Source organism: Lissotriton vulgaris, chromosome 9, assembly GCF_964263255.1.
Source record: "Lissotriton vulgaris chromosome 9, aLisVul1.2, whole genome shotgun sequence".
NCBI lineage: Eukaryota > Metazoa > Chordata > Amphibia > Caudata > Salamandridae > Lissotriton > Lissotriton vulgaris.
Genome location: NC_141697.1, coordinates 676,718,864 through 676,790,952, shown reverse-complemented (window position 1 = coordinate 676,790,952; position 72,089 = coordinate 676,718,864).

Genomic DNA, 72,089 nt, shown 5'->3' with positions numbered 1-72,089 from the left:
AGGTTTCAGCGGGATATCCCATACCTCAAAGATCAGCTTGGGTGAATCACATCAAAGAATCAGCCAGCTCTCTTGTAGATGCAAAGGTTTTTCTCCAAGTGCCCGTAAACACGCATGCAGTGTAATATTAAAGGCACTTGAATTTCAGCTTCTTGATCACCCTGACTCAACAGCATACATTGTTCTTTGACCTTGACGCTGTGAGCACAAGCTGTACAGACAGAGGCTGCCGTGTAAGTCTAGGTATGTGTAATGTAGACCGTTCTCATGTGAGGAAAATCAAGCAAGTTAACCTACAATAACAGATATGTGAAGTGTCGTGTGCAAAAGTGGCAAAGTTGCAAAATGGCGTTTAAACTACTAATGCGGTTATGCTAACACAGCAATGTTTGCAGGCAAACACCTGTCTTCACTACACCTCAGTAACACAGGGCAAAGCACCAAAGATACCCTCAATTCCCCAAAAAGGGTATATCCTTGATTCATTGAGCAAAACAGCCTTCTGTATAGAGTGGGCAAGGAGGGTGAGGAACCTCAGCTGTTGGTACCACAGATTTCAGGGACCAAATCCTGTTCTTTGCACATTCCCATCTCCTTGCGGGTCATTGTGGGGCAGAAAAAATAGCACACTCTATATTACAGAACTTCTTCTGGCAAGGGGTCCATACTCAGATAAGGAAATACTGTCAGGAGTGTGCGATCTGCCAAAAAAAAGCCGGTATACCCCTCCAAAAATACCCTAAACCCCCATCCCATCACTGGCAAACCTTTTGACCGGGTAGGTATGGACCTTATAGGACCCCTTCCCAAATCCACCAGCGTTACCTGTATGTTCTTGTGATAGTAGACTATTCAACCAGGTATCCAGAAGCCCTTCCCTTACGGTCTGCAACCACCAACACCATAGCACAGAGGCTCATTGAAGTGTTCTCTAGGATGGGGTTTCCCCGTGACACAATAACGGATCTGGTGACCCCCTCATATCAAGGCTGATGAAACAAGTCTGTAGGCAGTTAAACATCAAACACATAAAAACATATGTGTACCACCCTCAGACTGACGGCCTTGTAGAATGCTATAATGGCAATCTCAAGCTCACTCTTAAGAAACTCCTAACAGGAAATGGGAAGAACTGGGACCAACTCTTCCCCTTGGCCCTGTTTGTGGTCAGAAGCCAAGTACAAAGCAGTCTAAGTGTCTCCCCGTTTGAGCTCCTCTTTGGGAGAAAATCTTGCACGCTTCTGAAAATCACTAAGGAAAGATGGGAAAAGGATGGTGCTAATGAAGCCTAGTCCTTATTGGATTACACCAACCAAATCAAGGTCTGTCTCCATAAACTAAGAACCCTGGCCCATGAGTCCCTAGAGAAGGCCCAAGAAAAACAGAAATATGTCTACGACAAGGGCAAACGCTGGAGGGAATTGTGTGTAGGCGAATGGGCATTGGTCTTATTTCCCTCCTCCACTCAAAAACAAAAAAAGAGTGGCAAGGCCCTTTTCCAGAACTGAGGAGAATAGGCAAACCACCTATATTCGGGGTCTTTCCCCCTCCAAAGCCAAATGTATCACATAAACCTTCTTAAAAAATGGCTAGGTGCACCACCCAAAAAAAAAACATACTGTCTCCATGGTGGAAACCCGCTTGCACACTGTTGATGCAACCATCATCAATACTGATCTAACAGAGAATAAGAAGAACGAGATACACACCCTCCTTCATTCCTTTAGGGACATTTTCTCTGACCAGCTTGGAAGAACGCATCTGGCCATGCATTCCATTCCCACCCAAGAGGGTTTCATAGTTAAAGAACGACCCTACATGGTCTCCGAAGCAAGACGTCTGGCCCTCCAGAGAGGGGTTAAACAGATGCTGGAATCAGGGGTTATTGTGCCCTCCGATAGTAACTGGTGCTCTCCTATAGTGCTGGTACCAGAACCGGATGGCAGTATTCGGTTCTGTATCGACTTTAGAGCAGTGAACCCCATATCAAAACAGGACAGCTATCCCCTTCCCAGGGTGGATGAACTAATAGAATGCCTTGGTGTGGCCCGATACAGCTCTACCATCGACCTCACCAAGGGCTATTGGCATATTCCCCTGAGACCCAAAGATCAAGAAAAAACACCCTTCTCTACACCTGACGGCAAATACCATTCCACTGTCCTGCCTTTCGGCTTACACGGGACTCCAGCCAGTTTCCAAAGGCTGATGGACACACTCCTAGCACAACACCTGGCCTACTCCTCTGCCTACCGAGACGACATCGTGGTGTGTAGCAAAACCTGGGAGGAACACATGACTCATCTGAGTGCTATCTTTTCAGAACTCAGGGCTGCACAACTACACATTAACGCAAAAAAATCCAGGTTTGCCTTCCAGAAGGTGAAATACCTGGGATATGTGTTGGGTAAGGGCTTGATAGAGCCCCAGAAAGAAAAAGTGAAGCCCATACAGGATACCTCTTTTTCCACCACCAAACGTGAACTACGAACCTTCTTGGGTTTAGTGGGGTATTATCGGCGCTGGTTCCACAGTTTTCCAACATTGCCGCTCCCCTCACAGACCTTTTAAAGAAGTCAACAACTGCATCATAACTCCACTCCCCCTTGACCTCGGAGGACGTGGCCTTCCAAACCTGAAAACTGCCCTGACCACCTCCCCGTTGTTGATGCCCCCTGATTTCCGGAAGCCTTTCATCCTCCAGACAGATGCACAGGGGTAGGTATAGGCGCTGTTCTGTCCCAGCATGACATCGAGGGCTTAGAGAGACAGTCCTTTACATTAGCAGGAAGGTTTTCCCTAGAGAAAGGGTCTATCCCACAATCGAGAAAGAGTGCCTAGCAGTTAAATGGGGCATAGAGAAGTTAAGCTATTACCTTGAAGCTAGGCCCATAGTGTTGTATACTGACCACGCCCCTCTGACTTGGCTCCAAAGAAACAAGGGTTGCAATGACCGGGTGCTCCTGTGGTTTTTGACACTGCAGCCTTATCATTTCAAGGTCCGTCACCGTAAGGGCACTGAGCAGGGAAATGCTGATTTTCCGTCCCGTTACCCTCTTTCCCCCATTTGGGGAAATCCTGGGGGAAGGGTGTGTCGGGAGGTTCCCGGGGAACAGGACTCTTTGGCTCCCACTAAAACTGATGTCCTGCTGCTTCACGTGCAGGACGTGGAAGGTTCCTTTAAGAGTACTTGGAGAGGACGGGAGGAGGAGATAGGAGGCGTGACATCAACCTCAAGCTTCCTATCAACGGAAGATGCAGAGGACAAGAAGAAAGTAGTCATGCGTACGGAGGAGCACGCCGAGGAGACAGCAGAGAAAACCGAGAAAGAGAGGAAGACGCCAGAGATGCACTGTGGATTTCGTCCAGCTGCTGATGATCCCAGAGTCCAGCCGAAGGTCCTGGAAAGCGGAGTTACGCCTGGAGGCCAATGACACCACTCTTCGCCTGCCACTCTCCAGTAGGTGAAGAACAAGGAGGGGTTTGGCCCAATAGGGAAGAGGGTAGGTAGGGCCCATTAATAGCGAAAAAAGAGAATTTACCTATGCCTCTATACACATATTTACAACATTTAATGTCATTAAAGAGTAAACCACACTGTTAGTCAACTCGGACAATGATTTATGTCAGTTATTTATCAAAACTCATGAATAATTTATACTTTGTGGCAAGAGAAAAATACATAGTCAACTTGACATTGAACACACAAAAAGAGATTTTTGCAAGGGATAAAGCAAGAATAAACAACATATGAACCAAAATTGTGTGGATTATCGTGAACAAATCGACAACAAGTGCAAATACATAATACACGGTGAAGAAATTATGTCAAAGCAACAAACAACAGTTATACAAAAGTTTGTATTGAATTCACAATGAACTACGGGGATACGTCTTATTCAATGTTTGCCCCGTTGCCTGTAAAATTGTTAGTTATGAGTACTGTGTTGTTTACAGGACAAAAACTTATTATAGAACCAAAATTAAATTGGGACTAGCCCAGAGGTTTGGGCGAATCAATGTTGATAAATGCCTAGAACCAAAATTAAATTGGGACTAGCCCAGAGGTTTGGGCGAATCAATGTTGATAAATGCCAACGCGTTTCGAATACCAATGCGTGGATCATCGGATTCTCATCAGGGCGTGGATTAAATCCATTTGTAACTGTTGGGGAAGAGGAACAAAGGGGTTTTGATTAAAAACTGGGATTTTGACTTGCGAAAGCTTGTCCCATGTGAATGCTTCTGCTGTCACATACCTTATGCGACCAAATTGTTTTGGTCGATTGGGTCTTTATTTGTGAAGACAGTTATCCTAAGCCGTGGCAGTCAACCTGTAATTTAGTGACAATGGCATAATCAATGTTTGTACAGTTAAGTACAGGCAGGCACGAGTATGTGCATGCATTATGAGCAAAAGTTACCTCTATGTGAGGAGCAGCCGCTCCGAGGTTGAGGCTGAGGCTTTAATGATTTCCCTTTGATTGTGATCTGCAAACACAAAGGGTTGGTGTGCTTAGCGTGGGAAAAATTCTTTTTTATGTAGTGACCAAAAGAGTTTGATAAAAAAGGTTTTCTTACTTGTGTCCGTGGGCAAAAAACGACTCTTGATCGAATTCTGTAAAAAACGGAAAGGGAACGGGGAACTGGTGAGTGCCCTGCGTTTTAATTTCAATTGCAGAAACAAAGTGAGAAGGAAGTGCGCCGGTTGGCGTCTTACCGTGGCCTTGGACCCTCAGAGCATCGGGTCCCCCGTCTGTGAGGACGGAAACGTCTCTTGTTTGAAATTGATTCTAAAAAAAGACAGGAAACCGAGCGAATAAATATCGCGGTCATGTTCAAAAAGAAGCGCGTGTGTGTGCGCTGGTGTCCCAACAAGGGTCTTACCTGGGTTGTAGAGACAACGTTTCATCTATTTGGGATCTGGGAAGACACAACAGCTCGCCGTTGCGATTGAGATGGACTAAGTTGAAAACTTTTGTCACATGATGCCAGGAACCAATCGGTTCCAGGGGCCCTCTCGCTAAGGATTGTGGGACATGTAGTTCCACATACATGAATTATATTCTGGTAACTTCACTAAGGACATTAAGTCCATTATTGACAGTGTTAAACTTCATAATCAGATAAGCCTCCTTGCGTAGTAATGCCGCCTCAATGTCCTGTACATATTGTTTAGGGTCCGTCCATGCAAGGACCGTCCATTTGAAATCAAGTTCCCCATGGTTATGGCTCATAAAATGTTCTACCATGGGTGCAGAACACACCTTTTTCTTTATTCTGGATCGGTGTTGTGTGATACGTGAATTAATAGGTTGACAAGTTTTGCCTATGTACACTTTGTCACAGGGACAAACCACGGCGTAGATAACATTTTTTGTACGACAATTGGTGAAACTATCATGTTTCCACGTGACCCCGTCATGGTCAAATGTACTACCTTCCAAGGTAGAGGAACACGAAATGCAGTTGCCACACTTGTGATGCCCGCTAATCGGTTTTAGTTTCCATTGTGAAAGTAAATCACTTTTGGGTTTCGGAATGTAGCTGTCAGCTCGAATCAGTTGTTGACCAATGCTTTTATTCTTGCGCATGGCGAAAATGGGCTTTTGTAATGGACTTGGTAAATCTTCCAATAGATGCCAATTGTTTAAAATGATACGTTTGAACTGGTTAGTGTGTGCTCCAAAAGTTGTGACACACACCAACTCAGCCTGTTCATTTTTATCCTTTTTCACCAGGAGGTTTTCCCTGTGAGTGCATCTAGCACGTTTTTTAGAATGGTTAAGGAGTTTTTTGGGGTAGCCCCTTTTGGCCATTTCTGCGCAAAAGCTTGTGGCATGTTGATCAAAATCCGATATCTCAGTACAATTTCTTCTTATTCGTAACAGTTGCCCAAAAGGAAGATTTTCTTTCAGGCACTGTGGGTGCGAGCTTTTAAAGTGCAGAATAGTGTTTCTGTCAGTGATTTTTTTGTGTAGGGTCCTTAGCGAGAGGGCCCCTGGAACCGATTGGTTCCTGGCATCATGTGACAAAAGTTTTCAACTTAGTCCATCTCAATCGCAACGGCGAGCTGTTGTGTCTTCCCAGATCCCAAATAGATGAAACGTTGTCTCTACAACCCAGGTAAGACCCTTGTTGGGACACCAGCGCACACACACGCGCTTCTTTTTGAACATGACCGCGATATTTATTCGCTCGGTTTCCTGTCTTTTTTTAGAATCAATTTCAAACAAGAGACGTTTCCGTCCTCACAGACGGGGGACCCGATGCTCTGAGGGTCCAAGGCCACGGTAAGACGCCAACCGGCGCACTTCCTTCTCACTTTGTTTCTGCAATTGAAATTAAAACGCAGGGCACTCACCAGTTCCCCGTTCCCTTTCCGTTTTTTACAGAATTCGATCAAGAGTCGTTTTTTGCCCACGGACACAAGTAAGAAAACCTTTTTTATCAAACTCTTTTGGTCACTACATAAAAAAGAATTTTTCCCACGCTAAGCACACCAACCCTTTGTGTTTGCAGATCACAATCAAAGGGAAATCATTAAAGCCTCAGCCTCAACCTCGGAGCGGCTGCTCCTCACATAGAGGTAACTTTTGCTCATAATGCATGCACATACTCGTGCCTGCCTGTACTTAACTGTACAAACATTGATTATGCCATTGTCACTAAATTACAGGTTGACTGCCACGGCTTAGGATAACTGTCTTCACAAATAAAGACCCAATCGACCAAAACAATTTGGTCGCATAAGGTATGTGACAGCAGAAGCATTCACATGGGACAAGCTTTCGCAAGTCAAAATCCCAGTTTTTAATCAAAACCCCTTTGTTCCTCTTCCCCAACAGTTACAAATGGATTTAATCCACGCCCTGATGAGAATCCGATGATCCACGCATTGGTATTCGAAACGCGTTGGCATTTATCAACATTGATTCGCCCAAACCTCTGGGCTAGTCCCAATTTAATTTTGGTTCTAGGCATTTATCAACATTGATTCGCCCAAACCTCTGGGCTAGTCCCAATTTAATTTTGGTTCTATAATAAGTTTTTGTCCTGTAAACAACACAGTACTCATAACTAACAATTTTACAGGCAACGGGGCAAACATTGAATAAGACGTATCCCCGTAGTTCATTGTGAATTCAATACAAACTTTTGTATAACTGTTGTTTGTTGCTTTGACATAATTTCTTCACCGTGTATTATGTATTTGCACTTGTTGTCGATTTGTTCACGATAATCCACACAATTTTGGTTCATATGTTGTTTATTCTTGCTTTATCCCTTGCAAAAATCTCTTTTTGTGTGTTCAATGTCAAGTTGACTATGTATTTTTCTCTTGCCACAAAGTATAAATTATTCATGAGTTTTGATAAATAACTGACATAAATCATTGTCCGAGTTGACTAACAGTGTGGTTTACTCTTTAATGACATTAAATGTTGTAAATATGTGTATAGAGGCATAGGTAAATTCTCTTTTTTCACTCTCCAGTAGGAGCATGGCTGACCAGGCACATCGTTGTCTACAGGGGCTCTCCAAGTCATAGGGAGGGAACGGGTAGCTCTTTGGGGTGGACACCGCCCTAGCCTTCTCTGCTGGATTTCACACGGTGGCGGCGCTAAGTGGTCCCACTCACTCCCTTCCCTATATTCGGGTCGCCTGTGAATTGCCCACTGACCCGTGGCTTGGTTATGTTTTCTTTTCCTACGACTCCCTGACTTCCTTGAGGACAACGGAACTCCGTATGCAAAACCCAGGCCATCCCTGAACCAGTGAAGAACCGAAACCACATCCACAAACCGGACTCTCGAAATTCTAAATAAACCAAACCCATAAGCCATATCAAGTGTCTGACTGCTTACTTTTAGGCAAAGCTTATTGGAGGGAAAGCCCCCCATCCCAGATATTTATGAAAGACATGCATAAATGTATCCTTCATACCCATTTTTTTGTATACTGTACTGAACCTAGGTTTTGAGGAACACAGGGTAGCCCCATACATTGCTGCTGATCTAGTTAAAAGATGCAAGCTTTTAAAAAAAATACTTTATCCAAACTGAAAATAGACATTAAGGAAGAGACATGGGAGGACTTATCAGAGGAAAACAAGTTGAGTGACAATACTTTCTCCGGGAGAGTTCGCCCTATTTTAGGTAATATACACGCCCAATAATTGAAAATGTAATTTCACAGAGAATACATAAAATTTGGACAACAATCAGGGCTCAAAATCAACTGGTCCAAGTCACAAATTATTCCGCTCACTGATAGTACCACTCCCTTTGTTATGGACTACCCGTTAGAATGGCAGGAAGAACCAACACGTTATCTAGGAATATGGTTTCATAGGGACCCAGAACTTGTAATACGTACGAACTATGGCAGAGTTATTAGCGCTATGGAGGAGAAAATTAAACAATGGAACAGGTTACCATTGTGACTGGCGGACAGAACAGCAATAGTGAAAATGGTGATTTTACCAACATTTCTTTACCTATTTAACAATATCCCCACTAAGCCGCCGATGGAAGTATTCCGCAACATAAAAAAAACTGATATTAAACCTCATCTGGGCAGGTAAACAAGCCAGACTAGATTTACAAACACTAACTTTACCATATGCACTTGGCGGGTTTAAAGTCCCAGACCTCCTACTTTATTATCTATGTGCGCAAGCACAATATGCCCATTATTGGTATCATGAACTACCCTTCATGACACATGTGGCAATAGAGGAAGGTGATGCACTACCTAAACCCATAACAGCCATTCTGCCGCACTGGAGACCCCTCTTGCATGCCCATGACATAAACACAATTGACGCAACTAACGAAGCCTGGTACTTAATGGGCAAGAAAGCGAACAAACTACCATTATATGCAGCTGCCCTTCCTTTAAATCATCATCCAGAACTTTCGGTCATTCAAGAAGCAGTAGGTATGGATCTGCTTCGGCAGGCAGGTATAGACAAAATGGGTGATCTATTCCATGAAGGTCAATTCAAAACACTAGATACCCTGAGCTACATTAGTAATCCAACACTCTTGTTTAACTTCACATACTACAGGCTGCAGAGAGCAATGCGGGAGCTTTACCCATTGTATCTGAAGAGCCACAGCAATTGTCCTCCTTGCAGTTCGTACTAGCGGCACCTAAAGCGCAGCACATTGTCTCTAAACTTATATAATAAATTGCAAGAAGATATTGCAGGCAACGCAGAGAAAGCGAGGCATAAGTGGAATAGTAGCCTGTCCGCACCACTGACGGAGTCTGAATGGTCCACGACATGTACACTAACAAGTATGTTAACACCGAATGGCAACTTAAGAATAATCCACTACAAATACTTGCCCCAAATGTACTACACACCGCGAAGACTCTATAGATATGGGGTAAGTGTAGATTCAAAATGTAAAAGATGCCAAGCGGAAGATGCAGGATTTATCCATTTAGCATGGAGCTGCCCGAGAATTGCAGATTATTGGGTTAAAGTGACTGGAGCGCTGAGTGCTATGCTTGCTGTACCTATTGAATGTACGATAATCACATGTTTGCTGGGTTTGGTGCCTAATGTACGAGCAATGAAACGCAAATTTTGTGTCATAGCGCTGTTATTAGCAAAACGTAGGGTCTCGATCGGCTGGAATGGCACAGGGACTCCCACCATGCGACAATGGATTGTGGGCCTAACTTATTGCAAGGACACCCTACTCACCTATGAAGAGGAACTCCAGGCGAGGTCACGGCCCAGAGACTAGTGGTTATATCTGATTGAATATTTGAAATTGCATCAACTAGACTGACATGTATGTACTTTGCTCACTGTGTACAGATCTGTAAGGGGCTATCATGATGTTGCATTATGGTGGGAGGACGGATGTTGTGGGGCAATGTTCATTATTTTCTTTTTCAGTTTGTTTTATACTGTCTGAAAATACCAATAAAAACAATTTAAAAAAACTGTAATTGCACAACACAACTCGGTTGACCATTTTGCCTCCATCTATTCATTGCTTTTAAATGGAGATGGTACCACTCCAGTAAACAAGTGGCACTGCAATAAATTGGCTAAACAATGTTCTCTTAACTTTGACAATGAGGAGGCTATTAGCACTATCAGAAATAGCAGTAAAGGAAAAGCTCTGGGTCGGGACGGGGTCAACTTAGATATGTTCTTAGACCATATAAATCCTTGGGCCCCTTTACAGACTAATGTGCTAAAATCCGCTGCCAGGACAAGCCCAGTTTTCACTTGGAGCTGATTAGTAATTGTTAAAATTTTTAAGAATGGAAGTAGATCAGACCCAAGCCCTATATACGGATCTGTCAGTCTATCAATCAGGGAGTTTCAAGTGCACTACTCACCCGTAAAGGTCTGAAGGCACTAGGGGTGGGGCAGCTCGGATCAGTATGTCTACTGGATTCAATGCTTAACGTTGTGGGCATAATATTGCTGTCAAGGCTGGAATAGTGGGCAGAGAAGCACAATATTATGTATGACATCAAATATAGCTTACATAAAGGTATTTGAACCACAAATCAATGCCTGAACCTAAATCTTTGAATGAATAAATACACTGTGGCTGAACAATGATCCATTTACTTAGCATTTATGGATCTGTTGAGTGCCTTTGACTGTGTTATTCACTTTAAGTTGTGGGCACTCATAAACGAGATTGGGGTCAGTGATTCTGTGGCCCATATTTTAAGATAATTGTACATAGATACAATGGCTTGTATCTGTTACAGTAGAAATTGGGAATGCACAGAGCCATTTGAGAACAGCAGGGGAGTGAAACAAGGGTGCATCCTGGCCATTTTGTTTTAGTTTTTTTGTTTTGGGGAATCTGTTTATTGCAAAATGCATTTTTTCCTATTAACATTAATCACACAGAATATATTTTAGTACATTATTGACAATATCAGATCTATTAGAGATACAAATCAGACTCCCTACACTCCACCACCACCACCATTGAGGTTCTAGCTAGAATGGTCCATTTAAAAGCTTGAGATTCACCAATTTGTCCCACTATTCTATTGTTACTCAGACAGCCCACATTCCTTCTCATGCCACTCAATTGCTAGCTTGTAAATAGCACCATGTGAGTATATGTGTCACTATTCAACAAAAATTGGAATTATAATCTTATTATAGAAAAAGAGAAATGCTTTGTCTTGTACTTCTGTCCACTCCAGGCCCATCACAAATTTGCATCATTGCTTTATTTTTCAAACCAGATTTCATGTCAAGGACTGGAAGCTGATATTGTCTGTTGAGCACTGGTAGACCTGGCATCTTTCACGTATTTTCCCCCTGTCATTTTTGCTTCTGGCTACATGTGTGTTGCATTTCATTTTTGCTGGTTTTAGGCCCTGGGCCCTCTACCACTGCTGTCCAGTGCTAAAGTGCAAGCGCTTCCTGTGCAATTGGTATCTGTAATTGGTTATCCATGATTAGCATATTTGATTTACTGGTAAGTCCCTAGTAAAGTGCACTTTGTGGGCCCAGGGCCTTTAAATCAAATGCTACTAGTGGGCCTGCAGCACTGATTGTACCACCCACATGAGTAGCCCTGAAAATATGTCTCAGACCTGCCACTGTAGTGTCTGTGCATGCAGTTTCAAACTGTCAAGTCATTGTGGGATGTGCAACCAGTTGCCAAGCCCAAAGCTTCCCCTTTACTACATAAGGTAGGCCCAAGGTGGCCCCATGGGCAGGGTGCAGTGTATTTGAAAGGTGGGACATGTCCTGGTGTGTTTTACATGTCCTGATAGTGAAATACTGCTAATTTAGTTGTTCACTATTGCAAGGGCTATCTCTCCCATATGTTATCATTGGAGCAGCATTGAAACCTCTTACAAGTGTAACTTCCAGTTGGGGGAGTTTGGGGTCCCTGAACTCACAATTTAAAAATACATCTTTCAGTGAAGTTTGTTTTTAAAATAGCGTGTTTGAAAATGCCACTTTTAGAAAGTAGGTATTTTCTTGCTTTATCATTCTGTGCCTCTGCCTACCTGATGAATCCACATCTGAGGGAGAGAGGCAGTTGGGCTGTTTGTGCATTCACTCTAGAAAGTCACACAAAGGGAGCTGAGATGTGCCCTGCCTATCCCGATGGCCCATCACTCGGCTAATGGACCTTCCTGAGTTAGAGTGGTAAGAGGATTTGTCACTGACACCTGAATAGGGCTGTCCCTGTCCCACACAAAGCTGTCTCCGCCCCCTGTAGCGTGTATGGAATCAGGTCAGGAAAAAGCAGGGTCTTTTGCATTACAAAGACTTTCCTTTGAACTTTTCCTACTTAACAAGCAGAAAGGGGGTATAAGCACTGGACCTCTGACACTCTCAAATCAGAACACTTCTGTACTGAAGACATTCTGCCAGGAAAAAGAGCTGGATACTGTAGGAGGAGACTGGCACTCTGCCTGTTGCTTTGTGTGCTAACCTGCTGCTTGCTGCTTCTGTCTTGGAAGTGAAAGATTTTGAACTTGCTTTCTATATCCTGCTTTCCAAGGTTCTCCGAGGGTTAGTGTGTGCTTGCCTCCTGTTAAGAAGTCTCAGGGCCATCAAAGACTTCCTTTGCAGCCCCTGAACTCTTCTGCTGGGAGTTGTGACTTGCCAAGTGGTGCAAATTCTAGTTTTGTGCCATTAAAGGTGGTTTTGCTACTAAGAACCAAGAAAATCCTTGAATCCACTTGCAGCGCCCATTTTCCCAATGCAGCACTGCAGTCCGGTTGAAAAACCAATGCATCACCACTGTGCGGCTGAAGAATGGAATCAGCAGCTAAAAGATCACTGCAACCCGAGTTCTGAGTATCGCATCACTGACGTCCATTGCGCACGCTCCGACTCCAGCGCAGGCACTGGGTACCTTAGCTGTGTGACTCCCTTACACTGACTAGAATAAGGGTCCCAACTTGGACGGATTGCAAACCTTTGCCAACTGGAGACCCCCATTTCTAAAAAGTACCTTCCCGGGTTGCCTAAGGAAAGACAAATTACTTCCAGTTTCTGTGGTCTCTGTGCTCTAGAACATGGCTTGCAGAAAACCTTTCTGGTCATAGTGAGCACAAAGGTGCTGGAAGGACCCATGTGGTGAGGCTGCTCAGCAGCAGCCTGACCACAGTCTGACAATGCTTGTTGGAGAGCGTGAGACAAACACCTTCTCTTTTTAAACTCCAGCAGTCTCTGGTAAGCTCTTGGTACAGTCTTCAGCACAGATTCTTGCCTATTCGATGCTGTGGTGTAGCAAAAACATTTGTGAGCTTTCCGATGTTAACCCCTGAAAGAAAGATGCAGTCCTGCTTATCCGCAAGGTGCACATAAATCTGTGAGCTATTGCGGGCTTAGTCCGCCATCTTGGATGGAGTCCCTGTATATAAAAACCTTCTACCACCTGTTAACCGCTACTCAATGCCGTTCTTTGTAGGAGGTAGTAGCAGCACTGGAGCACTTACCCTGGGGTAGTGACTGATTTACGAAAGTGAGGTGCCAACTGGCTAAGCAAGCTATTCTCCTTATAGTTGTAGTTTTCTCACTGTGGAAAGATCTTTGCTATGATCACACATTCTGTAATCAAAGTAGGGAGAAAACTGTAAACTAATCTGCAGAGCTGAAAACAGAATCCAAGGATGTGTCTTGACTTTCCAGTTGGAGAGACTTTCATACAAACTTCCTAAAAGAATTAAAGACATTCTTTATAAGTAAATTGATGAACACCTGAATAAACTGAGAAAAGATGAGCACAGATCAAAACGGAGAAAACAAAATTTAAACTGTGCTAGCACATTGTTGGTGCAATGTAAATTGAGCTGACTATGTGTTGGGACAAAAGAAATGCAATCAGGCGGACTCTTTTTTATCAGTTAGAAAATAAGTATAGGCATTAATCATGAATGAAAATGGACACTTGTTACACTACTCGACCTTTGGTTCAGGGAGATTAGGAAACCCTCAAAAAGATCAATGTTTACTGGAATGCGGTATATATGTTTCCTCCGCCCCACATTGAAATTATGGCAGTTATCATAGGGTATTCCTAGTTGTGTTGGCAGCCAGCCTCATCCAGAGGCACCTCTGGTCTCGAGTGCAGTGTCCAGAGATAAAGGGTTTTCCCCACAAGAAAAATACAGGCAATTGATACACATAGGGAATTTAAAAAGGGAAAGGACACCCAAATACTTTTAATATGGGGTGAGTTTCCACTAGTATAAAAAGGATTTTATACTCTAAATGGACCGAGTTACTAGGTCCTGTAGTATTTAGTGAGAAAAAATTGTCGACATGTTTCAGCTCCTTAGGCCCTAGGGGTCTGTGGAGCTTTCGTCAGGACTTACAAACATACAGTTTTACTCACACAACTTGTGCGGTATTCCTTTTTCACATACTTATTTCTATGGGAAATTCACTCTCCACAATCTGGAAAATAGAAAAATAAAGAGTATGCAAATTTGTATATTGGTCAAATTTGGTGTGGGGGAAGTTTTTGAGGTACTTAGGTAAGCCTTATGTTACTCTAAATAGTATATCGGAAGGTTTTGTTAAAACGTACTGTGGATTAGCTAAGAAGTAACCTAAATAGGATATCTCTCATAGGGTATGATGAAAAAAATGCCCATGGGGATTCACAACCATGAGTTGTGGTTGTTCATTAGTCGGGAAGGCAGAATTGGTACTTGTGAAAAATAGAGATTGAAAAAACGCAATATGTTAATGCGTTTTCAATGGGCTCGAAATCTCGATATTGGGGAGATATTTATGCACATAGAGTTCCATCATGTGTGTCAATGGAACCATTCTATCATTGGTTACTGGTTGATGTTGGAAATTAACATGCACATATATGAAAAAATACTCTGGTGTGGGTAGCTATCTGATATTGTTGCTATTCGACTGGTAGTGGGATTGTACTAGGAGAATGGTATGGCATTAAGCCTGTTGCGCTATTAGGAAAGGGGTCACTTTAAAGCAATCAGTGCCGGGAAATTATTAATAAAGTTACGCATGCATTTTCAGAAGTTTAGTAAAGCATGTTACGGCGAAAAATTATGATTCATCTGGACAGGGGAATAAGTCCGTTTTTAACACTGGCGAACATCATTTCAAAGTGTCTTACCTCTTATGTAAGAGCTCAATACTTCCTGCGGGGTCCGCTTATTCTATGCGCAGAGCTAGGTAAAGAAATGATTTCCTGCGGTTAAAAGGCGGCTTCTGTATCTTACCGGTTACCTCGGGTGTAGTGTTGAAGACGCCATTACCCGCGTGGTGGGTTCACATTTGCCTTGTGCTGACTCTGCCCCCGGTTTCCGGATGTTTTGCTGTTGGTTCCATTTAAAGGAGCCTGTGTTCTTAGATTTAAAGGAGCCTCAGAAGTTGAATTAACTGAGGACCAAATTGCTGTCCTAAACAAAGGATTGGGATATGTACCTACCCCACAAACAGACACCTTCAAACTTAAATGTGAACTGGCAGAGTTTTGCAGACCACTGAAATTAATAGCATACTTTGCAAACAGCACAAGCCAACTGCAAGATGGAGATACCACCTTACGGAGAAAATCCACCTTTAACCCCCCGTCATTCAGTGTCCCTCCCAAACTGCATACCTTTGAACAAGCTCTACTTAAAGGTGTAGACAACATGGAAAAGAACAGGAGTAGAACTTTCCAGAACATAACCAAAAAGGAACGTCTAGCAATAGAGGAACTACGAAAAAATGAAGAAATAGTGATCAAACCCGCGGATAAGGGGGGAGGCACATTAGTCCTTAGTAGGACAGGCTATAACCAACAATGCCTCGCCCTCCTATCCGATACCAGGTTTTATCAGAGAATCACAGTGGACCCAACAGAGAGACTGCAAAATACCATATCCATCATGGTATATGAAGCGGAAACAAAAATGTGGATATCAAAAAAAGAAGCAGAATTCTTAATAACAAAGGAGCCTAAAACTCCGTACTTCTATTCGCTCCCTAAGACCCACAAAAACAGGACACCGCCACAGGGACGTCCCATTGTGTCCGGAATTGGGTCGATCCTCGAGCCACTTTCTAAATTTGCGGACGAATACCTGAAACCTTTGGTTCAAAAAACCCAAACGTATCTAAAAGATACCAGAGACCTCTTGTTGCAAATCTCAGACACACCCTTTGACCCAGAGACAATGCTCTTGGTAGGCCTTGATGTAGAATCACTTTTTACAAGCTTGCCCCAAGATGAGACAATACAGATGTTGGAAGACGTTTTATATATGGAGGACTGGCAGTATAACACACCCAGACATTTCATCCTTGAATGCTGCAAGTTGGCGTTAAAAGAGAATTTCTTTGAATTTGATGAGAAGCTGTACCTTCAAACCCACGGTACTTCCATGGGCAGCGCTTTCGCGCCTTCGGTAGCAGGGTTATACGTGAGCCAATTTGAAACACAATTTGTCCTCATTGGAACAAACGCTTTCTCTTCCAGTATCATATACTGGAAGAGATACATTGATGACATTCTTCTAATTTGGAACATAGAACAAGATCTGACCCAATTTATGGCCTGGCTAAACAACCTGGACCCTTGGCTTAAGTTCACACACACATCCAACAATAACCAACTAGATTTTCTAGATCTGACAATCTTTAATGATAATAATACCTTACAAACTAAAACATATACAAAGCCAACAGCCAAAAATAGCTTGTTATCATACAGAAGCTACCACCCAAAGCCTCTCACAGACAATTTGCCATACAGTCAGTTTTAACGCCTCAAAAGGAATTGCAGTAAAAATGTAGACTATAAAACACAAGCAGAGGATCTGAGCGCAAGATTGAGGAATAGGGACTACACAGAACAGATAATAAGAAAGTGCAAAAAAAGAGCTGATAACCAACCAAGAGAGTGCCTCCTGCAAATCCATCCAAAGAGCCCATAAAGGACCTTACCACATGTGTGACAACTTTTAATCCGGCCACCTATGCTACCCAAAAACTGATAAATAAAACTGGCATATAGTGAATACCGGAAAATTTGAATGGCCCAAACCCAGATTCGCCAACAGAAGAACTAAAAATGTGAAAGACACACTGGTACACACACGCCCCCAGAAAAATCAACCCCTGGCCATGACAAGAAGTATCACAATGACACCACTATCAGGACACTTTCCGTGTGGAACATGTGTTGCATGTAAAACGACGACAGCTTCAAAAACTTTGCAATTAACAGAGACTTTAGTTTGGACCCAGAAGCAACATACAAATTGTAATTCCTCCCATGTCATTTACATGGTTAGCTGTCCTTGTCAAAAGAAATATATAGGGATGACATGCCGTAAAATAAAATTAAGGATAGGCGAGCACAAAAGTAATATCAAACTGAAAAAGAATACCACCAAACTATGCACACACTTCACAGAAATGAACCATTCGTGTGAAGATATACATTGGACAGTGATTGAGATGCTAACTGACAAATCCCAAAATTCGGAGAGGACACTATATGAAAAAGAGCAGAGATGGGTGGACCGATTGCGTACCTATGAACATGGCCTGAACGACAATATAGCCTGGCATCACTTTGCTAAATGACTCATTATCAGTGCCCACAAGAAATATCTTTTTGATGGAGCTTCTCTGAAAACTAAGGAAATGTATATTGCCTTCACAATTAAAACCAACGTGTAAATGCCCAAAATATAATGCACTTGCCTCTACTAACAAACAAGGTTTTTATCGACCACCTCCACAAAAACGAAACCGGTTAATGCCCTGAACATTCTTTAGAACTGACCCCTATTAACAATTAGGCTCTTTCGACCACTATATTTATTCCAAAAAACAGAACGGACTAAAGACCCGTTTTCCATGTTTACACAAATGATCAAGGCTCCTTTAAATCTAAGAACACAGGCTCCTTTAAATGGAACCAACAGCAAAACATCCGGAAACCGGGGGCAGAGTCAGCACAAGGCAAATGTGAAGCCACCACGCGGGTAATGGCGTCTTCAACACTACACCCGAGGTAACCGGTAAGATACATAAGCCACCTTTTAACCGCAGGAAATCATTTCTTTACCTAGCTCTGCGCATGGAATAAGCGGACCCCGCAGGAAGTATCGAGCTCTTACATAAGAGGTAAGACACTTTGAAATGATGTTCGCCAGTGTTAAAAACGGACTTATTCCCCTGTCCAGATGAATCATAATTTTTCGCCGTAACAAGCTTTACTAAACTTCTGAAAATGCATGCGTAACTTTATTAATAATTTCCCGGCACTGATTGCTTTAAAGTGACCTCTTTCCTAAAAGCGCAACAGGCTTAATGCCATACCATTCTCCTAGTACAATCCCACTACCAGTCGAATAGCAACAATATCAGATAGCTACCCACACCAGAGTATTTTTTCATATATGTGCATGTTAATTTCCAACATCAACCAGTAACAAATGATAGAATGGTTCCATTGACACACATGATGTGACTCTATGTGCATAAATATCTCCCCAATATCGAGATTTCGAGCCCATTGAAAACGCATTAACATATCGCGTTTTTTCAATCTCTATTTTTCACAAGTACCAATTCTGCCTTCCCGACTAATGAACAACCACAACTCATGGTTGTGAATCCCCATGGCCATTTTTTTCATCATACCCTATGAGAGATATCCTATTTAGGTTACTTCTTAGCTAATCCACAGTACGTTTTAACAAAACCTTCCGATATGCTATTTAGCGTAACATAAGGCTTACCTAAGTACCTCAAAAACTTCCCCCACACCAAATTTGACCAATATACAAATTTGCATACTCTTTATTTTTCTATTTTCCAGATTGTGGAGAGTGAATTTCCCATAGAAATAAGTATGTGAAAAAGGAATACCGCACAAGTTGTGTGAGTAAAACTGTATGTTTGTAAGTCCTGACGAAAGCTCCACAGACCCCTAGGGCCTAAGGAGCTGAAACATGTCGACAATTTTTTCTCTAAATACTACAGGACCTAGTAACTCGGTCCATTTAGAGTATAAAATCCTTTTTATACTAGTGGAAACTAACCCCATATTAAAAGTATTTGGGTGTCCTTTCCCTTTTTAAATTCCCTATGTGTATCAATTGCCTGTATTTTTCTTGTGGGGAAAACCCTTTATCTCTGGACACTGCACTCGAGACCAGAGGTGCCTCTGGATGAGGCTGGCTGCCAACACAACTAGGAATACCCTATGATAACTGCCATAATTTCAATGTTGGGCGGAGGAAACATATATACCGCATTCCAGTAAACATTGATCTTTTTGAGGGTTTCCTAATCTCCCTGAACCAAAGGTCGAGTAGTGTAACAAGTGTCCATTTTCATTCATGATTAATGCCATCTCTTACCCTGGGGAAAGAAACGGACACATCAATTCCTCATCCCTCCCTGTTGATTAAATGCTAGAAAATAAGTATATCCAAATTGAACAATGTCATCAAGTTAGTTGATATGGCATAACCCTATTTCCTATAACAAGGAAGTGACAGACATCTGTTTTGCAAAAACTGGGAAACAGTCATTGTACTGTTATGGGTGAGAAGAAAGGTTTTACACCCACTACTAAATTAGATGTGGCATCTTGTATCTCTTCAGTTGGCGACCAATAACTTCTAGTTGCATTACAGTGATCATGACAGAACTTTATGTGATTACAAGGATACTGCTTGAGTTGACCATTTGACAGATGGGTGATACTTCTTTACTCAAAGAATTAAAAACATTGCAGCATACTTAGGAGGGGCAATACAGTCAAAAGATAACACCTCTATGATTGCCTAAAGAGACTTGCAATGGAGAAGATCTCACTTATTGGCCCGAGGTTAATGGAGAGCCATCAGCCGTTCAAGACTCTGTGAGAGTCTTCATAAGTGTCCTAGAAAAGCATTCTTTATGGTCCAATACTGATCAATAAACAATCTATACGTTCCATAATTCAATAAGACAGAAGTAGTAACAACTATTCCGCCCTTCGAATTTATAACAATCAGTAAGAGAAACAAATGATTATCAGCATTATTCATAGAGGATTTAATTGAGGGAAGCAAGGGCTCTCCTATCTTCTTCTAAGGAGAGGATTGAAAACTTCCAATATTTCTCAAAGTCTGTTTAGGATAGGCTTGAATCATGTGTCCAGCATCACCATGATATAGATAAATAACAGCATCATTTTAGCACTTTATCTTATTCTCACTTGAAGGACCCCTCATAGGTTCATCTTGAGACAACGGGTAGACAGAATTCTCACATGGAACAGACAACAAAACTCTAGGGAACTTAGCATTACTTCTTTCAATCTTCCTTCTTTATCTTCATTATTCTGTAGTTAAAATGCTAAATATAAAAGTTCAAAAAAAGATTGATTAAATTGCTTGAATATTAATTAATTATAATGCGTACACATAACTCAGTACATCCATTTCCACCTTGCAGAATGTCACCCAAGGCCTTTTCAGTGAAGTGACTTCTTCTACAAAACTTGTAGGAAGTCATCATATGAAGCAAACAAACATTTTAGCTGGTTAGTAGTTGTCAAGCCAGTGCTATTCTAGTAAGGCAACAAATCAGGTATCCCACATTGGCTTGAGCTAGAGTAAACTGGGTTCCATGATGGAATATCGTTAACATAAATATCGTCAGAAATAAATATCGTTACTAAAATATCGCTTACATAAATATCGTCATCCTATACTTAAACAAGGTTTCACACAAATATCGATTTTTTTTTATCGACAACCCTAATATCGTTCACACTAATATCGACAACATAAATATCGACTACTACATTATCGACTTTATTTTAAATAACATTACCTTAGACATATATATCGACTACACTAACATCGACGACCTATCTGCTTATAGAAAGATACAAAAAATATCGTCTTTTTATTACCAACTCGATATGCACTATTCTTTTATTTTACTCACTTTTTTTTACTATTTTACTTTACAAAACTATTCACACATATAATTATTTAGTTTTCCTATTACTTATTTATATAAAAATAAATAATATAGGTTAAAAAAAATTACATTTACTGATACTATCATACACTCCGATGGCCTAAATGTAAAACACATTTCATTATTTTCTACATATAAACTATTTACATATAAAAAAAAAGCACATATAAAACTTTTTACTATGTACTTTAACAAACAAATAGTGATGCAACAAACTCTTACGAAAATAACGGTTTTCTAATTCAAAATAACGTTCTCAACCAATGATTTTGAAATTTCACTAATTGAACCAATCAAAAGCTACCATTAATTAACTCACTAATATAAAAACAATTACACACTTAACGTAATTTACCATTTTTGGCCCAAACTTGGAGAAAAACGGTTACCTTGCTGAGAGAAGAGAATACAAACCTACGACTACAACTACAAAACGTCATACTACACTTCAAGTAAGTTAAATACCATTGCTTTTTTCATTCGAACTTAGCTAAAAGTAGATAAACTCCCTAATTTAAAAACTGTTCTTCTTTAGAGTGAAAACAAAACATGTTGAACTTATCAACAACGACCAGAAACTTAGATGTAAAAACATTTATAAACTACCTTACGCATGTCTACTTAGATAGCTGATAAAAATTATTTAAACTCGCTAAGTAAATGTACAATTTAATTCATATGTTAACAACTACTATCATCCAAATACTACAAGTAACACAAAGATAATTTTTTCCACAGACTCTACAAAATTATTTGCCTATCTACAACTACACTACCAACATCTTCTACTACATCAAGTAAGTATAGTCACTGTATGTATAACAATTCAGAAAGTAGAATCAAACACCTATTACACTAAATCATGTCTTTCAATTATTCTTTAACACTACTACAGAACTTAAAAAGGAGAAAATTCTGAAAGAGAAATAAGAATAAAAGATTTATCAGTGAAGCCACATAGTAAGTATATGTTCACGCTTTTTCCTGCTCTTATACACACCTCTATAAATCGTGTTCATTGTTCTTAAAAATACATATATATATTTCCACAGATCTACCTTAGACATGGCAACTGGAGCTACTTTCATTACTTCGCAAAAAGGGAAACTAATGCTGAGCTACATGGGTTACACCTACACCCAAGAAAGAATAAAAGCGAATAAGACCCATTGGAAATGTAGTAAATATTACTCAAGTGCATGCTATGGTAGAGCAACAACTGTTGATAACAATGAGGCAAATGTACGTGAGCATAACCACCCACCAAATGTACTTGAAGTGGAAGTTAGAGAAGCACTGGAAACATTGAAAGATGCTAGTACAGGATCACAAGAAACAAGCACTAGTATTTTGAAAAATGTTTTAAGCAAAGTGCCAGAACATGTGACAGGACAGCTACCTTCTATTCCCAACTTAAAGAGATTAATTGCAAAAACTAAACGTGCTTCAGATCCAACTCCACCAACCCCAGAAAGTTTTCAGGATATAAAAATATATCCTGAATATACCATTACACATAATGAGGATAAATTCTTAATGTATGACAACCACAGTCATGACAAACGAATTTTACTTTTTGCTACTAATACTAATTTGCAAAAACTTAAATCATGTGAAACATGGATGATGGACGGGACTTTTAAAGTTTGTCCCAAACCTTTCTATCAACTTTACACCATCCATGGGGAATACCAAGATACAAATATCCCTCTAATTTATACTCTGCTGCCAAACAAAACAAATACTACCTACGTTGAACTTTTAACAACGATCAAAGAATTAACTGATAATTACTATCCTCAAAGAATTATAATTGACTTTGAAATGGCCATGATTCAAGCTATCCTTAAAATATATACCCATACCTCAATACAAGGTTGTTATTATCACTACAACCAAAGCATATGGAGGCACTTACAAAAATCTACTTTAAGCATTGAATATTCTACAAACAGTCACTTTGCTTATCAAATAAAAAAGTTGATTGCATTGGCATATGTACCAACAACAGAAGTAGCTAACTACTACAATTTATTAATTTACAGCCCTTTCTACCGCACCAATGAAAAAAAACTAACTCCCTTCTTGGACTACTTTGAAGATACCTGGGTTGGAAGATTACATCGTTCAGGCCACCGTAGACAAGCTAAATTTCAAATTCCATGGTGGAATGTGTATGCTAGTACAATAGCACAGAAAGCTAAAACTAACAACGCAGTTGAAGGATGGCATAATGCCTTCCAAGCCACTTTAGGAAGAAGTCAACCAACACTTCACAAACTAATCCAAAGCATTAAAAAAGAGCAAAGCTACCAAGAACTCAGAATAGAGCAATCCCTTTCTAAAATTGGCCCTAAACTAAGTAAACAAACATTATATATGTACGAATATCTCCAGCAAAAAACTAGAATGTACCCAAGTATAGAAGGTCTAGCATACTTAGACCTAATAGCTAAATCCATCCTTTAAATATAAATACCAAAAAAGTGAGTAAAGCATAAAAAAACATACTATGTAGTTAAATTTAGTAACATTATGTCATGTAAAATTATAAATAATATATTATTACAAGACATAATAACATTACATTTAACTAAATAGTACACTATAACACAATGCAACCCAAAAGTAAATATCACTTTTACTTACGGTTCTGCTGCTGTAGAATATGTTCCATGGTGATTATTTCCACAGGAATAATACCAAAAGCTATCCATATAGTGTTTAAAAATCCCAACAAAATGCAAAAAATACAACTGTTTGATAATACTCCCCGTCGCAATCCTCTCGAAATTGAAACCATTAAAAAGGTGATAAATCTTCACGAGTAAAAAAGTAGAAAACCCGAAAAAGCAGGGAAAGAAAAAAAGTATGTACCTGTTTTAAAAAAAAAGCGTTACAGTCCATCTGCTCCCCAAAACGAACACCTGTAAATAATCGAAACAAAACGCACCCTCAAAACATAGGAAATACACATAGCCTACACATAGCATCTAAAACATAAGAAACCATCTGAATTCATCCATTAATACAACAGTAAACGTTACTTGTGTTCGAACTACCTCACAAAGTACGTTCTCCATAACGACGCTAAGTAACACGTAATTCGCACATAATGAGTAAAGTACTACACATATAGACACGTACACACTACAACTATCACTAAAATAAAATTAAATATCTTTAAAAATAATTTAAAATAAACTTACCTTCACCAACAAGAAACAGCTCCCAACCGCGAGATTCCGTTTTCTAAAATGACCCAAACAACGATGTTGATAGAGTAAAAAGTGAAGTTCCAAAAACAAAATGGCTGCATATTAAAAACTGAAATAGGACTAAATACCCTTTAGATCAAAAATAAATTGTATTAAATAGCATAATATTTTCAATGTTTAGTAATAATTTACTTTTTATTTTAAAAAAAACATATGAATATTGTAAAATATACATTAATATGTTCAATAGAATTATGTATTAATTTTTTATTGTTATTAAAAAAAAATTTCATTGTTAAATATTTTTCTCAGATGTTACAAAATGTAAATTTATGTTATGTACATATCTTGATAAAAACAATGACATAAAAATATGTAATATATTAAATTTTAATAAAAATTATTAAAATTTAATATACTAATTTATGCATAATTGAAACAGTATTTATGTACAAAACTGCTATATAATTTGTTACCAAAAATTATGTAAAATGTTTTATAAAATGTTCAAAATCTTTGCAGTAACAAAGTAAACTATGAATAAAAAAATTGTTTTTGAAAATAATTTTGTGTCTTAATTTAGAAACTTGTCAAATGTATGTAAAAATTTTGTAAAAATGTTTTTAATTTATATTGTTGAAATGAATCTTACAACATGACATATATAATTCTTATTAAAAATAGTAAATAGATACTGCTGGATAATAAACCATAATAATTAACTATTCTAACTCCAATCCTACATAAGTCAGGGTTAATGGTGGATAGTAAACCATTATAATTAACTATTCTAACTCCAAACATAACATAACTCAGGGAAAGTGCTGGATAGTAAACCATAATAAATTACTATTCTAACTCCAATCCAACATAAGTCAGGGAAAGTGCCGGAGAGTAAACCGTAATAAATTACTATTCTAACTCCAAACATAACATAACTCAGGGAAAATGCTGGATAGTAAACCATAATAAATTACTATTCTAACTCCAATCCAACATAAGTCAGGGAAAGTGCTGGATACTAAACCATAATAAATTACTATTCTAACTCCAAACATAACATAACTCAGGGAAAGTGCTGAATAGTAAACCATAATAAATTACTATTCTAACTCCAATCCAACATAAGCCAGGGAAATTGCTGGATAGTAAACCATAATAAATTACTATTGTAACTCCAAACATAACATAACTCAGGGAAAGTGCTGGATAGTAAACCATTATAAATTACTATTCTAACTCCAATTCAACATAAGTCAGGGAAAGTGCTGGATAGTAAACCTTAATAAATTACTATTCTAACTCCAAACATAACATAACTCAGGGAAAGTGCTGGATAGTAAACCATAATAAATTACTATTCTAACTCCAATCCAACAAAAGTCAGGGAAAGTGCTGGATAGTAAACCATAATAAATTACTATTCTAACTCCAAACATAACATAACTTAGGGAAAGTGCTGGATAGTAAACCATTAAAAATTACTATTCTAACTCCAATTCAACATAAGTCAGGGAAAGTGCTGGATAGTAAACCTTAATAAATTACTATTCTAACTCCAAACATAACATAACTCAGGGAAAGTGCTGGATAGTAAACCATAATAAATTACTATTCTAACTCCAATCCAACATAAGTCAGGGAAAGTGCTGGATAGTAAACCATAATAAATTACTATTCTAACTCCAAACATAACATAACTTAGGGAAAGTGCTGGATAGTAAACCATAATAAATTACTATTCTAACTCTAATCCAACATAAGTCAGGGAAAGTGCTGGATACTAAAGCATAATAAATTACTATTCTAACTCCAAACATAACATAACTGTGGGAAAGTGCTGGATAGTAAACCATAATAAATTACTCTCCTCCTGAGCAATTACTCAAGCAATATCTTGAGATCAATTCACAAAGAGCAACCAATAAATATCAAAACAAGTCGGAAGAAATCAATCCAACGTATTTCAAAAAACTTCTTCTTTATTTTTCTTCTTTTCCAGACACTCAGTACTTTTTCTTTTCTTTTCCTTTGCCAACACGTGTTTCGTCCTAACTAAATATAGTTAATGGACTTCGTCAGGGCAATGAATATCTTTACTCTATAGTTTTGGCAACACCTCAGACGATCACAGATTGAAAATTCCTTCATAGGAGGATGTCCACTAGGTACCATTTCTTCTCATAATCTTCAATATTCAATGTTAATTCACATAGAGTCGTGTAGAACATAAATGTATCTCGATTCAAAGGGGTCCTGGTGTAATCGGCGTCTAGCTAGACGCCGATTACACCAGGACCCCTTTGAATCGAGATACATTTATGTTCTACACGACTCTATGTGAATTAACATTGAATATTGAAGATTATGAGAAGAAATGGTACCTAGTGGACATCCTCCTATGAAGGAATTTTCAATCTGTGATCGTCTGAGGTGTTGCCAAAACTATAGAGTAAAGATATTCATTGCCCTGACGAAGTCCATTAACTATATTTAGTTAGGACGAAACACGTGTTGGCAAAGGAAAAGAAAAGAAAAAGTACTGAGTGTCTGGAAAAGAAGAAAAATAAAGAAGAAGTTTTTTGAAATACGTTGGATTGATTTCTTCCGACTTGTTTTGATATTTATTGGTTGCTCTTTGTGAATTGATCTCAAGATATTGCTTGAGTAATTGCTCAGGAGGAGAATTCTTTAAAATTCATTATATAGACAAAATTCTTTTGCCTATTTTTACAGTTTATGACAAGGGACTGTATCTCAACCTTTGAGCAGTACTAAGCTAGATAGACCTCCATCCTATAGGAGCACTATAAGCGCAAAAAGCCCCTCTTGTCAAATTGTTAAATTACCCATAATAAATTACTATTTTAACTCCAATCCAACATAAGTCAGGGAAAGTGCTGGATACTAAACCATAATAAATTACTATTCTAACTCCAAACATAACATAACTCAGGGAAAGTGCTGGATAGTAAACCATAATAAATTACTATTCTAATTCCAATCCAACATAAGTCAGGGAATGTGCAGGATAGGAAACTATATACATTTTTCTATCTAAATTATTTTTTATACCCTATTCCGCTTTAATACCAAAAACACGCTTCTTCAATATTAATTTAATAATTTTTATTAATATTAAATAATAAATTTCGTGTAAAAATGTTAATTTCGATGTTAAAGTTTTTTTTTCATGATATTTTTCTAATTTATTAATCTTTTATACAATTTTTTAACACTACTTCTTTAAATTACTACCCACCCTAATCCCCTATAATACCAAAAACCCGCTCCTAAAATTTTAACTTGAAATATTTAAATATAATTATAATTGTAATTTCGTGAACAATTCTTAATTTCGATTTAAAATTTCGAGTTCATAATAATTTACAAATTTAATATTATTTTATAACAAATTTTAAAACTACATTTTTCAATTACTACCCACCCTAATCCCCTATAATACCAAAAACTCGCCACTAACATTTTATTTGAAATTTTAAAATATAATTACAAATTAAATTTCGTGAACAATTCTAAATTTCAATTTAAAAATTCGATTTCTTAATTAATTTCTAATTTGTTTACATTTTATAAATTTTTTTAAAACTAAATTTTAAATTACTACCCACCCTAATCCCCTATAATACCAAAACCCCGCCACTAAAATGTTATTTGAAATTTTAAAATATAATTACAAATTAAATTTCGTGAACAATTCAAAATTTCAATTGAAAAATTCGATTTCTTAATTAATTTCTAATTTGTTTATATTTTATAAATTTTTTAAAAACTACATTTTAAATTACTACCCACCCTTATCCCCTATAATACCAATAACCCGCTACTAGAATTTTAACAAATCTTTTGTAAAAAAAATTTTTGAACACTTATTATTACTAGTAGGAGTTTTCTAAGTTTTTTAAAAACATAATACATATTGTTTTATAATTTTTATAACACCTTATATTTTTGTGTCGATATTATATACAACGACATTTTAGTCAATGATATTCTGTTCATCGATATTTTTGTTTGACGATATTTTTGTCATTCTCACAAAACGATATTTTTTACAACGATATTTACTAATACGATATTTTTAACATTCGATATTCTTACCACAATATTTATGCTAGTCGATATTTTCCCGTCGATATTTTATCTTTATACCAGTAAACTGTACAGGGCTAAAAGTAAAATGGACTGTAAGAAACTCCCAAAATTCTCTTAATTTAGTTGGATCCCCGAAATAGCTTGGACACTTAAGAGGACTTCTGGAACATCAGGTGGAGTTGGCACCAAGGTCTTTATAAGCTCCAAATTCTTAAGGCACAGTTGCTGTAATGCTTGTACCAAAGGATTCATAGTATTACAAAACCTTTGGAGAAGGTGGTGTCGTACTCTGCAAAGGACAGGACGCTACAAATGCCAGAGGAAAAGGCAGCTCCTCTCAATAGGCACGGTGCCAAACTGCACAGATAATGCATGTGAAAGTTGACAAGTGTCTCCTGAAGTGGGTCATAATTAGGCTCTAAAACCTATAAAGAACAAAAACCTATTTTGGGAATCTTTTCATTTTTGACTAATAATGAGCAGTGTTGTGCCTTGTTGTTGCTAAGGAAGCTATGCAGAAGATGAGGGAAAATGTAAGGCAGGCAGAGGAGGGGCTAGTTAGGGTGACAATGGGAAACATACCTGGTGGGAAGGAAGCCCTTGAGAAGACACAGAACCAAGTGGCAATTGATAAAGCTATAATTGTGAATATCTTTACCGATAAAACGGTTAAAAAAGCACTGTCACAGAAAGAAACACTTTATGAAATAAACAAACGAATTGGACATCAACTGGCAGTGCGTACAAGGCAGCAGATTACATCAAATCTGATTCGGGAAATTCTTGACTCTCATGGGAATCGAGTATCCGACCCAGAACATATAGGACAGGCTTTTGGACAGTTTTATCAAGCTTTATATACAGAAACTGGGAGGGCCAACCAGGGAAACTGTGAGGAATACTTAGCGAATGTTAGCTATGAGAAATTCTAGGACGAGGATGCAGATCTCCTAGAGGAAGCCCCAACACTAGATGATCTTCTAACTAACATCAGAGAATTGTCAAAGGGGAAAGCACCTGGGCTGGATTGCATCCCCTTAGAGTTCTATGCTGTTTTCTTAAACCAAATTAAAGATATTTTATTAAATCTTATTCATCACATTTTTAAAGGGGGATCGCCACCAAAATCATGGTCCCGGGCAAAAATAGTCAAATTCCCTAAAAAAGGTAAACCCCCATAACAACTTGGTTCATATCGGCCCATCACTCTTATTAATTCGGACTCTAAAATATAGTAAAAAATTCTGGCTAACAAACTAGCACCTATTCTCCACAAAGTGGTAGCTCAAAGCCAACATGGCTGCATACCCAGCAGATCTACTATCAACCACATTCAACGGGTGATTACCCTGTTTGACGGTATGGAGGTTACAGGAGACCCTATGGCGCTGGTTCTGCTTAGTGCAGAAAAAGCATTCGTTAGTGTCTCCTGGCCCTTCCTTTGGACTGCCATGGCCAGACTGGGCATAAGGGAAGGGTACATACAGGCAATTCAAAAACTATATGTGAACCCAAGGGCGGTAGTCATGGTGAATGGCGGCCTAACCGACGAACTGACGATTTCACGAGGAACTCAGCAGGGCTGCCCCTGCTCTCCATTGCATTTCGCAATATATATAGACCCGTTCATCAGTAAGCTAGAAGAGAATGGCGTAATTAAACCCATAATCTCACAGGATTATGCCACCAAAACACTTGCATATGCGAATGACATTGCAATTGTGACAGCCGAACCTAATACTGCCATGACTGCTATTGAAGGAGAGGCAAATCAGTTTGGCCTGGTGTCCGGATATGCACTTAATAAAAATAAAACACAGATTGTGTTAAATAGGAATAGTAAAATGCGGGCTGCACGGGTGGTGGAACAAGCTACCTACCTGGGAGTTAGTATTACATCTAATCTGGACAAACTGGTTGATATAAACTTGAAACCGATGCTACCTTCCATACAGAAAGATCTTCAGCGCCTAGACAGCTTGCACCTTTCTATCATTGGAAGAATGAATGTGATCAAAATGATCTTCTTCCCCAAAATTGTATATCTTTTTAGGGCAATCTGCCTGGAACTTTTCATCCTCATGGTTTAAATCACTAGAAAGGATGTTTTCAGATTTTGTCTGGGCATACTCACAGCCTCGGCGGGCATACAAATTTCTCACATTACACAAAGATAGAGGAGGACTAGCCCTCCCTAATCTAAAGGCATACTATTGGGCAACAGTGTTATTATATAGTAACAATTTGTTACAGAACAGCTGAGGAGTGGAGGAGGAGAGAGATACGCACACACCTTCTACATTTCAATTACTTCTACGAGAGAACAGAGGATATTTTTGGCATCACTTACATGATAGCTACCACAAGAAAGACAAATTTAAAACATTACTCAGTGGATTCAAGGTGTGGAAGGCCATAAGGAAAATGATGGGTATAGGGAGATGTTTTTTTTACACTCCCCTAGAAAATAACCCACTTCTCCCAGAAATTTTTAACAATAGTTACATGCATAAATGGTTGGAGATGAGGTTAGTACAAATAGGCTGTTTTTTCTCCCCAGAGGGGTTACTGTCCTTTGAAGAGCTGAAAAACAACATTGGGCTGGTCTGGCAAGACTTTTTCTAATTTCTGCAAATTAGGGACTTCTTGTCACGTAAAGTTGGGGGGCGGGAGGGCTTTATAAAAAAAAAAACTAGTGGAGACCTTAATTCAAGGTAAAAAAAATATCGGGGGGATTTACTTACTTATTAACGCAAAATTTCCGGATGATTTGCTAAAAATATCACAGAAATGGCAAGAGAAAGTGGGCGTATCTGATGTAGAATTTAACTATGCTTTTTCAGTGTCACAAACAATTCTCTTATCAACCAAATTACAGGCACAATTTTTTTAAACTTGTTTCTTTTTATATTATACCCCGGTTAAAAATAGCTAAGGGGGGAAGTGGAAAAAGTACATGATGTCCTAGGTGCAGGTTGTACTGTGCTGATTCACTGCACATATTCTCTACCTGTGAAGAGCTAAGATCTATCAAACAAGAAATTGAGAAGTTTCTATCAACAGTATTACAAACCCTGATAGTTTTAACTAATGATGTCTTCCTACTTGGTGCAGCAAATCCTAACGATCCTTTAGCAGGACATGAACTTGTATTTATAGCAATGGCTGTTTTTAGACTATGCATTGCCTTTGCATGGCTAGACTCTCCTGCCCCTCCTTTTAAAAATTATTGGCAAGATTCCTGGCCATCTCAAATATAGAAACTGCCATTTATAAACGAAAAGGTAGAAGGCGACGCAAAAGAGGGTTAGAAATGTGGTCTCCCTTATTAGAGTGGTGCCAGCTGCAAGGCAGGATTTGAATGATTGCACTTTGAATCTAAACTGAAGATGGTACCAATAATGTTGTAATTTTCAATGTCAAATATTAATTGAAATGTATTTTTATGAGATAATCTATAAAACAAATATTTGTATTAACAAGCATTCTTGTCTGACCGATGGGTGAGGGTGGAGGTGTAAAATTGTTGTATACAAATCTGAATAAAGATATATTTTTTTAAAAACAGAAGGAGATTGCCTGAACTTGCTAGAAGCAAAAAAACAGGCCCAGAAGTAGTAGAAAAGGGCAAAGACTACAACAAAATATCAAAGAACAAAATATATTGAATGTATCTTCCTCTCTTTAAAACCTCCTTTATATATGCTTTAAACAGGAACTCACATGGCTGCAAAACTCTTGGCAACATCTAAGCAAATTCTGTGACAACTGTCTTAGAGATCATTTCAATGGAGACTATTGGATTCAAACATTTCTTCTTTCATCTGTATATATGCTTTTATTTAAAGTTACTTCTCCAACCTCCGATTCAGTAGTGTGTCTAAAGAATAAGGCAGATACAAAAACGTTGTCACAAGAGTGTAGTAGTGTGAGGGGTGGGGGTAGGAGGGGGGAACACACGGGCTGTTGCACCAGGCTCAAAATTCTTAGGAGGTGCAACATTTTAAAAGAAAATACATTTGTACTACAATTTCTTTTCTTTAAGATTTTGCACCAGGGAGTGCTATTGGTCTACTGATTAGGGGGCACAATACTTGCCTTGTCCTGTGTGCTGGCAACACATGCTACGTCGCTGCACAAGAGTGGTATTTAAACAAAGTAGCCTGGGTCATAATAGGTATTTGCTCCCACTATTTGCACCCAAGGGCACTATGGTATTACAGAAGGGGTGACAGTTACTTGTGCAGCCCCTTTTGTAATACAGATCAGTTGGTGCAAAATAAGTAACTGCGCCATAACTAAAGGATGTTTCCTCATTTACATGGGAGCATAGCTCCAAGCAAAAGAGGAAATATTTTGCCTTTGCTTATGCACCATACTACAGATGAGGGTGTTGAGGCTAAAACGCTGTCAGGGGCTGGGATATGGAATGGTGAATATACCTGAGGGCAACCACTGGGACAGGGATACAGTGGTCCCTGAGACCGCCAAGGCATCCCCTCACATGCAGGTGCAGTCACATTGAAAGGAAGGCCAGGTCTACCAGCTGCATTGAAAGTGATAACCTCTGCACTGGGCTCACTCCCAAACTGCCATGCATATCCTTATTCACATATATTTTCCAATAAAGTTTGCCAGCACATGTATGTCTTGTTTTCTAGAGGTATATGTATGGCCGCAGTTTATTTGGCATTACATGTACAGCTTACTTTTGGTTACAGTAATGTGGTCATAACCCGCTATGTCCTGGCCATGAACCGACGTCACAGCATGTCATAAATCAATTTGATAAGCTCATACATCATAGACATGACAGAGCATCAATCAATCCCTTGCAATCAAAAATCATTTTGAAAGGCTCATAAATCACGTGACAGGTCATAAATAGCACTGTCTGACAGGTCATAAATCATTTCTGACATATCACACTCATGTTCTGTTATCTGTCTACCATACTTGTGACACCTCCTAGTTTGTTGAGTCCATTGTACATGCCGTTTTATGGGGTCATAAAGTTCCCTGTTGGTTTTCACACTGAATGTGTGTGTGTGGAGGGTAGCCTCCCCCAGGAGTTAGTCCCCAACCCGCAACCTTGTGTGTCCATTTTTGTGCCCTGCCATTCTGGGGCTCTGGGCTGCGGGTGCCATCTCTGCTTGCTCCCCCATCTGGCCTGCTCACCCTGCTGTTAGGCATCCCAAGGTGAGTGGTCTTCCTCCTGCACACCCCCCTGCCAGTGTGCCTCCTCACCCACAAATGTACCCCTTCTTAGACGCCCGTCTGCCGGCTAGCACTGTGACAATGCTGTTGCTCCTCAGTGTGGTTGGATGGGTCTCAAAAGTGGTTCAGCGCACCACTCCAGCTTCCAACAGTAACCTGTGCTGGGATGGTGGTGCGTTTATAGCCCCCTCTTAGCCCCCTGCTGGCATGCAGCGGCGTCCACCCATTGGGGAAAAATTGCAATCATTGCCCTGGTCTCTCATTGGCCAGGTATTTTCATGCCACTTTTGGCATGTGCTCTTTCCTGGGGGGGAGGGGGGGACCCTCCCTTTGTTGTTGGGCGCTCTAAGCCCCCATTATGGTGCCGGCCCACATGGCCACCTTCAGGGTGGCCTCTGCTATAACCTCCAAACTGGGGCCACTCCCAAACTGCCATGCATTTCCTTCTTCACATATATTTTCCAATAAAGCTTACTAACACGTATATGTCTTGTTTAACCCGCTATAGCCTGGCCATGAACCAATGTCACAGGATGTCATTAATCATTTTGACAAAAACGTAAATCACATGACAGGTCATAAATTACAATGTTTGCCAGGTCTTAAATAATTTCTGACATATCACAATTACGTTCTGTTATCTGTCTACATTACTTGTAATACCTCCTAGTTTGTTCAGGTTATCGTACATGCAGTTTTATGGGGTTAGAAAGTTTCCTGTGGGTTTTCACTGTGATTGCATGGGGGGTGGGGGGTAGCCTGTCCTTGGAGTTAGGCCCCAACTCACTACCTTGTTTGACCATTTTTGTACTCTGCCATTCAGCGAGTCTGGGCTGCGAGTGTCATCTCCGCTTGCTCTCCCCTTCCGGCCTGCTCACCCTGCCGTAAGGCATTCCAAGGTGAGTGGTCTTCCTCCTGCACACCGCCCTGCGGGTGTGCCTCCTAACTAACAAATGTACCCCTTCTTAGCTGCCATGCCACAGGAATGCTTACATCTTCCTACGGCTCCCCCATCTTCTTTGTCACTTCGCCTTTCTCCTTGCTCTTCTTTTTTTTAAAGGGTGCCGACTGCCTGTGCCCTGGCTTCTCACTGGTTGGCCCTGTAACTTTCTCCCATAAGATACACCCCACCCTGGGCGTGAATCTCTGGGCATGATCAGGCAGTGCTGGATGCTCTCCCGGGCCCTTGGTTTTGCAGCATCTCCTGGCTCGTCTCATTTCCTCCTGGAGTTATCTACCACGCTATTTGACAGGGCGCCTTCCCATGACCGCCCAGCCATTCTTTCGGACCATGCAATGGTGTTGCTGCCACACAGCTTGGTCACCTCCACTAAGCCTGTTTGGTGGGTGAGGAAGAGGCCCCTCCTTTTGAGCTGCGCAAGATCAGTGCCTCCCAATTTGATTGCCAAGTCTTTGGGGAGCCATGCGGACCCTGCCTATAATCCCTGCCAGGTTGCTGAATGGCTGGATCTTCTTGCAGCTGCGTGCGGGTTCAGTCAGATCCCATTCAGCCCCCTAGCTTGTCATCTTCCCTTTCAGATGTCATGAATGAAAGAAAAGAGACAGTGATACACCAATCCCTTTTTTGTAGGGGTGATGTAGCCCACCATATCAAGCAAAAATAATTTGTTTGACTCATGCCACTAAACAGCTTTTTTAGCCACCGATACCATGGACCACTGCCAACAGGACAGGGGAGGACCCTCTTAAGCCCCCAATTTAAGAAACTCCCCTTGTAACTGAGCGCCTGGACACATGAAAAACACCAAGCAATAAACACTTAAACTTGAGATGTAGGGATTCAGTTAGCACGCCGGCCCCTTTTGTTCCTATACTCCAAACCTTTTTCGCCTTGGTTGCGCTGCGCTTTAGTGGTTGAAGGGCCTGCTGGGCCATGAGTGGTTCATATTGCCATGTTTCATCTGGTCTACCACCCAACACCTAGGCCCCCACACTGCTGTGTGACCGCCGGGTTGTACCCCATATCACCGCTGTCCAATGTAATGCCCTTAAATCCAACTGGAATTGGCCATTAACACCATGTAACATGTGGGGCTGATCATTGTATGGGGGGCCAGGCAACATGACTCCCCGGGCAGTATACTACTGTTACCGTCGTCTAATTGAGTGCCCTTAGATCTACACATCCAGCAAGTGCCATTGTATTTAACAGTGCTTGGCTGTCGCAGTGTGAACCCAGGCTTTAAAAGTAGCATATTGCGCCCCGTTGGCTAAACTCATAAGGATGTATTTTTACCACAACCCGCCTGTCTTAGTAACCTTGGGATCCTTAGGGACGTTTCAACCCATACCTCGCATTTATGCCTGTGCCCTTTGATGCTGCCCAGCTTACCATGCTACGGGTAGCACCTAGTCATTGACTGGAGGGGGGTGTATTGGATTTCTATCTAGGACCCAAATTCGATATTCCCGATTCATGCCCTTATGTGGTTATAATAAATATTATCCTTATAAAGGCATAAGAATCATATCCATATTTAGTAATAGCCCATGCAGTCCAAAGCATGGCAAGGCCACTCCCATAGACTCCTAGAAAGCACAACACGTTCTTTAAACAAACCAAGCCTCCAGCAGCCCGGGAATGCCCCCTGCTTTTGTTTTGATTTGCACAAGAACTCCTGGAGTCCAGAAAGAACAGTTAGTTCTTAGTGACGTCTTATGTCAAACCTTACATCAAACCCGGCACCTTTCAGGTACATACCAACGTTGCCTTAAGCAAGCACACGGTGGTGGGGAGCAGAGCGACGTTCTACTTGTCCGAGTGCCCAGCTGTTGCCAGAGCCAAAGGAAGCCGCCCCTCCCTTTTTTGACGCGCTGGAGAAACTGCCTTTTCTCACGTCGAGAAATCCAGCTCTAGTGTTCCCAAGTCACCCTCGCGGGTTGCTGAGAGATCGAGTCCTGAGAAGCGAGATCAAGACCTCCTTCATTCTATAACCAAGGTACGGAGCTGATTAAAACCTTAGAGAGAATTCTTGATTCCGATACTTGGCAAAAAACCTAACTTAACTTAATAAACTGCAACTTACTTACTCCTTCCCACGTATTAGGCTTAGGTCAGGTACACCGGGGTAGGCGTATCTTAAAAGCACCAGTTGAGTTTGTTAGTCAATGTTTTTATGTATGTATATATTTTATCCTTTTTAAAGTATCATATGGCTAAGAAACCATATCAATGCTTTTACAGTATTATTTCATAATACTACTTTTACTGTACGCACTTTACTTTATAATGAGTATTGCAATTGTGGCAATTCATTTCTCTTGCATGAGAAAGAAGACTGCTCAATAAAATAACACCTTTTATTGAAAACGCCCGTCTCTCTATTTCTCTGCACTCTGGTGAAATTAAGCATGCACGATTAACTGAGTGAAATAGATGTCTATTGTATTCAACCGACTCTAGAGATACACTCTTTATTCTGAGGGAGCAAAGTTGTCATGTTTATGCGGTTGTCAGAAACTAATCCCTTCTTGTCTAAATCAGGACGGTTAACCCTTTCCTAAACATTCGAGAAAGTTTCTAGTGACCTCTGAGCTAGCTCGCGAAACTAATTAAGTCTAACATAGTCAGTAGAGACCTAGATGACCTCAGTCCTACGTCTACACTGCTGTCTATGTTATTCCAATGCGCAGAGCCTATTGGGAATATAGGAACTACACAGCATGGCGCCCAACATTTGGTAAGGCGATAATCTAACGCAAGACACTAGAGTAACTCAGTCGTGCTTTTCACACAGACCCCTTTCTCCCGTAAAAACTCCAATAGACGTCTGGAGTGGATAAAAGGTTAATATCCACCGGAACTTAGTAGGATGAGAATCCTATGTATTAGTTTTTGGTATAGTCAACGTTGAAGGATACAGTGTTCCAAAATATTGTGCACCTAATCTTTGTTTCCTTGAAACTTGATCTGCAACAAAAAAACTTTATTTCAGTAAAATGACGGAAAGTGAAGAAGAAAGAGATAGAGAAGCATTAGCAACTTAACTCTTAGCGGAAGACACAAGTCTCCAGCAAGATGACCCGAATGCTATAATCATTCCGGTCAATATAAGAAAAACTATAACTCTTAAACTTATAGAAAATGGACTGTCATCAAGAGGTGGTACGGTCATATTCGTGATAGAGGCACATGAGTATCGGCAGAGAGAGGTATTCTATTCATGGATACATTTTCCAGTAGCACACGCTGTGACAAAAGATTTCCACTATTACAAATAGAGTAACCTCCGAATGAATACACTCCTTTCGAGTACGTTGAAATCCCACTAACATACTGTGAGAAGTTGGCCTGATATGTGATGTTTCCAATTCTGGAACCACCTTGTATCAGTCCAAACAATCCCTTATGGTGTCTGGTTGTAAATCAACTTTATAGACAAGCTATCCTAGTGGTAGCATGGGCTAAGCAGCCTTAAAGGCTAAACTCAAGAGGTCGTGATAAGCGAGCTGTTTTACCCATCACAATCCTGTAATACCAAATGAAAGGACACCACACAAGTTATATATAACAATATATGTATTTATTTCTAAAATAATCCTCTGTACTCTTTATGAGTGCAGAGGCACAAGCGTTAAAACAAAAGCACAGTTAAACATATGAAAGTCGCACAATTATGGATGAGGCCGGGGGGCCACGCACACCATATATTAAGAAAGTGGTATAAGAGATACCAATCGAACAGTGGTTAGGCCTAGGGCCTAGGGAATCGCTGGGAGCAGTCGGGACTAGCAATGCTGAAGTCGGGAAAAAGCCGCGGGATTCGGGTGCAGCGCTTAAAGCACAGGCATGCACCAATGCAAAGTCAATGGTGCGTAAAAGTTATAAAGTTATAGTTTAAGGAGACTTCTGCTTAACCTAGCAAGATGAAACTTTAGACACATACACTAGAGATGTGTACCAGTGTGGGAACACCGGCATTGATGAGTTACCTCACCCACAGGAAGCGGGTGCACAGGTGCGAAGTAGTGTTGGGTTTTGTCACGCTGGTTGATGGTGCTTGGAGCTGAAGATGCTGCAGGCGTCGAGTTGAGAAGTGTCCGGTGTGATCCAAGGGTGGATCGAAGTTAAAGATGATCTGAAAGCGGAGGGGACAGAGTCTGGGTCACTCAGCAGTGACCAGGCCGGAACCAGAGGGAACCAGGCGATGTCGGGCGCTTTCAGGTTGCTGACAGGTCACTTCTCTCTGCTGCCACGTGGACTCTGGGGCCCCGAGGATGTCCAGGAGTGGATCACGAGCTGTTCCACGCAGGCTCTCGCTGTCGGCTGTATTGGCTTCCGGATCGGAGTCAACAACACTTGGCAAGGGCAACCCACGCAGGATTCGAAGTTGGCGTTACACTCGGACCAGGAGGGTCAGAGCGAGCGTTCCTATTGCAGGGGAGCGAGTGCAAGTCTGGAGCAACCAGATTCACAAGTTGGTTTTCAAGGTTCGTCGGCACAGGGGCCACAAGCCAATGGGCAAGTGACCGGGCCAATGCGTTGAGCCAAAAGATGCAGAAGGGCCCCACGCAGCACTCGGTGAGTGTAGAGGGGTGAGCTTCGGTGCAAGAGAGGCTCAGGGCTGGGGCTTCTCAGACCCCAATGCACAGCTTCAAGGATCACTCGTGGACTGCACGGTCAGCGTCTTGTGGTCTTTCTAAGATGGCGAGCCCCACGCTTCAGGTCACCTCCACGGGTCTCAGCTCTGCAGGGACTGTGGATCGGGCTGTTAGAAGGCAGGCTCACTTGGTCTTGTTGAACTCTGTCACTCGAGTTCCGTCGGGAACTGCAACAAAGCAAACATCGAGGTGCTGAATGGTACCTGTTTGCACAGGGTGATCACTCCTTGACCACAAGGGAGATTCTTCAGTCTTCTACGTCGAGTAGGATGTCGAAGGGTCCAGAGTTTCGTTTCATAAGTTTCAGTCAGGCTAATCTGAGTGCTTTGGCACTGCTCCCATTCTTATACCAATCTAGGGGGCTGGATTACCTGGTAGGTCCCCTCCTATGGGTGGGACCCAGGAAGGGGGTGGTTACACCCCTTTCCCTTTGTCCAGGTCGCGCTGGGACTGGGGCTGGTGTGCCCCAGAACCGGTTTGACCGGATTATGCAAGGGGAAGCCTTGTGCTCCCCAGGCAGTGTCTGGTTTCTTTCAAACCTCCCTGCTACAATCCACTATCTCCTGTCTGGGGTGGTGTGACACCTCCCTGTGACAGGAAAGCCTTTGTCCAGGCCTCCTTGGCTGATTTTCGGTCAGCAGCAGGAGGTCAGACCCGTGTCTGTGGCAGAAGCATCCATTTTGTGATGCTGAGGCTCCTTTTAAAATCAACCGCGTTTTAGCAAAGTAACATGTCGTCTCCCTCTAGAGCGGTGAAATGCTATCCCCGTCGACAGGACTGTCGAGGGGATAGTATTCCAAATCGTATGACACCTTACACAACATGTTTTGATAAAGCCAAACCAAAGTTATCATATAACCGCGAGGATTATAATGCACTTAATAGTATATGGTATGGCATTATCCCGGAACAGCTTAGGAAATTGGTCCCGACAGCTGCAGACAGGCTCAGCTCATGCTAGAGCACCATCTCACATAAAACCAAGCACTCTGCCTCCAGGATTGTTAATTGAGTTGCAATGGGGTATACCCTAAGAACTCTCTGACCTAGGACAGTAAAAGTAGGTACAATAACAATGGTCAGAGTCTATAGATTCAATGTAACATCAAATGCAATACATGCATTCAGTCATGTAAGGAGCAAAAAATGCTAAATCCAAAGTGTGCTTCTATTTTTATTCATTTTATAAGCACATTTTTTCTTGAGTACCCAATTCAAATCATTGAGTACCAGGGTTAGTAGAATATCTTTCTATTCAAACATATAGGATACATTATTCAATTACTTCATTGAATCACACAATTGCCTTGAGGCACAGCTCTCATATGATAATATAGAACTTATATGGAGAAAACAGCACAATTGATATCAAATCATAACATTTCAACGCGCTCGAAGTGATGGAAAAAGGGAAAAGTTAGATGGGATAGGTGTGATGGAAAAGAAGTGAGGACTAGGTAAAGGTAGTTGTGACCTTAAAACAATCACAGTGCTATAAAATACATCCTTTACAGTCTAAATTACGATCTGTAGTTCCAATAGACTCTTTAACATAGGATCCGTTTTACTCCGTTAGTTATTCCTATGCGCAGAGAAACAATATAGTCTGGTCTACGTTTCGACCCCCTGGATAAAGGGTTAATTAAATCCTCAGGCTGGGGTCTTCTTCAGGACAAGGAGAGACAGGAGCGCTTATTGTGAGGCCCTTGAGGTTCCGTGACAATTGTAAGTGGTGTTTTCGACTCGCACGAATATGGTCGAGTCTGGTATCTATGAACCGCAAATGACGAGTTTAGTAAGTGTGCACAGTTTCGCTGTGCTAACTTAAACCGTTCGTTTGTTATGTGGGTTTTTCATCTGTACCCACGGGTTCCATCTTAGATACGGCATCCATTTTGTCTCTTGCCCTCAAGTAGCCAGCGAACGGACGTTGTCCGCTTCGCGACCCTGGGACTCCCAAGATATCTGCGGAAGACACATGTTCTTTGTGAGTGTCTTTATGACGAGGGGGTTGCTACTGTAAGGCAGATGGCGCCGCTCGAGGCTCATCTTGCCGCACGGGCTTATTGTCTCAGCCGTGCATCTCATTAGGCACGTCCCTTTGATGCCTGTATCTCGTGTTTCCCGATACCTCCCCTTTTTACACCCTTTCCGATCTCCCCACTGTCTCCGTCTTCCTCTACACCTGTCCTTGTTCCTATTTCGATCTGTTTTACTGCTGATTGGAATTCGCTAATGGTGGGAAGATGGTTTTTACAGTTGGGAACCGCCAAATGTTTCCGCACTTATGTTCCGGACCTCATGTGTTTCAAAGTGACCAAAAGCGACCCCTCTGGGGGATAATGATGGGAACCAGGTTGTAAACTTTTGTGTTCAATGTAATCCTATGGGTAAAAACTGTATAAAAGGAGCGATCCACAGAACCAATTTGAAGCAGTCTCCCCAAGTTGCACGCTGTGTACTTGCCGTGATCTCTGTGTTCCCTGCAGCAAATAAACCTTGAATCTTTGACGTCGAAGGAAGTGTCCCGTGTCTCTGTGATTCGTACGCCGGAGCAGGTTACCCACGAAGGTTTCAGGTGTTGTGCCCTGGCACCGCTGGGTCCTAAAGAACCCAGTCCTTCAGTTGGCGCCCAACGTAGGGCTGCATCAGTGGTACCGGTCCAAGCCCGACGATCGTGAGGAACTGCGTGTGAAATCTCCGAGGGAAGGTGCACTCCGCTTCATCGATCCTGTTGTCGAAATAAGTGGCCCGAAGACTTTTCCCGCGAAGATTCCCGCCTCCGGACGGCTGCGACGGACTGCTGCCCTGACTGTAGACCTGTTTTGGCGCCTGGCGTAGACCTTGGTATAGCGAGACGATTGACGGGCCTTCCTGGTGACGCCATCGATTTTTGAGTTAAGTATTTGTGGGTCGCTCCCATAGTTCTTGGTTGTTGACACTTTAGCGAGTGTTTTTGTTGTTAGCGCTGTGTGAGTGTTTTTGTTGGTGACACTTTGCTAGCGTACTTTGTTGTGTTGTTTGACGACTGCAGCCGCCAAAAAAAACCGAGGGTTTTGTTCTTTGCTGGGACTTGGTAAATCCCGTAACCCTTGAAGTTTGTGAAACTCGGCTAGTGTGCAAGATGCCTGGTCGTAGTACTTTGTTTAGTTGTTTCAGACCTTGTGGTACGGATTCCCGATTGGAGGACTCGTGTCCGATACCTCCGGTTGGAACTCCCACGTATGAGCTCTATAGTAAACATGGGCTAGGCCCAATTACCTTTAACGATTACTGGATTAAATACACGAAAAAGGACGGCGACCTTCGTTGGCCACCTCATGGTAGCTTAGAAGCTCCGATCTTAGATAATCTAGAGATTAAATTGTTCGAAAGAAAGTCAAGGCCGGCCATGTTTGATGCCTTTCGGTTGTGGCGCAAAGAAGCCCGACAGAAAGAAATCAGACAGACTAAACGTAACCAGAGAGATAATGTTGCTACCATAGTGAAGAAAGCAGAGCAATTTCAGCGTGATAAGGAGGTTAAGGATAAGGAAGTGTTTGACCGATTACAGCGTATGACTGTAGATAAATGTTACCCCGCTTTGCCTACGGAGTCGGAAAAGAAGGAAGAGCCAGTTGAGGATCCCTTAATGTCTTATCTTATGAAGTCGCCACCTCCGTATGTACAGGGTACCGCAGCTCCTGTGGTCCCTGCCGTACCTGTTCTTCCGCCTATTCCTCCTCCGCCTGTTCCTCAACCTGCACCCGTTCTTCCGACTGTTCCTGCTCCTTTGTCTGTTTCTATTCCTACTGCTCCTCCGCTTCCACATACTCCTGCTCCCGCTACTGCTACTGCTACTGCTCCTGTTTTGTTAACCCCTGCTGTTGCTACTGTTTCTACTCCTTCTCTTGTTAGTCCTGTGTCTTACACTTCTCCCTCTGTTCGTAGTCGCAATTCTCCTCTTGCGACTAGCTTCCATTCGCTCGGACCTGTTCATGGGTCTGCTGGTTCCGATGGTCCTCAGAGACGTAGTCAGCTCCCTGGAAACAGAGAACGCGTTGCGCTATATAATATGGCGATGGGTTGGATGGTAAATCCTCAGAGAAGTCCACCCCGTGTTGTCCTCGAAACATTTTGTCAATTCAATATACCAACCCAGAGATATGTGTTTAACGAAATGTGTAAGTACCTTTATGATCAAATAGCGGCTGATGCACCTGACGAGGTGCTCACTGCTCTGTCTGATCTCCAGCTTCAGTTCGCAAATGGGCTGATAGTGGATACTAATGTCCGACGTGCTGTTGAACGATTGCTATCTCTTCGTCCCGCTCCCATCCCTCATGCATTGTTTGTTGAGGATATTGAAAAACAGTCAGACGAGTCTGGCCAATATCCTATGCGTGAAGTTCCGCCGGTTTGGATACCAGCTAATCCTAATGCTCAACCTCCGACATTGGCGCATTTCCAGAAAGTATGGATACATCTCCCATGGAAACGCTCGGAAGTGTTGCAGGTGAAGCAATCTTTGCCTGACCCTCGCAAAAATCCTACAGGGTATTACAAAGAATTAACACAACTTGTAGATGCTACGGTAATGAATCTTGCCGATATCGACATGTTGTTCGGCAATGTCGTGCCGCAACCGGTATGGGCAAAGATTCGACAGGAAAATCACCCGGCTGAATTAGGTGGTGCTTGGGCTGCCATTGTAGCGGCAGACGCCGGACAAGTAGCTGCTACTAAACCCGACCAGTTGATTCTTGACCTTCCTCAAAGGATTATTACGCTAATGAAAACTCTTATGCCAGCTATGAAGGTGAACTGGGACAAATTGTCAGCCTGTAAGCAGAAGAAAGATGAGAGTGTTTCCGACTTCTTTACGAGGTTTGAGGAGGCATTCATCGACCATAGTGGTCAGGATATGGGCACCGAGGGTGGTCAGAGATTGTTTGTGGATAAATTTGTTTCGAATTTATTGCCCGACTTGAGCAATAAATTGAGAAATTCGGAAAGTGCATGGGCCGTTTCTACTTCGGCTCAGATATTGGCTACGGCACAATATTATGAGAATAGGGAGAAAGAAGAGAATGACCGTGTTGATAAAAAGACGAAAGAGCTCAAAACTAAAGTGTTGTTGCAACAAGCGTATCCTCCGCGTTCAAATCAGAATAATTCGCAACAGAATAGGTCACAGCCACAATCGAACAGATCCCAAACCCGTAATGATTCCTCCTCCCAAAGATCCTCGTTAGGGTATAATCAATGTGCTTATTGTAGACAGGAGGGACACATTAAATTCAATTGCCCTGTTTTGAATGAACGTAACAATGGTAACTCATCTCGAGGAGGTCGTGGTGGTTCGCAGCAAACATCACGTGGTAGAGGTCGTGGTGCTCAGAACGATCGCTCGGATAACGCATCCAATTCTAATAATTGTTTCGATCAACGTGGATCATCGCAAGGACGATCTGCGCAGTACAATGTAGACGATTATTACGTCGATCAGGGAACTGACGACAGTAATTACTAGGACAGCCAAAGACAAGGAGAGGGAGTGGTATCAGTTCCGGTTGATCAGAGAGGGCCTTACGTCGCAGTTGCTACATCGGGCGTCGTTGAGCCTTTTCTGTTGGACACTGGTGCAGCGAAAAGTTCTATCATGTATTCGAAACTCCCTGGCGCACCTTTGTCTGGCTTAACCAATGTTTCCGTTGGATTCTCTGGCGCCCCCGTTAGCAATCCAGTTTCGCGCCCTTTGCCCCTTAAAATTGGGCCACGAGAGCTAGAAGCTCCGTTGATTTTGACTACGGGTTGTGGTGAAAATCTTCTGGGCCTGGATTTGCTTAAACGTTTGTACGCAACTTTGTATTGTTCTCCTGCGGGTGTAAAGCTTACGTTAGGAGAGAGGGTTGTCTCTCCTATGTATTTGTCCCTCGATAAGCTCCCACCGGAATTGAGTTCTCTTCCTGCGTCTTTGTGGGCAACAGGTCCAAATGACGTGGGCCTACTTGATATCTCCCCTTATGTTGTACAGCTGAAATCTAATGTGCGATTGCCACGTATTCCCCAATATCGTATCTCCCTTGATGGTGAACGAGCACTGTTAGCGATCATCTATGATTTGATCGAGAAAGATGTTATTGAAGAGACTCGGGGAAACGTGTGCAACAGCCCTGTGCTGCCCATTCTTAAACGTACTGATCCTTCGAAACCACCTGTTTATCGTTTTGTTATCGATTTACGGGAGGTAAATAAAATTGTGGTTCCTCAATTTCCCGTTGTGCCTGATATCACGGCGCTACTGACTCTGATTCCAGCTTCTGCATCATGGTTTTCGGTGATTGACTTGAAAAATGCGTTTTTCAGCATCCCGATTGCCGAAGAGAGCAGGGACCTTTTTGGTTTCTCTCTCGGTGGACGTAGCTTCCGGTTCAAACGCGCTCCTCAGGGCTACTGTGAAAGTCCATCTATTTACAGCCAAGCCTTGAAGGGTCAACTGGATGCATTTAGGTTGCCGGTCGGTGCGGCCTTAATCCAATACGTCGACGACTTATTGGTGGCTGCCGATACTCAGGACATTTGCAAAATTGCTACGGTGTCGTTGCTGCAACATCTCTGAGAGTTAAATCATAAGGTGTCACCTTCTAAACTCCAATATTGTTGTCAAGAAGTAACCTATCTAGGTCACTTATTGTCAAAGGAGGGAAGGAGATTGACCCCAGAGAGAATTGCAGCGATTGCGCGAATGGCTGTGCCAAAAACCCAAAGAGATGTGCGTGCCTTTCTAGGTATCACGTCGTACTGCAGGCAATGGATTCCAAATTTTTCATTGCTAGCGAAACCATTGGTGGCTCTTACGTGCAAGGATGTTTCAACTCCTTTACCATGGACAGAAGAATGTCAGAAAAGTTTTTCTGAATTACGTGATTCATTGTGTTCGGCTCCTGTGTTAGGTACTCCTGACTACAGTAAGCCGTTTACGTTATATGTTCACGAGAGGGAAGGTTGTGCTTTGAGTGTCTTAACGCAACCTTTTGGTGGTAAGCAACGTCCATGTGCATATTTTTCCTCGACCTTGGACCCAGTAGCTAGAGCGTTGCCGAGTTGTTTACGAGCAACAGCGGCAGCTGCGGTCTCTATCCGACAATCAGCAGGATTGGTCATGGATAATATGCTTACGGTGATGGTTCCGCATGCAGTCGATACTCTTTTAAATCGAATGAAAACTCAGCACTTGACGAGTGCGAGGTTGTCTGGGTACGAGTTGACGCTCTTGGCAAGCCACATTCAGATAAAACGTTGTAACGTTCTGAATCCGGCAACTTTGTTACCAATTAGCGCAGAGTCAGATGAAGTAGCAGAACATGACTGCTACTTGAGGACTGAAGAGGAAACGAAAGGTCGAGTGGACCTTAAAAACACCCCATTGGAAGATCCGGATGGTACTTTGTATGTAGATGGGTCATGTTTTAAGTTGCCGAATGGCGATGTGACTACTGCTTATGCTGTTGTAACGTTGAATACTGTTGTTGAGACTGCAAGGTTGAATCAGAATTCTGCCCAAGCTGCAGAGCTGATTGCTCTTACTAGAGCATGTGTGTTAGCGAAAGGGAAACGTGTGAATGTGTTTACTGATAGCCAATATGCGTTCGGTGTTGCACATAGTTTTGGACGATTGTGGAGAGAGAGAGGTTTCTTGACGTCGCATGGTACGAAGATACAGCATGGCCAGCTTGTGAATGATCTTTTGGATGCATTGACCTTGCCTACGCAAGTTGCGATTGTTAAGTGTAGTGCGCACCGTAAGGTGACGGATGATGTTGGTCGTGGTAACGCGTTTGCGGATGAGATTGCTAAGGAGACTGCCCGAAACCTTAGCACTCGGATGTATGTGACGAGTTCGGTTAGGTGGCCTACAGAATCGAGTATGTGTGAAGACACTATCGAAAGTGTGAAAGCAATTCAGAATGAGGCCACCGAGACTGAAAAGACGAAGTGGGAAGAAAGTACGGGAAAGTTGGATGCGAATGGTTGTTGGATTGATTTGTCGGATCAGAAAAGATGGTTGTTGCCTGATGCGTATGTGCTGGCCGTTGTGACAATGGCGCATGGGTTAGCACATATTAGCGCGAAAGGTATTTGTAAGTTGCTATCTCCTGTGTGGAAGAATGATGGCATTACGAAATGTGCTGAACGTCTGGTGAAGAATTGTATGGTGTGCATAATGTACAATCCTGGCAAAGGAACCCCAACTCCTCCTGGCAGTTTTGCTCCCCCTTCGTATCCCTTTGAGGTGATTCAATTGGACTTCATCCATATGGAGCGATGCAATAACCTGAAATACGTTTTAGTGGTGGTTTGCGCATTCTCCCGATGGATCGAGGCCTATCCTCTCAAAGACAATACTGCTGTGTCTACTGCGAAAATCCTACTGAAGGAATACTTTCCTCGGTATGGAATGCCTAGAGTCGTGTGGTCAGATAACGGAAGTGAGTTTGTTGGAAGTGTGATGAAGAGTGTGTGTAAGGGCCTTGGAATTAATCAGAAATTCCACAGCGCCAATCATCCCCAGTCAGCTGGATTGGTTGAAGGGTACAATGGCACCCTTAAACTAAAGTTAGCGAAGATTCAGGCTACGACTGGTCTTTCGTGGCCTGACGCTTTACCTTTAGCATTACTGTCAACTAGGGCGACTGTACACTCCCGAGTAGGGCTTAGTCCCTATGAAATAGTGTTCGGCCGTCTTGCGAATGTGTGGGGGGTTCCTAGGCCAGGAATGTTTTCTGATCTTGAGTACCCAATGTTGATCGATTATCTACATGACTTGACTGCTAAACTGAGGTTAATTCACCAACAGGTTCACGACGCATTGCCGACGCAGACGGAGGGTCCAGCCCACCAGCTCCAGCCCGGAGACTGGGTGGTGACAAGGAACTTTTCACGCAAAAATAACCTGGACCCGAGGTTCACCGGACCCTACCAAGTGCTCCTGGCCACGAGGACTGCCGTTCGTCTTGAGGGACGTAAGAATTGGGTGCATGCCACGCACACCAAACGAGTCCCCATCCCTTTGCCAGCAGACCCGTGGGTAAGGAGAGGCATTGCGTCATCTGAAACAGAAACATTGCCGGCGTTTGTGCCTTTTAGCGACGCACAGCTTGTTGAAGAACCCTCAGCGCAGCAGAAAGACATTGTTGAACAATTAGCATCAAAAGACTCAAGACCAGAACACTCAACTGATCAGCAGGACGCTGTCTCTTCAACGGATCCTTTGTTTGACGAGCAGACACGTCCTGGGAAAACCCGATACTTTTTGCGATCTCGCACTAAGGACAAATAAAAAGATCTTGCTTTGCTGTATTGACGATTGCATTACCCCGTTTTCCGTGATCAGTTTTGAACCTTCGTGTTACTGTAACTATTTTGTATATATATTGAGTTTCATTCCTTGTATTTTTGCCTTTACAGCTGAGAGACTTTGTTTTTGCATATACATACATATTGTGCATTGAAGGCCGTAGGGCCGCGCGCGTACTTCCTTCTGGATAGTAGGTCTTGACGCTAGGTTAAAGGCCGTCGGTTCCTGGGAACTCCTAGGGATTGACTATCGCTACACAGAACGAAGTGCGTCAAGAAACGTTGCGGACGGTCGTAGGGAATGACATTCTCGAAGCTGAATGATTTGGAGGGAGCTCAAGTCCACAGATTCAAGCTGCAGCAACTCAGTCGTACCAAATGTTTTATATTCCAACTGTTTGTATTGTTCTTGACTGCTTCTGCATTATTGGCGGGTGGGGTGTATTACACGATGTCTTACTTCTTACCTGCTACCCCTACTCCTACTTCTTACCCTAATCTTACCTCTATTGCTTCTCCTCATTCCTTTCATATGTTACCGGAACACGAACAGGCTAGACGTGTAGAATTCCGCAATAACTCCTTTATTCAGCTCCTCCATCAGCATCAGTTAGTGGTTAACACTACTAATTGTTGGGTGTGTGGGTTGATGCCACATACTACGGATAAGGGAATTCCATATCTGGTGTTACCGTATAGTTCCCAAGGGTCAGCTCGAGCATTTCAAACAATGTTTCGAAGCGCACTGGGTTTCCACCCCATTCGAGAACCACGTTCCCCCTACTCTGGTCCTACCTCGTATCAAAAACCTTTGTCGATAGCAATAGAGGATTTAGATAGTGATATCTATGATCCCTCGCTTATTCCCGAAGAAGAGGTACAAGCCTATAGGGTCCTAAGTAGAGGTGAATATAGTGCGTTCACTAGCGAAAAGCAGCTTAAAAGCTCGCCTCCGATATGGGTCGTACCCCACACTGGTAATTTTTGTCTTATGGGTCGTGGCTGAAGATCGCAAGCCCGACTTGGAGCAAGTGCTTGCACTGAAAATTACATTCTGCCGATGTTCTCGTCCCCTGTGTTTCTGGCTGCCAAGGGTACATACTTTATCTGCTATGATCGTGCATACACATGGTTGCCTGCTGACTTCATGGGCTCATGTTTCATTGCAAATCTGTTGCCTCCGACGTTTACTGTAGATGCCGATTATCATAAGACTAGAGTTGTGCGAGGTGTAATTAGCGAACAGGATACTGCCGGTCAAGAGGCAGGAGACTTTTTCAAGGGTTTCCTCCCGTTTTGGGGACCTATGGTCAATAGTAGGAACCTGAGACAGTTGACTCGGGTGGTAGAATCGACAGCTAATATTACTGCCAGTGCCCTTGGTAATATCACCACAGAACTTCAGGCGGAGAGACTTATGACGTTACAAAACCGTATGGTTTTAGACGTCATCTTAGCAGATCGAGGTGGGGTATGTAAGGTGATCCATTCGAGCTGCTGCATTTTCATCCCAGATAATGCTCCTACTGTCTATCAAGCCATCTCGAGGTTGCATAAGATCTCCGAATCCATACACGTGGATGTGGGGGATTGGACGCTACTTGGATGGTTTTGGGGCCTGATGTCGACTTGGGGTTGGAAGATTCTGATGATCATCGGAGTCGTTGTAGTGTTCCTGTTCACGTGTTGCCTTTGTGTGCAGTGTGGTCCTGCCTTATGTGGCCTCTGTGCTACAACGTGTATGAGACAACCATCTGTTACCAAGGGGACTCGGTTGGACAGAGCTATGCTACAGCAACATCTCGATGGTCTGATGAATATCGAATATGATTCCGACTAGTGCTTGCCTACATGAGGGCAAAAGGAGCGTCTGAGGTTCCGTGACAATTGTAAGTGGTGTTTTCGACTCGCACGAATATGGTCGAGTCTGGTATCTATGAACCGCAAATGACGAGTTTAGTAAGTGTGCGCAGTTTCGCTGTGCTAACTTAAACCGTTCGTTTGTTATGTGGGTTTTTCATCTGTACCCACGGGTTCCATCTTAGATACGACATCCATTTTGTCTCTTGCCCTCAAGTAGCCAGCGAACGGACGTTGTCCGCTTCGCGACCCTGGAACTCCCAAGATATCTGCGGAAGACACATGTTCTTTGTGAGTGTCTTTATGAAGAGGGGGTTGCTACTGTAAGGCAGATGGCGCCACTCGAGGCTCATCTTGCCGCACGGGCTTATTGTCTCAGCCGTGCATCTCATTAGGCACGTCCCTTTGATGCCTGTATCTCGTGTTTCCCGATACCTCCCCTTTTTACACCCTTTCCGATCTCCCCACTGTCTCCGTCTTCCTCTACACCTGTCCTTGTTCCTATTTCGATCTGTTTTACTGCTGATTGGAATTCGCTAATGGTGGGAAGATGGTTTTTACAGTTGGGAACCGCCAAATGTTTCCGCACTTATGTTCCGGACCTCATGTGTTTCAAAGTGACCAAAAGCGACCCCTCTGGGGGATAATGATGGGAACCGGGTTGTAAACTTTTGTGTTCAATGTAATCCTATGGGTAAAAACTGTATAAAAGGAGCGATCCACAGAACCAATTTGAAGCAGTCTCCCCAAGTTGCACGCTGTGTACTTGCCGTGATCTCTGTGTTCCCTGCAGCAAATAAACCTTGAATCTTTGACGTCGAAGGAAGTGTCCCGTGTCTCTGTGATTCGTACGCCGGAGCAGGTTACCCACGAAGGTTTCAGGTGTTGTGCCCTGGCACCGCTGGGTCCTAAAGAACCGAGTCCTTCACCCTGGGTGGCCATTGTCGTAGGACCGTCGTTGGTTCCTTTAATTCAGGTTGTAATCCTGCAATTATTGGGATCGGAAACTTTCCATATCAAACATCCTGTGCTTTCAATGGTCACACCTGGACCAACGTTGTTGCGGTATGGGAATCACGCAACCCACGTGGTTCGTCAACTCTGTCAGTATGAAATTTCTAAGCGGTGCTGCCTCCTCGCTGCATGCGCCGTGAGTGATCGGCATGCAGCGAGGACAACAACGTTGGTCCAGGTGTGACCATTGAAAGAACAGGATGTTTGATATGGAAAGTTTCCGATCCCAATAATTGCAGGATTACAACCTGAATGAAAGGAACCAACGACGGTCCTACGACAATGGCCTCCCAGGGCCTCACAATAAGCGCTCCTGTCTCTCCTTGTCCTGAAGAAGACCCCCGCCTGAGGATTTAATTTACCCTTTATCCAGGGGGTCGAAACGTAGACCAGACTATATTGTTTCTCTGCGCATAGGAATAACTAACGGAGTAAAACGGATCCTATGTTAAAGAGTCTATTGGAACTACAGATCGTAATTTAGACTGTAAAGGATGTATTTTATAGCACTGTGATTGTTTTAAGGTCACAACTACCTTTACCTAGTTCTCACTTCTTTCCCATCACACCTATCCCATCTAACTTTTCCCTTTTTCCATCACTTCGAGCGCGTTGAAATGTTATGATTTGATATCAATTGTGCTGTTTTCTCCATATAAGTTCTATATTATCATATGAGAGCTGTGCCTCAAGGCAATTGTGTGATTCAATGAAGTAATTGAATAATGTATCCTATTTGTTTCAATAGAAAGATATTCTACTAACCCTGGTACTCAATGATTTGAATTGGGTACTCAAGAAAAAATGTGCTTATAAAATGAATAAAAATAGAAGCACACTTTGGATTTAGCATTTTTTGCTCCTTACATGACTGAATGCATGTATTGCATTTGATGTTACATTGAATCTATAGACTCTGACCATTGTTATTGTACCTACTTCCAGGATTGTTAAGGCCTGCCATAGGAGTGACTTATAGGTATATATGTGTCCAGATAGGTTTAGATATAGGCATACTATATCTAAGCAAGGGGTGATTACACCACCTTGCCCCAGCTGAGTGATCAGCCAGTTGTGTCAATTTTAGATAGTTAGCCAGGGGTGGCAAAAGATATGCTGCAGCCCCTGGTAGGCCTTGGAGGCACCTATGCCCTGGGCACCTATAGTGCACTGTACAGGGGCTGATAAGGTGACCCAAGCCAATTTAGTTATGCACCTAGGGTACATGGAATCCATTTTGCAGAGAGAGCAGATAGCCTGGGGCCCTGATTAGCAGGGAACCAGGCCAACTAAGTCAAAAACCAGCTAAACACAAGGCAAAACATCTGGGGTAACCATAGTCAGGTAGCCACCTTCCTACACATACCAAGAGCACTTGCTCTGGTTTAAAGGCGCCCTAAAACATCAAAATCACATCACCAGGCATGGTCCACTAGGTAGACCAGGAGCCACGTGGCCGGTTCTAGCCAGCTACACACCACACACAGACATTGAAACGATGTCAAGCGAAGAACTCCTAGTTAAACTAAAAGAATTAACAAAGGCATATAGAGAATTAGTTCAATTGGCAAGGGACGATATAAAGTACATCCAGAAATTAAAGGAGACAGATATTACAGACTAACCGTTTGAGCTTGCCAGAATCATAGTAAAATCCTATGAAGAGCTAGGAAGAGATAGTTTGGGTGGGAAACCAATAAAACCCCAACTAGCTGAAAATCCTGAAAAAACATTTATTAAAAACAATCTTAAAACTCCAAACAATAATTGGGATGGTAATAAACAATCCACTCCCAAGGAAAAACGATTCCAGTCCAGAGGAAGGTCTCCTCAACGGAGAGAAAGATCTCCTGGCCGAGGAGGCAAGTCTCCCCAAAGGGTACCCTCTGAAAAAAGATATATTCTCAGAGATAGGGATACATTGAGAAAACCTGATAGATATCAAGATATTGATACACGTCCCTCTCGATCTTTTCAGACTTCCTCACAGAAATTGGAAAGAAGCGGACGGTCAGAACACAAGGAAAAGCACACCAAGTCCAAAGACAAAGAACCTGCTCATCAAAGTAAAAAATCACAATTTCCCAAAAAGAAGGTAGCAAGTATTAAAATTAAACATGCCGAGGATTCTGAGGACACAACTGAAAAACGGAGAGTGGGCCCAGACAATGCTAGACAGCGCAGCAGAAGTGATCATAGCTCGCAAGATCCTGATGAATCTTCTGGAGACAGTGGACACGAATGAATACATTCAGGTGGAAACTGCAGACACACGAGTTACCGTGCCCCATAAACTATATGAAATAACATTACGTATAGAGGGAGATAAAACTAGGAAAATAAAAGGTCTCTTTTGGGAGAATCTTTCTAAAGGCTATGACATCCTGTTAGCTGAAAAAGACTGGCCCCCAGAGTTTGTCAGGGAGTGTCCTCATGGCGAAGAAATGATTATGCATGCCTTCTCAAATCATATTCCAATTCATAAAAAATAGACATTTGCAAGAAAATGGGCAGTGGGCCAAGCCCCTGCATTATACAAAAATCATGTAGGATGGGATGAGGACTCTCCTCCCCACAAAATTGAGTTAAAAAATCAACCAACTGCACAAAGGCAGTACCCAGTTAAACAAGAAGCTAAAAGGCAAGTCAGGGAGATCTTAGATCAACTTGAATATCAAGGGGTGATTGAAACATGCACCTCACAAATGAACAATCCTTTGTTTCCTGTCTCCAAGCCTGACGATTCATATCCTCTAGTTTTGGACTACAGACATTTAAACTCCTGCTGCAAAACTTTTGCAGTACAAAATTCACACAGTGCAGCACTAATGAACAGCATCATGCGCAAAAAATATAAAACAACATTAGATATCTCTATCGGATTCTTCTGTCAAAACATTGCACCTGAAAGCAGGTATTTGACCGCTTTCTCAATAATGGGGTCGCAAAAACAATTTTGCCGACTCACACAGGGATTCAAGAATAGCCCAGGATTATTCTCAGCAAGGGTAACAGAGTTACTACAAATATATGATGATGAGGCATTATCCTATATCGATGACATCTATCTTACAGACGATTACCTGGAGACTCACTTAAAAAGAGTGAACACCATAATTCTTGGGTAGCCATTAAAGAAATGGGGTAACCCAAAAGGTACTGGACCTGGGTATTGTACTAATATAAACAAACAATGGTCCGAGACCTATATTTTTCAAACAAGCAATTAATCAAAACTTATTCGATTAGAAGGCATATGTTATTTAAACAGCCCTGTTCAATCAATGAAGAACATAAAAGAGATAGGCAACAGCAACAGACTCCAAGTATATATGCAATATTTTTAATCTATTGTCATATTCAAATATTGAAAGCGAATTGTATTTCTTGGGTAAGCATCAGAGGGTTACACATTCAACTTTAAAAAGTCAAGAATTGCGGCTTAGCCAGATTCTGGATCGGGGTGTGGGACCGCTTGGCTGAGGTGTTGGGCTGGGACCTCCCGCGCACTCCCAAATTGGGGCTTCTTCATGTCTTTGATGGAGTGGGAGGAAACATCTACAAGAGGCATCTGCTCCAGCTGAGTCTTGTGGTTGCGAAGCGGGATGTGGCTATGGAAAGACCCCCAGGTTGGAGCGGCCAATTTTCGAGGCCAGAGGCTGCCCTAGGAAGCATTACAAAATATGGAAGAGGTGGGCAGACTACAGGGCCATATGGCTGCAACCACCAGCACTGCCAAGAGACACTGAAGGACTGTTGTAGCGGGGCTATAGGGGGGTCATGGTATACACAGCATTATGTATGTAATCCATTATTTCTTTACAGGATGTAAATGACATTGTGCCGGGGGGAAGGGGGGATCTGGGTTGGGGAAGAGTAGTGGTGGGAAGGGGTGTAGATAGGTTGGGAGTTGAGGGTTTTGTTTTATGTTGAAATATTGATTGCTGTTTCTGATGACAATAACTTTCTTGCAGCCCCTCCGGGGAACGGAGTGCTGCCGACTACTGTCTATGTGCGATCTATCAATAAAAAGAGTTTTGAACAAAAAAAAGTCAAGAATTGCCCATATAACAGTCCTATTTTTAGGATATGAATTATCAAGTGAAGGCAAAAGCCTGGCAGACAACTTCTTAGAGAAGTATGCAGTACTTCAAGCACCAAAATCGCTAAAAAATTTACAATCAATACTAGGATTCCTGAATTTCGGTAGAACATACATTCTAAATTATGTAGAGGGTAAACCTCTCTATGAATTAATAAAACCTGATTTCAAACCAATACATTGGACTCAAAAACACACAGACATTTTGAGATCATTACAGACAGACATGTTAGCTAAAACAAAACTGCAAACTCGCGAAAACGTACTCAACCTTGTAATCCAAGTCATCCCAGGAAGATGCGGATTCACGTACTTGACCTCTAATGAGGGAGAAATGGTACCTATAGCTTACAAATCACATTTGTACACTCAGGCTGAAATTAATTTCAGTTCTACAGAAAAAATTCTGACAGCGGTTCAAACTGCTGTAGCAAGAGAAAGAGCCCTAGACCAATGCAAAAGAATAACTGTCTATACAGCAGAATCAGCCCTTGAGGCATTAACAAGTCCACGCAATCTGAATACAGTGGCATTAGATCCAGAATGGATACAATGGGAAAATTCTCTTGCTACAGAAGACGTGAAATACTATTTTGACCCGAAAATGAAAGAACTAGATGATCTAGAATACGAACAGGAATATCCTCTGCCAATCAAAATTCTGCCTCTTGAACAGTATACCAGTGTGATCTATATGGACAGATTTGCACACCATTATGATGTAGAGAAAAAATCCTACAATGCAGCGTGCGCGATTGTTAAAGGTCGCTGGCGCTCTGGTAAATTCAAACCGATGATTACCAATACTGAATCACTCAGAAACTGTTCAGCTCAGCGAGCTGAAATAATATCTTTAAAGATGGCGCTTGAAAATACAGATCACGAATTCCCCACACTAATAGTGTGTGATTCATATTACTGCGTTCAATCTTACAATGAATATTTGCAGAACTGGATTCAGAACGGCTTCAAAGATGCAAAAGGTGGCACAATCAAGCATAAAACGCTTTGGGAACAAATAGTTCTTTTACAGAAAGAACTACAAAGGACTCATGTGATACATACACTGAGTCATCAACGTGATGACGTTCACGTTGCGGGGAATTCATTGGCTGATGAAGCCGCGAAGGCAGCTGCGCAAACGGCTTCCGTAGCTGCTATCACCCGGTCAAAAACAAAAATAGACAGCAATATAATGCAAGCTGTCAGTGCTTCAGTAAAAGATGGTAAAAAAACACTCCCGAAAGGCTTTCCAGTAAAATATTCTTACATAACAGATGTAAAAAATGTTCCATTTGCTCGAATCCCTGGAGTGCGGTATAGGGCAATTCCAAACATGGAACACAGATTAGGACTTATTTTAGCGGCACACGAAGAACTAGCTTCTGCACATGCTGGTATTTCCGCCACAACAGCGTTATTAAAACAGAGATATTGGTGGCCACGCATGAGAAAACAAACTAAGAACTATGTTCTAGAATGTGAAATATGCCAAAGAATGAAAGTATCAACGGTAAAACGACCAGCGCAGACGCCCCTTCTAATCTCGGATAAACCATTAGCATGTGTTTACCTGGACCACTGTGGTCCCTTACAAAGGGATGTCAACTATAAATATATCATGGTCGTAGTGTATTCCTGCACGAGATTCATTTGGATGTGGCCCCAGTGCTCGGCTGACGCCAGAACTATTATAAAAGATTTGCGAGTCTTTATCGGCACATACGCAATTGGCATGCTACATTCTGACCAGGGTCCTGCGTTTAGCTCTCGAGCTTACAAAGAGGCCATGACCAGCATGGGCATTGCATTGCAGTACTCTTCTCCCTTCCATCCTGAGGGAAATGCGGTAGTGGAAAGAAAAAACCGTGACATAAAGCAATCTATAACGGCGAGGGTATTTGGTTCGAGTGATGGGTGGGTCAAACATCTAATAAGTGTCCAAAGTAGTCTTAATAACATGCCAAGAAATTCTCTAGGAGGTATCAGTCCGTACAAACTTTTGTTTGGTACTAGAATAATTATCCAGTATCTGGATCGTCAGACTTCAGTGGTAGAAGAAAAAACCTTTGATATCAAAGACCGTTTGGCTGTTTTACAGGACTTGAATGAAACAAGAAAGAGTCTAAGTAACATAAAGAGTAAGCCAACAACCACTGAAGAACCACCTGTCCCAGCAAGACCTGTCTGGATTCCAAAGATTGGGGATCTGGTCAGAGAAAATATCGCGGTGAAGAAGGAATTTGGGCCTTCTTACAGAAAAGCAGTACCTGTCTTAGCTGTCAGCGGAACAAGATCAGTAGTACTACCGCCGCTTGCTGGTAAAAAGGAAAACAGAATTGTTTCCATCGATCTGGTGAAACCACAAACATGTGGCCGATAATAAATAGCAGGCCCAGCGGACTACCAAGAAACAGCAGAAGACCAAACTTTGCTACAATCCAAGAGGTTCAAACTGAAAGACTAATCACATTCGATAAACCTGCAGTAAATAAAAAGGGACTATGCAACAAAGCCATGGAACTTGTGCCTCTTGAAATCCAAATTGCAACAATTTGTGATGATACACCAAACTACAACGATGTAGCATCAGAATGTACAAATGTAACAAAAGAAAAATACAAAGATCAATGGAAATCCGGAAGCAATCCCACCAATTGATAGAATTGCATCTGGCTATTTTATCAACTTTGATGACTTTTCCGATGATCCAAGTGAACAGGGAGACAAGCCAGCAACAAAAACTTTCAAAGAAAAAATGACTGAGCTTTTTCACCAACTAAAAGAAACATATCTGATTTCACCATGGATTGAATTTTGGACTGTGTTAGGTGTACTTTTCCTCCTGCTTTGGCTCATCATGGTTTTATGTTTGGGTAGATTCATTGATGGAAAATATAGTACAATGGACATAGCAAGTCAGAACATCAACTTGGTCCTAAAGTCTCACAGATCCTCTCACATTGAGAAAAGAGAACTATCATCAGTGAACATCACCGCCAACCCAATACCTGGGGGTATTGCATGGGACAGAACTGACTATGATATTTATGGCCCGATTGAGCTCTTAAAGTATCCACACCAGTTTAAGGTTTCCTTAAGTGACTTTGTGATACCAAGTTCTTTTTCTGATGATTGGGACTTTGAAAATATTAATAATATGATGTCAGATTTAGTAATGTCAGCTAAATTTACAGAACATGATTATTTACAGGGTTCATCAAATTATGAAGAATTATACTGTTACGATCACTATGGTCATCCCTATTTGCATAAATCTGCATAACCTAGAAATGTTTTTACTTATAATCAATGGGAACATTGTCCAACTCCACCAAAAGGAAGTTCGAAGACATTTTTTGAGAAATTTCCATACTTCTCAGGGTTTAACAACAGTGATCCAGAAACATTTAATTTTCAAATGTTAAATAAGACAGGAATGAAAAAATGTTGACAAATACTAAACTGATTTATTCTGAAAAATGTTATGACAAAATATCAACATTTGGTTTTGACTTTTGGAAAAACAACATTCAAACAAAAAACATCTGGGGAACAAAAGACTGGCAGGTACAAGGTCTAGAATCATTATTTAGAGCCTGCATGATCCCAAAACAAATAATATTCCTGAATGATACCATTCAACAAACGAGTTGTCTTGGTTTAGCTAAGATAAAAGACTTAAATAAACCGTCTATTCCGAAGCCCTTACCTGATGGCAATAGCGCTACGGATGTGGAAATAGACGTATCCCATATTTTTCACCAAAACAGAACAAATCCCGATTGGAAAAAATGGTTGATCTGGCCCACAGACACAAACAACTGTCAAGATAGATTCCTGAACAAAAGACAGGGGTTCAAAATGACCAGGCCAGACCCAAGATATTCCCAGAGACAACATCCAGGGATAGCTACAACATACAGTGTAGGGAAATTATGCCTTGAATGGCTACAGAAATCCACACTGGCTGAAATTAAGCAACACTTGACTTTACTTAAAGAAGGTGCTGACTTGCGAGATTTCATAATGGGACCTCGCAAACAGCGTCAAAAACGTTTCATAGCGGCCGGTATATATGCTGCATGCAACGAAGCTTGGAAAGTAAAAAATACGAGAAATTGATCGTATAAATTTGGAAAAATCACTTTCTGTTGTGGACAATGGGTTAACGACTCTGTCCTCCAGAATATATTCACTGGACAGTATTGTATCATCTGCCTTTGATATAATAGAGCAAGACTTGCTAATGTTACAACATGGTCAGTCCCAATTGTGTTCTATTGTACAGCTTGGCTGAACGTTGCAAAACCTACGTTCAGGCTACGTGCCATGGCATCTAATCAACATAACGTCATTATTTTCTATCTTTAACCTTACTGATAAACAAATCAGTTTGTCACAAAAAGGAGCAGATTATACTATTCTGAGCATTGAAAAACTTGAGAGATTACCATTGACAATGTCAGAGAGACCTGTCATTGAATGGATAATACACGGAACAATTACAATTCCGATAACAACTTTCCAGTTTAAATATTGCCAAGAATATATACCAGCAGGCCAGTATGAAAGGTTGGGTAAAGGATACATCAAATCAACCTGGGATTTACCTTACACACACAAATATTATAGTGAAGGGAAAAAGGAGGTATTCCTTAGTGGCAATAATTGTAAAAAATCACTAAGCGGTACACCTCTGTGTCAAGGTATTAACTTGCATGGAGCCTGCGAAGGTTCTTCAAATAACCTTTCATGTCACCTGCAAGGCACTCCTGCAACACAGATAGAACCATTCTTCAGACAACTCTCCAACGGTAGCTATGTTGTAATAACTGACCACAGCTGCTGTGGAATGGTGCCAGGAGAATGCTATCTGGTAACTGTTACTTCCAGGGTCGTTTGCTGTATGCAAGTATTGTATCCAAACAGCATCTAGACATGGAGGCGTCAATATGGCCTTATGTGAATATCTCTTCTATTCGAATTGATACTTTAGGCAGAATCAAGTCTATTCTTTTACAGACAACTGTGCCGCTGACCTCGTCCAAAGAAATGTATGATCTGCAAGTTGCAAGGACAACATCAGAGATACATACCCTTTTATCGACAAATTGCCCGTGCATTTCGCAGAAATGGTAAGTTACATTTTAAACATGTCTGATACCAGTGGTATCGCACATGTATTTAAGACAATTTTTTCGGGACTTTTAACACCATTTGAAACAGTTCTGGGCATCTTCCCGAATTTTGTCCATTCTGTCTTTGGCGGCCTACCTTTAATTTTGGGACTCGTAGCAGGGATTTTATTTTTGTTCCTTCTGCTCCGATATGGCAAGCCAATCCACAGACAGGACTCCAGCAACGATGGAAGAAACGATCCTAGCAATACGATACAGAGACCGTATCACTAAGGTCCTCGGATTGGCCCGACTAGGAGATCTGAGTACAACTTGGTTTCTTTCATTCAGACCAATCTGGCAGGATTGCATCTTACCTGTGCTTCGATGTCTGCTATGTGGAGAAGAATGCGTGTTGGACGTCTGTCTTACACTACCATCAACAGTACCAATGGATATCGATACTTTGCTTTGTCCTGTAACAACTCATGCAACGCGTTGTCCCCAGCGGCTACCTATCCTGATGACGGCATTCGCTGAGACTTCACCACTACGAGTAGGTGGCGGTGAAGTACGAGAGGAAAGCAGCACCAAACAGGTACAACCTTCTGTGAGCATTGCTGATCCAAACATCGATGATAGCAATCAAGCACAGAACTGCACAGTTTCAGTATTTTCAAACTTGGTCGAACTTTCACCTGATGTTGTAGACCAATTTTTTGCAAGCCTGTCTGATATGATGTTCTCCCCTGAACAACGAAAATAACTTTTAAAACAACAAGCACACAGCGTTCCTTGAACTCTGAATTTGGCCTTCAGTTCTGTTAAACAAAGCAACTGAAAACATTTGGAACTATTTTTCCCCTGAAAGCGAAATTGTTTTTTTTCAAATCTAAATATTTACCATTTTTTCCGGCACATGGTACTTTGCTTAAAGTAGAACTATTCTTAGAGAACAGAGTTTCTATTTTTAGAAACATTAGAGACAATTTTTTACCTCAGCCTCTAGCACATGTACATTATCGTATAAATAATATGTGATGAAATGGTCTCGACCTTCTCTTCTGTATACAGAGCCATTTCATGTGTAATTTTCGCAATTCGTTCAGCTGATTTATATGCATTTAACTGAATGATAACCCTGCTTGAAAAACATACATAACTAATACTCATTTTCGTGTATAAACCATACACCATTTCAAATGCAATTATGTATTTTGGGGTGGGTTGGAAAACACACATGCATCGTATGTTTAATATTGCTTATTTTTAGTAATGATGGACATTAATACGTGGAGTGGGTGTTATATTTCTATCTAGGACCCTAATTCGATATTTCCGATACATGCCCTTATGTGGTTATAATAAATAGTATCCTTATAAAGGCATAAGAATCATATCCATATTTAGTAATAGCCCATGCAGTCCATAGCACGGCAAGGCTACTCCCATAGACTCCTAGAAAGAACAACGCGTTCTTTAAACAAACCAAGCCTCCAGCAGCCCGGGAATGCCCCCTGCTTTTGTTTTGATTTGCACAAGAACTCCTGGAGTCCAGAAAAAACTGTTAATTCTTAGTGACGTCTTATGTCCAACCTTACGTCAAACCCGGCACCTTTCAGGTATAAATATACCAACGTTGCCTTAAGCAAGCACACGGTGGTGGGGAGCAGAGCGACATTCTACTTGTCCGAGAGCCCAGCTGTTGCCAGAGCCGAAGGAAGCCGCCCCTCCCTTTTTTGACGCGCTGGAGAAGCTGCCTTTTCTCACGCCGAGAAACCCAGCTCCGGTGTTCCCAAGTCACCCTCGCGGGTTGCTGGGAGATCGAGACCTCCTTCATTCTATAACCAAGGTACGGAGCTGATCAAAACCTTAGAGAGAATTCTTGATTCCGATACTTGGCAAAAAACCTAACTTAACTTAAAAAACTGCAACTTACATACTCCTTCCCACGTATTAGGCTAAGGTCAGGTACACCGGGATAGGCGTATATTGGAAGCACCAGTTGAGTTTGTTAGTCAATGTTTTTATGTATGTATATATTTTATCCATTTTAAAGTATCATATGGCTAAGAAACCATATCAATGCTTTTACAGTATTATTTCATAATACTACTTTTACTGTACGCACTTTACTTTATAATGAGTATTGCGATTGTAGCAATTCATTTCTCTTGCATGAGAAAGAAGACTGCTCAATAAAATAAAAACTTTTATTAAAAACGCCCGTCTCTCCATTTCTGTGCACTCTGGTGAAATTAAGCATGCAGGATTGACTGAGTGAAATAGCTGTCCATTGTTTTCACAAGACTCTAGAGATACACTCTTTATTCTGAGGGAGCAAAGTTGTCATGTTTATGTGGTTGTCAGAAACTAATCCCTTCTTGTCTAAATCAGGACGGTAAACACTTTCCTGAACATTCGAGAAAGTTTCTAGTGACCTCTGAGTTAGCTGGCAAAACTAATTAAGTCTAACATAGTCAGTAGAGACCTAGATGACCTCAGTCCTACGTCTACACTGCTGTTTATGTTATTCCAATGCGCAGAGCCTATTGAGAATATAGGAACTACACTACAGGTGGTCCCTGTTGCGTTGACAAGAGATACTCACCAGTTATCACGGCAAAAGTCCCTAACTTAAGCGCTAGATTACCAACCTTAGCTGTTGGTAGGAGGGCGATGTATGGTAAGCTCCAACGGTAATCTTCTCTCAAACTCACTGGTGTGCTCTGCTCCATCCTCGCAGTTATGTAGCGGCACGCTTGGGTCCTATTCAGCCACTTCGAGCATTGTCTCTGCTCACAATGTGTCATAAATAAAAGCAAAATTGGAAGACAGTCAGATACCGAATATTGAGGAGTCATAAAGCACACAGTACCAAATAAAATCATCTACTTCACCAATGCCCCTGGCTGGCTCACCCAGGCAAGCACAATTGTCTTTTCTCCGTTAACTTCTTTTGGGTAGCTTAGGAACATGTGCACGCGGCCGTGGACATGTGACTGTTCGGTTGCAGAGAATGGTGTGTAACTACTGCATGTATATATATATAACAACATTAGAGGAATCCCATGGGAAGATTGCTTTTGGATGGCCACGATTGACGCCACATCTCTCTATACATCAGTTCTCCACTCTGATGAAATAGCGGCTGTGAAACAGTTTTTACAGACAAGATCGTTCAGCTATCTTGAACATTCTGAAATGTTAATTGAAATGCTTGCACACTGTCTGACACACAACATCTTTTAGTTTCAAGGTGACATATTTTTGCAAAAACAGGGGACTGCCATAGGTACATCCTTTGCACCAACCTACGCAAACTTACACATGGCAGTCTGGGAGACAGAAACATTGGAGACTCGGAAATCTCAAAACATCAAATTTTGGTCAAGATTCATCAATGACCTTTTCATAATATAGGAGGGTGACCATACAGATCTCCAAAACTTTATTGACTCACTCAATATGAACAAATACAATATATCTCACGTAAACAATAGGTTCTACAAACATAATTTTTCATGTCTCTTTATATTACAGTCTCTTCCTTCCTTCCTTAACTGGCCCACACGGTTCCTGCCACTAATCTTAACCAAGGATAGTAATTTTGAGTCACAGTATTCCAGTACACAAGCTGCTTCCTGGGCTCCAACTACTCCCCCAAAGGAGCCCAACTTATTAAACTGTTGTGACCCAAGTGGCTCTGTGAGGCACACATTATTAGCTTGCTTCCTCACTGCCACTTAACTTCAGTAACTCTTCCGCCCTCTAAGTGTTCCTGCACGCTAGTAAAAGCACTGAAACGTACAACTGATCCATATAACATGCTGTCTTGGACCTTCACCGGGAGGCCCACGAGCTCTGGTAGCTCTCCAGCTGTTTGTAAAGTGGCACCCCTGTGTGCTCCCCCAGACTACTAAGAGGGATCTTTTTGTTTTTGTTGCATTAATGTGTGGGTTGGATTTCTAATGCTATTTAGGATGCTTTGTGAGTAATACTTTGGGAGGGGGCATTATTGCTATTATTGTTCTTTTTGCAGCAGGGCATTGCAGTTCTGGCTGCTAAGATTCACCCATGTAAGGCCATTCCCAACTGATCAAAGCCTCAAGAGAGTCACAAAATGTTGAGCCGCGCTGCTGCCAGCCCCGGGGATCGAACAGTGATCCCTGTGCTCCAGAGTCAGCCACTCTGGTCGCTGCTCCACACCTCCTTTTTTTTAAACATTTCATTGACATTTTGAGTGATTTAACAATTAAATACAGGCTAGTAGGATTTGACGGTACATACAGATTGGTTCAGTAAGTTATACAATAGTTCACTGGCAGACATTTAACAGTGGGAAATGCTCTGTACAGGTACTGGCAAGTGGGCAATCAGTATGCATGGCATCTCGCATTCTTTTTTAGGTCTCTGCTAGCGTAGGCTGCTCACATGCGCAGTCTCTCTGGCGAGATTTTATGTTTTGGAGTACCTTCGCCAGCAGAGTTTAAGCTCCGCCCCTCTTTTCCATTGGCTGGCGTCACCGTTCATGCTAAACGGTGGCCAGCCATTGGAAAAGAGGTTAAAGTGACGTACTCTTTTCTCTTTTAGAGCCGTCCCATTCGGACTGGCTGCCCCGACTTACTGCTGGCGTAAAAGGTTTCTTATCTTCTTAATGGGGCGAAACAGATGGCCCCATAAAGAAGATAATAAACCTTGTATGCCAGCAGGAAGTCCGTCTGAGCCCGTCCAAGTGGGACGGCTCTAAAAGAGAAATGTATTTCATTTTAGTACAATCGAGGCACCCGTGCTTTACTTTTAAAATGTTATAAGTAAAGCGTGGGTACCGTGATTATACAGAAAATGAAAGAAATAGAAAAATCATCTTTTTCTTTCATTTTGGTATAATCGCGGCACCCGCGCTTTACTTATAACATTTTTAAAGTAAAGCGCGGGTGCCGCGATTATACCAAAATGAGAGAAATAGATGTTTTTTCTATTTCTTTCATTTTGGTATAATCGTGGCACCCGTGCTTTACTTTTAAAATGTTATAACTAAAGCGCGGGTGATGCGATTATACCAAAATGAAAGAAATAGAAAAAACATCTATTTCTTTCATTTTAGTATAATCGCGGCACCCACGCTTTACTTATAACATTTTCAGAGTAAAGCGCGGGTGCCGCGAGTATACCAAAATGAAAGAAATAAATGTTTTTTCTAATTCCTGTCATCTCCAACTCCATGCAAACAGTGCGCACCACGGGGCACAGAAAGAGGTAATGGAAAGAATAATTTTTTATGTGCAGAGCTAGGGTGGTGGAAGTATATCATTGAAGGATGCCTTTGGTACGCATTATGTACGTGTTAAGCTGAAGGGGTGGCTTGATCCTGGACCCCTCAGTAGATACCATGTTACGTTTAGTGCTCTATACTTAGATTCAAAATGGAGTATAAGGAGACACTGTCCAATGAAAATGTGGTCCAGTAGAACAAATTTGTTTGTTGCTGTTATCACTTCTATAAAAAGACCTAGACATAAAATATACGTCATATACTAATCAGCAATATAATGGGTATACAAGCCCTATACTAAGTGTTTCTCGAATACAACACCATTGTTGCACCAAAAGGCTCCAAAGTACTTTGGATATCCATGTTTTGTAACAACTAATAGTATAATATTAAACAACTGACTTCCCAAAACCAGATGGCAGTGAAAAGTATGACCACCACCAAATTAGCAGGCAAGCAATGGCAGAGCTGAATAAAGCCCTAAAGGTTTCCTTATTTTCCATTCTCCGCCTTAGTTGCAGGCAGCACATGACATATGTTGAATACATAGTAAAACAACGCCCTGGTGAGGAAGCGAAATCTTAGGCACTGTGAGAGCATTATTGGTACGAAACAGCGATACTGTGAACATGCCATGTCATCTATAGCCAAGCAAAAATATCAAATATGCATCAAGTCTAAGTAGGATAGGATGGTGCTTCTTGCAGAAACCGTCCTCACACAGACCTTAGATAGGAGCACGAATCCACTGGTGTGACCATCTTTTGAGTAAGATATGATACAGTCCTGTGCTTTCTTTGCAAGAAATGCTAATTTAAAATATTCTATCCACACTTTAAGAAACCAACTATGGGTGCAATAAACCCTCTACTGTAGCAGTTAAGTTCTGCTGGAGCATCTTTCACCCCGATATGAGCAACTGAAAGGTAGTCAATTTCTCTGATGTGCTCTGCTTCTTCGGATAATCCGTACAGAAGACGCTCTGCATTTATCTATCTTTGCATAAAAGAACTGTTTTCTGCAGTGATTGCCGCCACACTGCACAAGCTCATCATCAGTAATCCTCTTGAGAATGACCGTTAAGTTACAGCAGTAACCCTCTCAGCATTGAACTACCCTACTCCTCTGCAATAGCCCTTAATTAGCCAACAATCCTTCTTGGGGAAACATAGTATGTATTGCTCCGGTGCATATAGTTGGCAACCTTTCAAGATATTAATGAGAATCACTAGCTAGCCGAAAATGATGATCTAGTTTTTAATTCCAACTAAAATGTACGACAGATGAATGAATAGTTGGAATCTCAGCAGGATAACGGGTTATTTGTAACTAAAAACAGTGCAAAACGTTGGTCCACAACTCAAATAAGAATCGCTTGATAGATATGACTGCAGTGACCCCTCCCATTTGCAGCACCCACTCCCCCCGCAGAAAACAACCCATTGCAGTGACCTTCTCTGCAGCGATCACATCTCATGGTCGCACACCACTTATATAAGCACTCTTACACAAGCAGTAACCCACCAACAAGTACACTGGTGTCTGAATGTTCTGGGCTGGGGCCTGCTGTAACCTACCTGCTCAGGGTCACAGAGGGAAAGAGAAGGGGGAATTGCGCCTGCGCAGCCACGGGAAGTGAGCTAGCCAATTGCGTCTTTAGGCTGCAGTGAGAAAGGAAGGGACCATGGTAGAGTGCAGGGTGGGCCGCTTTTTATGAAGGGTTGGCTGGTGTTAAACGTCCTAGAGTGCTTAACAAGCATTAAAACTGCAATAGGTCTCGCCTTTCATTACGTTAAAGCCATTTGCTTTGCTAATTGTATTCTATACCAAATCAAATGGCTTTAACTTAATCAAAGGCGAGACCTATTGCATTTTCAATGATTGTTCTGTTTTGGTCCAATCATTCACTTATTTTTTACAATGATTCCTCATGCGGGGGTTCACATATATTTCCTCGGTAGGTATTCCACCTTCCCCATACCTGTGTCCCATTTTTGGGGCATTCTCTGTGTACGTAGACTGATTGATTGGGTGTGGCTTATTGGTGAGAAGCCACATTCAAAACAGCGTGCTACTCACCAAAAAGCGCTTCAACACCTCGTTAGGGGTAGAAAGCGCTATATAAATACAATTACAGTAAAGCTGGCGCATAACAAGAAAAAATTACTTGCGTGACATGCCACTAAGGAGCTCATTTAGAAGCCCATTGTGCCACCGGTGTGTCACTTCATTTTAAAGGGTTGTTCCATGGGTGTTGCTGCTAGTGTTCCCATGCAACATCCATAGAACTTGACGCAATCCCAGATTTACAACATTCTGTAAAACTGGGAATGCGTCAGAATTCTAAGCCTCAACAGGGGAGGCAAAGGAATGGGGCAATGAGGAGAAATACTTTTCTTTCTCCTCGTTGTTTCCTCTTTCTATGCATAGATGGAGGAAACCGCCATTAACGCCTTAACCGCGGCGGTTTTTCCGCCGCGGTGCAGGCGTTCTAAAGGGTGGGCGGGGCTCCGTCAAACGACGGCAGCACTGGGGAGGTAGTGCTTACGTCGGCCAACGGCCGACGGGAGGATGCAAGGGGTTAATGATTGTTTTTGTGCAGGAAGGTGTCCCTTACTGCACAAAAACATTCATTCCTGCAGCGCAGGCACCCTTGCAAATTGATGCAGGGGCTCATATGCTGCTGCATGGCAGCCAATTGTGCGCTAGCACAGGGGAAAACACAGGGATGCGTCATATTGTTGTCAATCCGACGCATCCCTGTGCTTTGAAAATTATGCAGCATGGTGCTTAAAAAGGCTTGTGCCACTGCGTCATTGTCTTGTAGATGAGGCCCTAAGTATTTTTTCACTCAAAGCAGCACAGCATTATCTTTAGTAAATCTGGGACTTGATGTTTCTAGAAAAGACAGCCAACCACCTCAAATCTTGCATATTAGAAAAGAGCTGCCTGTAAACTCTCATAACATACAGTCACATCAAGCTCTTTTCTATATAATCTCTTCTCATCTCATAAAACAAGTGCATCTCTCATTCGTAGGATAAAAAAATTCATTTCTAAACACATACACATCAGCGCTCACATTTCTGAAACAAATAACTTATTTCCCAGTGACCACAGCCACATGAGACTTCCAAAAGTAGGAGAGCGTAGGTTCGAACAAGGGGGGAAAAAACTTGTCCTTCATGTCAATATCATGTCCAATTTCCTGCAAGTGCAAGCAAAGAAAAACATCTGAGCAGATGTAAACTCAGCCGTTGTATTGAAGGTCTCCCACGCTTTGCATTTTAAAAAGATTAGCTGTTATCGCGCTGTAGCCATTTTATGAAGTAATTCTAATCTTGCAGCCTGTGAGTTGTATAACAAACACCAAGTCTGGCCATGCTTGAAAGGTGCCCATAATGCTGGGGATTAGACGCAGGGCGGTTAATTAGTTAACTGCGTCCCTGTTTTCATTCCCCTTCCCTCTGTAATCGCAGAGCCCGAGTGCACGAGGATGTCTTTGAGCAGGACAAACTGTTCCTGCGCGTGAGAAGGAGACTTGGAGAGCTGGTGGTATGGCAGGAAATAAGCGCTCTGCATTGCACAACTACAAACTAATTTAGCAGTCATGGTACAGGATCGTAGGGGAGAGAGGTGAACCGACCCGCTCCAGTTAGAAAATGGGACTTCTCCGCGCACTTCTAGCCCACATACTACTGACCATTATCAACTGTCATCTTTCACTCGCTGTGGGATCCGCAGCTTCAACTCACCGTCTACCCTAGATCTACTCCAGCCAACCAGGCCCGGCTCCAGGAATTTTTATTTGGTTGGGCCAAGGGTGCATTTGGGTGGGCCACTGCGGGCCCGATTTGTCTCTTATATGTCTAGCCCAGGGGTCTCCAACCTTTTCTGCAGTGAGAGCTACTTCTGATCAGTGAAAATCGTTGTGAGCCACCAAAGGCCAAGCAACTCGCGCATTTTTCGGAGACACCTCCCACGCCCTGCTTCATTGTCTCTAAGCCTAATTTCCTTGTGGCTCATACTGTGGTTTGAACAAAATACACATAGATAGACCTATAGAGCTGTTCAAAGCTGTCAGCAGACTGAAAATCATAACATAATAAACTTCATATCTGTCTCACACCTCATTCACCACACTGCTACCTGCTGCGTCCCACAACATGATAACGATAACTGCACCTTGGAGTTAATCAAGCAAGACAAGGAAACACTTCCCACAGAAAATCAAAGACCAAAGAAAACACTTCGAGCTACCCACCATACACAAGCCATAACTTGCTAACCAAGTAGGTAAGTGCTTCAGAGCCACACATTAGTAAGAGCTATAAAAATGCTGCAACAGAAGGATTCCCATTTCTTCATTATCAAAAAAAGTAAAACAAAGGGAGAAAAGTTATGGTACAAATGAATACATATGATTTGCTTTAAAGTCCGGGCCTTTGCAGATTATTGGAACAAGAAATGGCCGATATTTGGAAAGGTGGCAACCTTAATTTCATTAGAAAGCACTTCACTCACTTCTATAACACATGCTTTATTTATGCAAACAAAGTACATTTTCAGAAAATGCATAGCTCTGCAATGCTCAGCAACAGGCTGTCTGCTAAGCCTTGCACTCGCTGCACAGTCCTCTTCTACTTCCAGTAATAATAAAGTAGCATGAAACATAGGGCAATGTCCTTCAGAGCATACCTCAATAAACAGAAAGCTCCATAGTCAGATCTATAACTGGTTCTAGCCAGGAACGACCCTTTGTAATCCATTAAAAAAGCAATACAATACATCCATCTAGTCCAGCCTTATCACACTTCTGTTGAGTAGGACTCACCTACAAACAATACGAACACATGCAACAACTGATAGTTGGATTACTTTTTAATAAAACATAACTTCCTTAAAAATAAATACACATTGGTAGCTTTATTCTCATGGTATTTCAAATGGAGTCTCGTCTCCAGGCCAGACCGTGGGAAAACTGATATTTCACACACATTTCTGTGACTATGCATAAAGAGGGTTGTATTAATTATTGAAGCAATATACAGATCTAATTTATTTAAACTCTTACACATCAGCAAATACTGAAAACGCTGCAAATAAGTGACCATGAATCTGTTCCTTAAAACAAAATGTCAAATCCGACCACACCTTGTGCACGCACACACACACACACTCCAGATCACTACTGCACTCTCCAGCCTGCATTCCTCCTGCCTGCATAATCCATGAGTTTCTGAATCAGTGTAATAATAGAGTCCTTCATTTAACATTCTTCTAAGTAGCACCTCAAGAACCAAGCTATATAGACAGAACATCAATGGGAACAAAGTACATGGGTAAAATCAGGAAAGGACTAATGAGCCTTGTTCAGAAAAATCCCACACTAAAAGAAATTGCATCCTTTCAGCCACTAAAATGGTAAAGTGTCTGTATTAAATGCATGCCAATAAAAGTACTTAAATCAATTTGTTTGGCGTAGCTGTGGTGCAGCAAAACACAGCTTCATGTCACACGAGGAGTTGCCTTGCCACAAAGGAAGAGCGTGGGAGACAGGGAGACTGAAAGTGACAGGACAGATAAGCATAGGCTTGTTTTGGGAGGATCGGGTCAATACATGTAAAGCGCTTTGATTTCAACAACGGCTGCCACTGCGCTTTAAAACTGAAAGAAGATATAATAAGGCACAGTGGCAGCCGATGTTGAAATCAAAGGGCCTTGCATGCACTGAGCTGCTTTCACTGATTACAACACGAAGTCAAATTTAAAGCGTGCTGTATTCAGTGAAAGCAGTTTAGTGCAGGTAAGAATCTTTAACTTTAACATTGCCTGTCACATAGAAGGCAGATATAAAGCATGGTGCCAGCCGATGTTGAAATCGAAGCACCTTACATGCACTGAGCCTCTTTAATCTGTAGTAACCACACTTTAAATCTGGTATAGCACGGAGACAACCAACTTTAAATCAAAGGGCCTTGCAGCCACTGAGCCGCTTTCACTAACTGCAGATACAAAGCGTGGTCGGTGAAAATGGCTCAGGGCACACAAGGCCCCACTGCTGTTTACATTGAAAGGCAGATATAAACACAGTGCCAGTCCGTTAAAATCAAAGGGCTTTGCAACAACGGAGCTGGTTTACAAATAAACTGTGCTTTAAATCTTGTAAAGCACAGTGGCAACTAGCATTAAAATCAAAGGGTCTTACTCTTAT